The sequence below is a fragment of the Aptenodytes patagonicus genome, chromosome 22, assembly GCF_965638725.1.
Source record: "Aptenodytes patagonicus chromosome 22, bAptPat1.pri.cur, whole genome shotgun sequence".
NCBI classification, from domain to species: Eukaryota; Metazoa; Chordata; class Aves; order Sphenisciformes; family Spheniscidae; genus Aptenodytes; species Aptenodytes patagonicus.
Window position 1 is genome coordinate 7,976,542 of NC_134970.1, and position 67,182 is coordinate 8,043,723.

At 57.0% G+C, this 67,182-nt stretch overlaps 3 protein-coding genes across 3 annotated transcripts in view; all 3 read left to right on the plus strand.

Annotated features, from left to right (window-relative positions):
- The first annotated feature begins 1,038 nt into the window (after positions 1-1,038).
- Positions 1,039-23,475, plus strand: LOC143170208 (maestro heat-like repeat-containing protein family member 2B). The gene is made up of 33 exons (XM_076358302.1): positions 1,039-1,063; positions 1,611-1,753; positions 2,076-2,198; positions 2,685-2,850; positions 3,253-3,351; positions 3,909-4,060; positions 4,452-4,595; positions 5,161-5,253; positions 5,611-5,680; positions 5,796-5,909; positions 6,394-6,467; positions 6,938-7,057; positions 8,047-8,154; positions 8,353-8,512; positions 8,901-8,941; positions 9,232-9,373; positions 10,053-10,105; positions 10,528-10,635; positions 10,890-11,009; positions 11,198-11,320; positions 12,150-12,311; positions 12,532-12,654; positions 12,968-13,035; positions 13,382-13,517; positions 13,623-13,718; positions 14,517-14,640; positions 15,609-15,718; positions 17,832-17,977; positions 18,226-18,373; positions 18,669-18,862; positions 19,483-19,620; positions 19,783-19,894; positions 23,356-23,475. Exons 1-33 carry the CDS (start codon positions 1,039-1,041, stop codon positions 23,473-23,475), a joined length of 3,855 nt encoding a protein of 1,284 aa, XP_076214417.1.
- Positions 23,476-32,138: 8,663 nt separating this feature from the next.
- On the plus strand, positions 32,139-37,876 carry LOC143170227 (sperm-associated antigen 4 protein-like). The gene is made up of 10 exons (XM_076358325.1): positions 32,139-32,267; positions 33,037-33,104; positions 33,715-33,776; positions 33,978-34,018; positions 34,273-34,366; positions 34,958-35,042; positions 35,611-35,723; positions 36,325-36,492; positions 36,853-36,985; positions 37,746-37,876. The coding sequence occupies exons 2-10, from the start codon at positions 33,044-33,046 to the stop codon at positions 37,874-37,876; spliced, it is 888 nt and encodes a 295-aa protein (XP_076214440.1). The 5' UTR covers positions 32,139-32,267; positions 33,037-33,043.
- Positions 37,877-61,483: 23,607 nt separating this feature from the next.
- The window catches only part of LOC143170209 (maestro heat-like repeat-containing protein family member 2B), a 21,787-nt gene continuing 16,088 nt past the window's right edge, over positions 61,484-67,182 (plus strand). The window contains exons 1-11 of the mRNA XM_076358303.1: positions 61,484-61,558; positions 61,881-62,003; positions 62,490-62,655; positions 63,058-63,156; positions 63,714-63,865; positions 64,257-64,400; positions 64,966-65,058; positions 65,416-65,485; positions 65,601-65,714; positions 66,199-66,272; positions 66,743-66,862. Coding sequence (XP_076214418.1) covers positions 61,484-61,558; positions 61,881-62,003; positions 62,490-62,655; positions 63,058-63,156; positions 63,714-63,865; positions 64,257-64,400; positions 64,966-65,058; positions 65,416-65,485; positions 65,601-65,714; positions 66,199-66,272; positions 66,743-66,862 — 1,230 coding nt within the window. The remainder of the gene's footprint in view (positions 61,559-61,880; positions 62,004-62,489; positions 62,656-63,057; positions 63,157-63,713; positions 63,866-64,256; positions 64,401-64,965; positions 65,059-65,415; positions 65,486-65,600; positions 65,715-66,198; positions 66,273-66,742; positions 66,863-67,182) is intronic.

Consider the following 67,182-nt stretch of genomic DNA (forward strand, 5'->3'; position numbering starts at 1 on the left):
GAGAGCAGGAGGGCGCCGGACCGGGCCGGGCTGCAGCAGGGCTGGGCTTGGCACCCGCCGCCGGTTCCTGCTGTGAGGCTTCAGGGCGAAGGCCGGGGCCTTCTTCTGAGAAGGCCGGAGCCAGGCCCGCAGGCCGGGGTGGGCCAGGAGCAGCTGTGCCCCGAGGGCCTGGCTAGGCTGCTCTGGACACCCCCCTCATCAATGCTGATGTTCTTGGCTGAAAAGAGGAAAACGGGGAGTAACTTTGCCATGCGTGTTTACTAGAGGCTTGTGGCCTGATCCTGTCAGGCCCCGGGTGCTGGCGGGGCTTTCCAGGTGGCTGAGTGACGCCGTGCAGCTGTAAGTGGTGACATAAATTGCTCTGGTGGCCAGTGTATGTAGCATGTCCCACCTGTGCAGTCAAGAGAGCTGGCTGGGTTTTCCTGCAGCTCCGGCCTGCGTCTCTCTCCTTCCTGCGTCACCTCTTGTCGTGACGCAGTTGGGTCTGATGGGTTGGAGGTCTCCAGTTTCTGCCCAGTTCGGTCCTGGCTGGAGAATGGGAGCCAATGTTCTTGGAGGAGACGTAGGGGAGGGCACACAGAGACACAAGCAGGAGCCTCCTCTTTGGAGAAAACCAGGGAGAGACAATGCAGAGGGAAAAGGCCAGGTCAGTCCTCTTGACACCACATTGCCCTCGGGTCCCTGGAGTGGGACATGGATGAGGGATGGGGCTGGGAAGGGCTGTCGGGAGAAAGTCATTGCTACAACTGTTTGAGGACCATGAGCGAGTTCAAGTGATGGAGAATGGGGAAATCCTGCATTTCTGGGCTGTGGGTGTCCCCAGGGTGCTGCCGTGTCCGGTCTGCGCCCCAGGGTGTGTCCCCAGCATGTGTCCCCATGTCACAGCAGCCCTCTGTGAGGCGCCGTGCCCCGCAGGGGGGTCACAGTGGCTGGGCTCTATATTTTCCCCCTGGGGCTGGTGCTGCCCCAGTTTCTCATGGCGTTTGCGGGAGGAGCACCCGGAGGGAGCAGTGTGTCTATCCGGGGGATCCTGCTGCCATGAGGAAGATGAGAGCGCTCAGAGGTGAGGGGCTGGTGGGAGGTTGGGGGCTGATGCCTGCCGGAGGCAGTGCCCGTCCCAGCTGGGGGCTGTGTCCCTGTCCCAGCTGGGTGCTGGGGACTGCGTCCCCGTCACCTCTTATCCTGCTGCCAGGCACCTCTGAGAGGGCTCTGGCTCCATCCTCTCCCTGCCCTCCGTGGGGCAGCTGGAGACTGCTCAGAGACAACCTGGCCCGGATGGCTCTTGTTGGCTGCTCAGCCCCAGCCCTCCCGGCCTCTCCTTGCAGGGCCCCATTCCATCCCCTGCCCAGCTCGGGGCCCCCGCGCTGGACTCACTCCGGTGCGTCGCTGCTGTTCTGGCACTGGGGAGCCCGGAATGGGCCCAGTCCCCCCGGTGTGGTCTTCCCAGTGCCACAGCGTCGGGCAGAGTCCCTCCCCTCATCCCACTGACTGCCCTCTTGCCAGTACAGCCCAGCACGGGCTGTTCGTGCTGGGGGAGGCTGGGAAGATCCTCACCCCTCCCTGGTTCGAAGCCCTGCAGCCAGCAAAAGCGTTTCTTCCTTTTCTTCCAGCTCTCTGCCGATGCGTGCGTTCCCAGTCCAGACCTGCGCATCCTGAGGATGAAGGCAGGGCAAAGGGGACGGCTGTCCCTGCAGCCGTCACTACCTTTGCGGCTGTCGGGACTTCTCTGCTAAAGCAGCTGCAAGACCATGAGGTGAGGCGGTGGGGGGTGAGGGCTCCCTTTCCCCTTCCTCGCCTGGCACTCTCCCTCTGACCTCCGCCATCCCCCATCCTCAGGAATGATTTTCTAGGCTCCTGCAAGGCCTTTTACCCTGGTGGAGCCGATCTCCCTGTCTGGCTCTCTGCTAGTGTCAGAGGTGCCACGGAAGATCTTGCCGTTCCCCGTGGCTGTCCTGACCGATGCCTGCAGCTCGTGCCTCATGCCCAAGGCACACAGATGATCCGGGGGGCAGCCGGTCTCCCTGGGAACGAGGGCAAAGCAAGTCTCGTCACTCCCCTTTGTGGTCTGTCCCCAGGGTGACCGAGTGGAGACATACCGAGAGCTGGAGAGCGTCTTGCAGGGAGACGATGGCTGTTTGACGAGCGGTGTCGTGAACCGCCTGATAGCAGAGGTGTCCAGTGACATGCGAGCAGCCCAGGTGAGCTTGTTCTCTTTCAAGGCACCAAAGCGGCCTGCCTATGCCCCTGTTTTTTGGGGAAATACAGAGCAGCGCAGAGATGTTCCTCGGTCATTCAGACCCAGCGGTGGTCCTAAGGGAGAAGCTCTGGGGACTAATGGGGGCATTACAGAGAATTTGAAGAGGGGACACAGAAAGCTGTGCAGAGAGGTGGACTCGGGGTTGTTTCTAAATGAGCGAGAGCTGAGTTCAAGCTCAAGGTTATTTCTCCTGCCTTGAGGGAGCGCCATGGGAACCCACGAGTTCCACGGAGAGGCCCCAGGGGGGTCTCCTGGCATCTCCGCAGAGAGGGAGAGGAGGCAGTAGCACAGGGCTGCGCTGAGGCGGCAGACACCCGGCCCGAGCACAGCTGCCCTGAGGCGTCTTGCAGGGGAGACAGGGTCATTCAGCCTGTCCGAGTGCCTCAGCCTTTTTCTTGGGAGTGTTTAACCTGTGGCGCTTTTTCAGGGTGTGACAGATGATGTGAAGACGGCCGCTAGCGATGTCCTGGTGGCTCTGGCCCGCTCCCACTTCCACTTTGTCATGTCCGAGCTCCAGAGCCACCTGAAGGTCATGGGGAAGGTCCCTGATGAGACTGTGCTCCTCACCTTGGGCAAAATGGCCTGCAGCTACGGTATGGCACTCTCGGCATCCTGGTTTGGGGAGGGGTCTGTGATAACGGGGAGAAGGGATCCTCCCCCTTCCTAAATGTTTTGTGTTGAACTGGGGGCTATGAAGTTGCCGTGCCTCCTTGCTCCGTGCCAGGGCCGGCTGGCAGCTCTGCCTTACCAGCCCAGTCCCGGTTCCTGGAGGGTAGGAGCACATTGGAGGCAAACCCGTGGGGTCTCTTGCCCCCCGCTGTCCTCCCCATTTCCCCAAAGGGCTTTCCTGTGTCCTCCTTGGGGAAGGCAGCCCTCCACACACCCTCTGGCTTGTCCCGCGTAGCCCAGCAGCCCCAGCCTTGCCAGCAATCGACCCCAGCCTCCCGTGTCTCTCACTGACCCTCTCGGTCCCTCTGTCCCTGTCTTCTCTGCAGCTCTGTGGTGCATCCCCTTTGTGGGAATGACACTGCTCGCCCTGCGCACCATGCTGAGCCGGGTGGGGAGTGGCCGGATCCTGCGTGCCATCTGCAGTGGTGAGTGTCAGCTCCCTGGCCAGGGCCCAGGGGCAGGGGCTGGGGTGGCCTTTGATGCCTCCGTGTGATCTCAGAGGGAACGTGGTGGGTGTCAGCCCGCAGCGAGGTCAGGCCTTGGTGATCCCAAAGTGCTGTGAGTGTGCAGAAGGAGCGGGGGAAGCCTGGGAGGTTCCTGTGTGCAGGACGTGGCAGTGCTGCGTGGAGGAACTCCAGGGTCCCTTCCCATGGCTTCTGTTCCCCTGCTTTCCTCTGGGGTTTAAAGCCCCTGCACTGAAAGGGCGAGTATGTGGGAAGGGAAGGGCAGCGGCTGCAGTGGAAAATGCTGGAGGGGAACAGGGCATTGAGGAGGAAAAGGTGCGACGGGGAGAAGGAGAGAAACAGTGGGGTGATTGAATCCAGATACCTCAAGAGCACGGCTTGTCCTCGGATCCAGCTCTGGTCCTAGGCTGAGCCCTGCCGAGCCTGGGACTGCCCTTAAAGCAGGCTTGGGCGAGGGTGCAAGGAACCTTCCTTGCTGCAGACTCTCAGGTGCTCCCTTGTCCTTTCTCCTGGTGCAGTTCTGGAGCAATGGTCAAAAGGGGTCAATACCTACTTCTGCAACCGGGAGCAATGTCCCTTCCCTCGCAACGGGAAAGCGCAGCTCTGTGAAGACATTTACCCGGTCTTCCGTTACGCGGTGGTAAATTGGCTGGGCTGCGAGGAGGAAGAGGTGAGAAGTGCTGCTTTCCACGCCTGGGGCCGCAGCAGGGATGTCCACGTCAGTGGGTCCGTCTGTGCCCGGTGGGGTGCGAGCAGAGGCGGGCAGGGAAGGGAAGCGATCTGGGTGAGAAAGCACCCCAAGCCGGGAGCCTGCCAGCACATTGCCTGGGGCTGGAGGCTCCCTGGAGGGAAGCAGCCAAGTCCTGGGGCCTTTCTGCAGGGAGGGCTGGGGTACCAGCATGGGGAAATGCTCTCTCTCCTCTGGAGCGAGCCCTTCTCCTGCAGGGCAGAAGGGAAAGGGAAACCCCTCCCAGTGGGAAGGGCAGACTGGTGTCCAGGGGATGCTGAGCGCTAGGCAGACCTTCAGCCCTCCAAGCAGAGCCTCTCCCTTCCCTGTCCAGGACAAGCAGGCTGTCCTCGGGGCGGTGGCTGCCATGATGGGGGTCCTTCTGCATGAGGAGCAGCACCGAGAGCATGCCTGGGAGCAGCTCCTCTGGCTCCTGCACCAATATCAGGAGGTCCGAGACACCTCTCGGGTCACCAAGGTGAGAAGTCGCGTCGGGCCCGGCATGGCTGCTGGGGTGGGCCTGAGCGAGTGGCACAAGGCACTGGGGAGCTGTGGGGTGCCAGGGGGAGCTGGGCAGCCCTTCGAGAAGGAACAGGGAGAGCAGAGGAGGCCTGAGGCTTCCTGGGCTCTTTGGGCAAGAAAAGAGCAATGCCGGGGGGGGCGGGCAGGAGGGAGCCAAGAGTCCCCGAGGCTCATCTTCTCAGGAAGGGAGGCATTGGCACCTCCCTGGAGCTCTGTGTGCGGGAAGAGCTTTGCCCTAATGCCCAGGGCCACGTCCCGTCCCATCCAGTGAGGGGCAAGGTCTGACGAGTGGGAAGTGGTGGGAAACTGAGTTGTCAACACCGGGCTCTCTTCAGAGGAAAGAGACCCTCCCGATGCTGCTCTGAGGGGAGGGCAAACAAGAAGCCCCATGCAGGAGGGTTTGGGCTTTTCCCTGGGAGGTGGTGTTAGGGACTCCCCTTATCCCACATGTGCTGCGTTTCTCCCTTCCCAAGTGACTTTTGGTGGCTTTAGCCTCCTCTTCCTCCCCCGTTCTCTTGTAGAGCCTCATCTATGTCCTGGAGACGCTGGAGGGAGTTCAGACCCCAATCCCACAGGGCATGGCTGTTGCCATCAGCACGGCTGTGCACCGCCAGGTAAGGGGAGCCTGCGCCCTGCCACCGGCCTGGGGCCTGCACACCTGATTGCCGTGGAGGGGAAAGACCTGCCAGCTGGCAGGGAAGGGAAAGGCAGGACAGGGCAGGGCAGGGCATCCCTCCGCCAGGATTTGTGAGCTGGGTGCCACGTGGGTGCCACGTAGGTGCCTTAAGGCTGCAGGAGGCCTGATCCTGGCGGTTTGGAACGGGTCCAAGGGGCAGCCCGGTTCCCACAGCGATTTCCCTCTCAGCCAAGTCACAGGAGGACTCTGGGAGAGGAGGGCAGAGAGCACCGTCTCTTTTCAGTCCCCCTCAACGCTGACGCTAGTTTCTTTAAAACGGACCTTGTTCCCACAGCTCTCTGAGGTGACCAAAGAGCCTGGCCCGGCCCATAAGGCAGTGCTGTCCCGCTGCATCATTCTGCAGGGTAAGGAGAGGAGACTGGGCGATGCCCCGCCGTGCCATGGCAGCTCTCTCCCAGAGAGACCTCGGCGGTCGGCGGCAGCTGCCTGCTAATGCAGAACGCGATTTCTTCCCTGCAGCCCACATGTGCCCTGAGGAGACAGTCATGTTTCTGCACTCCCAGCTGAGTGGTGGGAGCGAGGCCGGCCGTGTGGCAGCCCTGGGCCTGCTGGGAGCGCTGGCCCACTCTGACGGTCAGTGCCATGGGCCAGAGACACGAGGCAGGGGTTGGGGCTACTGGGCTGAGAGCAGAAACGGGCTGAAAGTGGTACACCTGCACCCAAAAGGAGCTGCAAAGAGCAGGTCCCCCAGCTGAGCTGACGCCCTGTGACAGGGCTCGAGCTCTCCCCCGGCAGTTAGAAATGGTGGCACACCAAGGACGATGCTCCAAGCTCAGTAACACGGGTGGGCTGATGGGCGAGCGGGCGGGCTGGCACGCGCAGGAGCTGCTTGTACCCATGCCATTTCTCTCATGCTCTCTGTTACCATAGCTTTCAGTCCCTATAAAATTGCTGTGCCTCTAGAAACAGAGTTGCTCTGGGTGTGCCGCTGCCTCCTGTGAAGTCAGTCAGGCCCCGCTTTTCTGTCCCACTGGTGTATGAAAAGCTTGGAAGCTTCAAGGGATCCCTTCTGCCATCGGGGCTCTGCCTCAATGCACACTCTCTGTATCTCTTCCAGCACCTGCAACAAGAGAGAAGCTGCCCCAGGTGGTGGAGGCCGTGCGGTCGGTGTGCAACGACCCCAGTGCCCCGGTGAGCTGGTTTGGGAAGGGGCGGTGCTGCCAGGGCAGGCAGAGAAACCCTTTCCCTCGGGGCAGAGCCTGGCAAGGCCATAGCAGGAAGCAGCGGTTTGGGGTCTGACCTAGATGACCATTCCCTTTCCCCACTTCCTCGTGCTCCCCAGAGAGCTGATGGCAAGAGGTGCCGCTGCTGCTGGCGTGGGCAGGGCTGGGGTGCCTGAGGAAGCGCCGGCACGTTGCCCAGGTGGTGGGTGATGGCTCCTCACCGGGGAGAGCTGGCAGAGCAGAGTGGGGAGGTCATTGTGCTCTGCAGGGCAGATGCACGTCCAGCCTGGTGCTAAAGCCCATTCCTGAACCCAGGAGCAAAAGCTTCTGCCGTGCCCTTGTCATCCCTCCGCGAGCTACAAAGGCTGCCCCCAAGTGAAGGCAGCTTCCCTTTGGGTTTTGAACAGGAGGGTCGTAACCACACTCTCCCCCTGGCAGGTGCGGAGGGCAGTTCTGGAGTTCATCAGGGAGCTGCTCAGCTCCGGCTCCCAGAGCTGCTGGGCATGGGATGTGGTGGGGCACATCTTCAACGAGTTCAGCCGGACCTCAGGCAGACTGGTAAGGGCAGAGTGGGACACCCGGGGCTTCGGCGGGTGCCTGGACTGTGCTGAGAGCTCCTGCAGGCATCCTTGACCATGGAGAGCTCCATGCTGCAGGGCCATCAGCACCGGCACTGCCATCGGAGCGGCCTCCAAACGGCCATTCCTCCTCGTGGGTGTCTGTGCTGATGTTGGTGGAGATGTCAGTGGATGACGTGGGTTTGCACCTGGGCGTGCCACCCAGGACTGCGGGGCTGCCTGCATGCCCGACGGGCTGAGCTGTGTCCACAGGCACCTGCAGCAAAGCCGTCTTGCAAAGGGAGGGGCCTTGTAGGGACAGGACATCCTCCAGCCAATGCAGACAGGTGGGCCTGGCTAGAGGAGCTTTCTGTGGTGTTCTCGTGCTCTGGCCCTCCAAAGCACGCCCTGCCCATCCGATAGCAGTCTGGGGACCCGTGTCCCTTCTGGCAAGGGGACAGGCCATTTGGCGGTCCCTTTGGTGAGTGTTTCCAGCTGGGCGCCCAGGAGATGAAGGCTGGGGATGGCCGAGCCTCCTGCTGACTTGCCGAGGATCTTCCCTCTGGCTGGAGCTTCCTTCCAGCCAGGGGATCTGTGTGCGTCGCTTTGCTCCGGGGCTCGGGGAGGCTCTGCTTTGGGAGCAGGGCGAAGGAAAGGGCTTCTGCATTCTCCTCCACATCCGTTGGGCTGGGCGTGCCGCTGCCAGGGCTGGCGCCGAGCACGCCCTGCTGAAGGGCACGTTCCTCACCTGTTTTGGTGGCACAACAGCAGCATTTGGGCCCTGGGGGACTGTGCAGACAAGCAGCGTCTCTCTCTGCTCCCAGGCTTGCCAGTCCTTCCCAGGGTCCGGGAACTGGTCCCCGAGCTGGGTCCGGCTGTCCTTGTCCTCTGCTCCCGGCAGGTTGGCGCAGCAGCACTGGTGGGACCGTGCCTGAGCCTCGTCGGTTGGGAGCTGAGAGTAACGGGGGTTTTGCCAACTCTGTCTTACAGGTGGCAGGAGGCCTTTTTGCCTGGGAAACCCCGGAGGAAGGAGCTCTTCAAGCCCTGTGCGTGGACATTCTGGGCTCGCTGGATGTCTCTCTGAGAGGGATGGCCAAAGTAAGTTGCCCTCTGCCCTGCTGCTGTGGTCACTTCTTGCCTTCAGGGCATTTTTCGTTGCGCTTCCTCATGCCCTGAACCTCTCCCCTCACGTGCGCTGAATCAGCACACAAGGCTCAGGGAAACGCAGACCATCCTTTTTGTCTTCGAGCTGAGTGGAAGTGCCAGTGTGGCGAATTGCCTGGTTCTTCTCTGCAGCTCCTGTGGCCGAGGCTGCTGCAGTATGTGGTGCCAGCCCAGTACAGCGGCATGCTGATCCCGCTCTCCCGCTGTCTCCAAGCCCTGGCTGAGAGACGGGAGAGAGCAGGATGCGAAGAAGAAGAGGAGGAGCCTGATGCCGTGGACTCCCAGGAGCAAGGTAGGAGCCCCAGTGAGTGCTGCTGGGTTTGGCTGGGTGCCGGGCCAGTCTGTGTTTACACGTGCCCTGCCAGCCCTGAGCAGGAGCCCAGGAGAACCAAAGGCTCTGCTGCTGGGCACGAGGGACTCTTCCCTGCATTGCCTCTCGCCTGGCGCAGAGGCCTGGCTCTCCTGCTCGCAGCGTGCTCCTGGTGAGCCGGGGCTCGTTCCTGGCCATGCTGGAGCTGACTTCATCTCATGCTGGGCAGCCCTTGGGAGTCCCCCCCGAGGCCAGCGCTGTGGCAGCGCAGCTGCTCTCAGCCCTCAGCCCTCTGCGGGGGCAAGGGAGGTGCGAGGGGCAGGGCATGGCAGGGGCTCGTCGGTCACCCAGCCTTTCTTCTTCCCCGCAGCCCAGCTGCCGACTCCCCAGGCCCTGCTGGCTCGACTGCTGGTGAGTAACGGGGCTCTGAGGAGAGAGCTTTTCTGGCCAGGGGTGGTGGGAGAGCCTGGGGCAGAGGTGCTTTTGAGGCCAGTGCCAGGAGCCCGCAAGGAGAAGGCAGTGCGCCTGAACCTTCCTGGGCCCGTCGGGGATCCCACTCCTTTCTCGGGGCCAGCAGCACCCTGGGTGAAGCCATTGGATGCCCGCTGCTGGCCGGAGTGGCGCCGAGCTCCCAAGCTCCCTCCCGGGAGAAGCTGCAGCTCTGGCGGCAGGAGTGACCCTTCTCTCCTGCTCTCACCTAGGTGGTGGCGGCAGCTCCTCACAAGAGCGGCGAACGTGCAGTCACTGCATTGCAGCTGCTGCAGGCCCTCCACGGCAGGATCCACAGAGCCTTGGGGGCGGCGTGGGCGACCGAGATCCCCCTCCTGCTGCAGTACTTGGAAGGTAAAGCGCGGGAGGGGAGGGAGAGGCTATGGGGACAGAGAAGGGGCAGGGCAGCTTTCCAGTGTGACGGAGGGGAATTGTCCCCAGCTCCCCAGCACTTGCTCTGCTGCCTTTCCCCTCCCAGGGAGCCAGCACTGAGGCTGGGGGCAGCCGTTGATGTCCCCTAGGAGGGCAGGTCTTGGTGGCACCCCCATGTCCTGGCTGGGATGGTGTCTGGGGCAGGGACAGGACTGGTGCTCCTGGAGGAGGTGCAGCCCCTGGCTTTGGAGGGCCGAGTCCCCAGGCCAGGCCAGGTTTGCAGCATCTGTCCTTGGCAATAGCCTGGGAGGAGGGCTGCAAATGGGCAGAAAGTGGTGGGTCATTCAGGAGAAAATGTGTGTTGCCGGTGCGTGCTGGCACTCAGTGGTCGGCGTTGTTCTGGGAGCTGCAGTCAAGCAGTGGGGATCAGCTGCGGTCAGTGCGTCCTTCCCCAACTTGAATGCAGTGGCTCTGACAAACGCCCCTGGGCTCCCTCCTGTGTCTTTGGCCTCACAAGGGCTTTGGCGCAGGTGCTTCTAGGGCCTTTCTAGCCTGATGGCCTGGGACTTTTGGGAGGTCTGACCGCAGAGGAGACCACTGGGCTCTTCTTTGGTGTGAGCTTAAATAGCAGCAAGGGCTTTTGCTTCCTCTTGCTTTCTAGGAAAAACCGAGATCTCCCTGGACTCTGCAGAGTGGGAGCACCGTCTGCTTAAGGTATCGCATGCTTGGGGGAGAAGAGGGAGCAAACAAAATTGTGGGAGGAAGCTTGGGGCTGCCTGTGTAGGCACCAGGAGGTGGGGGCACCTCCTGAGCACCCTGCACCTCCCCCCACAGTAGGTGCCTGCCTGCTCAGAGGAGCTGCTCTCTGCACATGTGCCACGGCTGATGGCTAATGCCCTCTAACGCTGTGGCACACGCCTTAGCACTGCCTCCTCCTCCACATCTGGCGTGCCAGGGGGTCTCGCCTGAGGTGTTAGGAGAAGAGGGAGGCTGGAGAAAAGAGGGTTGGGTGGGGCAGGGGAAGAGACTGCCGTTCCCGGCAGCTCTCCCCCAGCAGTGTCCCGGGACATGTGAGTGTGGAAAGGGTCCTGGCCAAGGGCAGGGGAACACTCGGCTTCCTCTCCTGTTCCCCACAGTTCCTACAAGCGTCACTGGAGCCCATCGAGGACAAGGCTTGGACCGTGGGCCTGAGCCAGGAGCTGAGCCAGCAGCTGGGCAGCTCTGCCCCTGGTTCCTGGGAGAAGGTGTGTCTCCTGCCCCGTGCTGGGGCTGGGGCTGGGGCTGGTGCCGGTGCTCTGCCCATGCAGGCGGTTTTCACTGCTTCCCCTTCCTTCACCCCCAAAGGCACTTCCTCCTGGGCTGCTCCAGTGGCTGGCTACAGCCTGGCACCACGGCTGGCCTCGCCTGCTCCCAGGGGCGGTCGGGTCCACCTGGGGCCAGCCCTCTCCTGACAGGTCGAGCCGTGACCGCATCTCGGGCTCGGCCTCTTCTCTTTCAGCTTTTCCTGTACAAGGCTCTTGGGACAGCACTGGCAGCTTGTCAGGACCTCAGACACGTCCAAGAGCAGGTGCTGAGGTTCCTTCAGGAGACAAACCCTGTGGAGCTGTCTGAGGCCCAGGTGAGGTGATGCTCATGTCCTGAGCATCCCCTGCCTGTTCCTGGGGGAGAGGGAGGGCTGCTCCAGACCTCCTTGATTTCCCCGTTGCTGCCATTCCCCCCTTGCTGCAACGTCCTGCCTGGCCGTTGTCACTGGCTGCAGCTGAGTGCCTGGGCTGGAGCCGACTCCCTGTTTCTCTGTGGTTGCAGGGAATGATTTTTGTTGTGTCCCACGCTGCCAAGAGCCACTTCCACCTGGTCTTGGACACAGTGACGATGTTCACCGCCGCTTTCACTAGAGACTGGTTTTATCAGACTTCCATGGGCTGGAAGGTAAAGGATCCAGGGTTTTGCTGTTTGGCTTTCCTTTTTTGGCCTTATTTCCACTTCTACACCTGCAGCAGCCAAACCGTGGCAGCTGTGTTTAGATAAGCCCTCTTGTAAGAGCTCCCTGAGACCTGTGTTTCAGAGGGGATGTCCTGGCATTGGGGCCCCTGAGGTGTCATTGGAAAGGACGGAGTTTGACACCTCGTGGATCAGAGCCGGCCGGCTGGGGCAGCTGCAGCAGTTGCTTGCATGCAGCCACGTTGCCCGTGACTTAACTTCAGCAGGAGCTGGCAAGAAGGGGGTGGGCATGGTGCGACACTCTGCCCCTTCCCCAAAGCTGAGGGCTGGGAGCAGGAGCCTGGTGAGGTCTCGCTGGCTCTGCCCCCCACCTGGGGGCCACGGGGAAGCCTTTCAGGGCAGGGCAGGGCCCTGCAGAGAGAGCGGTGCAGCCTGGCCTGGGCGGTGGGCAGACTGGGCTGATCTGCCCACTGGCACGCGTAGGCTGCGCGTCTCTAAGCAGGACCGTGACAGGCTATTTCAGATACCTTTCCACAGAAAGCTTCCAGACAGCTCCCCAACCCCTCAAATCAGTGGTAAAACCACCAGCAGTGTGTGTGATGCTGGCTGCACCCTCCTCCTCAGTCCATGCGAGAACCCACGCTGTGGGATGGGAACAGCTCCCGGCCCCAGAGCTCGCAGCTTGAGGAGTAGCTTGGGGAGCTGCTGGGAGGTGCCCAGGTGAACGAGGAGCTGGTGAGGGTGCAGGGCAGCGGCCTGCCGCAGGAGCCTGCGGGAGTCCTGGAGCTGATGTCTTGGGGCATCTCTGTCGACACAGATACAGCGGCGGCAGAACACGGGGAGAGCCCAGGCCACTTGCGCTGCTCTCATGCGCACCTACAGCGGCATTGCGCTGCGTGCCCCCAAGGAGCAGCTGCTCACCTGCGTGGATAAAGAAATCATGGGCAACATCCTGCGGCTCTCCAGAGCCAAACAGAGGGTAGGAGCGTGGGGCGTGCAGGGGCAGGGATGCCTGGGTGCCCTCGCTCCAGCCCCTCAGGGCTGGGGCATACCGAGATGGACGGTCTCTTTCTAAAGATCCCCCAAGGAAGGGTTTGTCCTCAACGTCCAGACCCCAAACCCCCACGGGTTCCATGCTCCTCTTCCCTGCCTCAGCCCTTCAAAGAGTTCAAGGGGTGCTTTGCTCTCTTTGGCCTCAGGACTTGCAGCTCAAGCTTGCCTTGGTGCAGAGCATCACTGAGGTCAGCAGCGCCATCCGGGCTGTGGGCGACTGCGGCAGCTTTGAGCTCTCCTTGAAGCAGGAGGCGACGCGGACCCTGCTGGTGAGTGCCTGTAGCCGGGGCAGTCACACGGGGGAGTTTTGGGCTGTGCCATGAGGCTGCTTTCCCCAGAGGCACAATGGTCTCTCGGCTTCATGCGAGCTCCTGGAGCTGTGTCCCGAGCTGGTGGGGCCCTTGGGCGCTGGTGCTGGGTGGCTATGGCTGGGGAGCAGGGTCCCTCCTGCGGTGCCTTTGGGGATCCATGGGGGTGACGGGGCAGGGCCTGTCAGTGGAGCCTGTCCCCGGGGGAGGCGGGAGGGCTGTCCCGTGCCCCTGCCCACTGCCAACTGTGCGCTTGTCTCTCTGGGACTTGCAGGACTGGATAAAGGGGGAGCCCTGGGACTCCCTGGTGTATGGAGTGTTTCAGGCCCTGGAGGAGTTGAGGTGAGGTCTGTTCCCCAGGCTCCGGGGGCTCCCAGTGTGTCCCAGCCCCAGTGACCTTGAGCGTGGAGCCGGGAGCTGCTGGGGCTGTGGAGTGGGAGGGTGTTCCCCATTTCGGGTGTCTCCCGATGGAAGGGAGCCTCAGGGGTTCCTTAACCTGGGTGTGGGGGTTGCCTGCTGCCTGGGAGGAGGCAGGAATTGCTGGAGCTGAAGGCAGTGCTCGCTGGCATGGGCTGGGGATGTTGGATTTGGGGCCCTCGATTAGGAGGAACCCAGCTATGGTTTGAGCCACTCTGGAGAGGGCTAGTAAATCCCCTTTCTGTTTTCTCTTCCTTTTTCCTCTGGCCAGCAAGCTGAGGCCACCTCTGAGCAGGGAGGAAAGTCGCAACCTGCTGTCAGTGTGCTGCCAGAGTGTCTTGTCCTACCCTTCCAAGGAGCGGATGAACAAGGGAAGGAAGACAGTGAGGGCAGCTGTGAACGTGCAGGTACCCACCGGCCAGTGCCTGCCCACCTCTGGGTCAGGATCCCACCTCAGTGCGCCCTGGCAGCCCCCGTGATGCAGAACCTCAGCTCTCCTTTCCTCCTTTCAGCTTCTGCACAGGAGAGGCATGGAAGATCTGGGCCATCTCATAGAAAGCCTTCTGGAGGCAGAGGCCACCTCTGCCTGTTTTGACGATGTGGTCCACGTGAGTAGCCATGGGGCAACAGGGAAAGCGTCACAGGGGCAGGGAATCAAGGCCTTAGAGGGTGATAAGAGGTGGATACCTTTCCTATGGGAAAGTGGGGCTTTGGCTCCTCGCTCTGAGGCTGTGTGTCTGGCTGGGGCCAGGGCCTGAGCTGGGGGACAGGAGCGCCCGGCCACTGTGGCCTCAGGACAGGCAGAGAAGTGGGTCCTGCCAGAGGGAAAGCCAAGAGCCAGCCCTGAGCTGGGCGAGAGCAGCCTGGGGGAAGGCTGGAGTGGGGAGACGCTGGCAGGGAAGCAACACCTGGCTCAGGGCAGAGGCAGCTGGAGAGAGCAAGGCGGTGGAGGCAGCAGTGCCAGTGCTCGGTGGGGCTGGGGGCTGTGCCGGGAAGGGGCCAGAGAAGGAGGGAGAGGGAGAGGGATCTCAGGGAGAGAAAGATGCCTGTTGCGAGAGAGATGCACCCTGCCTCAGGTCCTGAAGGGCTGGCTCACCTCAGCCCAAGAATGGGAGCGGGAGAGAGCCCTGCGGGTTTGCGCCCACGTGCTGGGAGCTTGCAAGGAGCGGTTTGAGCTCATGGTGAGTAGGGACCCCCCGTGTGCCCCGGTGCCCCCTCCCCACCATTCATGGCCCCGGAAGGGAGCCCTGCCTGGCCAGGTGCTGGGTTTCAGGGCTCCTGGGATTATGGGGCAGCCCTCCTGCCTGCCCCTCTGCCCGGTCGCTGCTCAGGGAGCAGGACGGGCGGTAGGGGCCAGTGGGTGCTGGGGCTGCCTGCGACCCTTTTCCTGCCGCTCTCCCCTGCAGCGAGGACATCCTTGCAAGCAGTTTGGCTCTCTGGTGGGCCTGCTGGGGACTCTGACCAGCGGCTGCCTGGCCGCATCCTGCCAGAGGGCATGGGTCTGCCTTGGCTACCTTCTCCAAATGCAAGGTGAGGAGAGCGGGCGCTTCCCAGCCTTGCTCAGCCTGATCCTCCCTCCCTTCCTGGCTTGGCACCACCGGGATCCTGCAGGGCCAGGCCCCATCCCCAGGAGGGAAGGGGGAGGCAATGTGCTCCGCTGGTTTTGTGCCCCCACCCTGTTAACTCTCTGCCTCCCCGGCCATCTCAGGAAGGATCCCTGGGAAAGGGTTGCTGAGTCCCACCTCCTTGGGGCACGTGTGATGTTGGGTGGTCAGGGCCATCCCCACTGCTGTCTGAGAGCAGGATGTTGTCACTAGCGCTGGGGACTGTCCCCCTCCATGTCTGTCCCCCTCCACGTTCCAGGGAAGACAGAGGGTGGTCAGACAGCTTGCTCGGATGAGGTCCCTGACGTTTCAGAGGGTGCCTCCCCCCTTGCTCCCTGCCCTGAGCCTGGGGAGACAGGCAGCTACCCAGGCAGTGTCTCCAAACTCATCCCTGCCAGGGAAGAAGTCTCCTGCCGAGCACAAGAGAGGAAACCAATTTGCTGCCCAGAGCAAACTGGGCAGGGAGGAGGGATCTGAGCTGCAGGCCCGGAGCGTGCTGCAAAGGGTTGTGTTTGAACCCTTTCCTCTTCAGGCAGCAGGGTCTGCCTGTGCTGAGGAAGTCACAGGGAGGTTTCCCGCCTCCCAGAGATGATGGTGGCCTGTGCGGGAATAGGGGACACAGCTGCTGGGAGCAGAGGCCAGTGGCTGCTGAAACCCTGAAGCCCCAGCAAACAGTTCAAGGAGGAAGAGGGGTCTTTCCAGCCCGGGATTTGTCAGCCGTTTATCAGGCTCAGGAAATCCTGCTGCACTGAGTTCAGGAGGGCCCTGGGTTTCCCTGTGGCCTTCACTGCCGCCACTTGGGTTCTCCTGGCCCCTCTCAGTATCTGGGGCCAAAGGCTGGGTTTCTGGGTTTCTGCAGACGTGACTCCTCTTTTCTCCTGGTGTTTGTTCCAGCCAAGACCATGAAGGTGGTGCCTCAGGCAGATGAGATCAGGTGCCTGTGTGAGGAGCCGAACAGCCCAGACACCAAGACTCTGGCAGACAGCTGTGCCACAATAGCAAAGGTAACTGGCCCCAAAACAATGGGGTGGGGGCCCAGCTCCCGGACTCCTGCACGTCTCCCTGCTCCCCTCCAGAGTCTCTTGCTGTCTCCAGAGCGAGCTGTCCAGGACGGCTGTTGTTAGCAAGTAGCAGGAGGCTTTGAGACAAGACTGTCCTTTAGGCATGCTGTAGCAGATACTCTGTGTGTGTGTGTGTGTGTGTGTGAGAGAGAGAGAGAGTGCTCTTGTCAGAATACAGATTTGGTATATAAGCAAACAACATGGCGGGGAGACACTTCCAAATCAGTTACCTGCACCAGGTGTAAACAGCACTGTATGCACAGCGGGAGGATCAAGTGCTTGCCCCCTCCATGACTGCCAAACTAACAGTCCTGTCAAGTTTCCTTTCCTTTCTGAATGGCTGGAGCAGAGCTGTGACGCGGTCTCTCCTGTTCCCGACTTCTCTCCAGGCTGTTTGCAAATGCATCCCTCCAGCACAGGCCACGGACTTTCTGACTGCTCTCCTGGACAGCTTCCTGCGTGTCAGACCCACGTGTGTGAAGGCAGTGTGGAAGTGGGTGTTCGTCTTCCTGGTGGAATGCAGAAAGGAAATACTCCAGGAGGTGAAGGAGAACTTTTTTTCCATTTGACTTTGTCTTTTCTCCTGTTGGCTGTTGCACTACATACAGGTGCCCGTGTGCTGAGCTGAGGGGCTACTGATGGGTCTGAGTCGTGCATTAGCAACTGCTGCTGGCGTCTGCTCCAGCTGGTGACAAGGATATGGGCACTTCTTGTCCAAAGTGTCCCGTTGGTCCAGGTCCTTCCCACGAGTGAGGCAGTTATCACTGGGAGGCACCAACCTTGCCGTTCCTCCCCTTCCTCTGGGGTCGCTGTCAGTCCTCCCTGCCCTGGGACCCATTTCTTTCTTCACTGGTCCCCAATTCCCTCTACTCGGAGCTTTGCTGGGCACGCTAGGTTTTCCACAGGTTGGATACTTGTTCATTGCTCTTACTGCTTTCCCCGACTGTGGTGTTACCCAGCCCGCGAGGTGCTCGTCCCTTAGCGACCAGTTGCTGTCCATTTGTAGCCTGGGAGCCTCTGGCCTCATGCTGTGCCTGCCCTTTCAAGGCCTCTGTTCTCCTCCACTCGCGCTCTGCTGCGCCCCACTTGGGCTCTAGGGCTCTAGGGCTGGCGCAGCTCACTCAGCCCAGGCTAACTCCCCAGTGTGGCTGTCTGCCGCTGACAGAGGTTGTTCACAGTGACGGCAACCACGGGTTGCAGCTCACAGGATCGTGCCCAGCTGAGCTAAAGCTCACCCAGCTGTTAGGTGGCTGCTGTTTACAGCCAGGGCAGGGCGTCCCTGTGCCGTCCCTGCAGAGCCCGTGGCCGCTCCAAGCAGCGGGAGCACCGCAGCCGTGGGCTGCGGGGTCACCCCTTGCTGCTTCCCCAGGCGCAGAGCAGGTTGTGTCTGCCCCACGGGCCAGAGGCAGGCAGCTGTGGGAGAAGCTGGGATCTTCCACAGGATGAGGGACCTGGCTGCCTATTTGTCCTTGTCATGGCCACAGCTTCTAGCTGTGAAAGGCTCAAACAAACACCCCTTCCTTTGGGGGAAGGTCCTTTGTGCGGGGAAGGGGCTGGCGCTTTGGGAAAGGAGGGTAGAGGCAAGGAAAAGTGTCCCTGGAGAACTGGCTTCCCCGGGAAGGAGTCACGTGCTCTTACACAGGCCTTGCAAGGCCTCTTCAGGGTTTTGAAGAGCGCGTGTGGTTTTGCTCTTGCATTGCTACAGACACATGGGGAGAGTTATTCAGGTGTTGGGTGTGCAATGTGTCCGTGTCCTCTGTGTGCACACAGGGCACACAGCTGCTCATACGGTTGGGCCCAGGCACATGCAGTGACTGAGGCTTTGCGTGTGAGTGCGTGCATGTGTGCGTGTGTGTGCACACAGACGTGCAACTGCCAAGAGCACGCTCAGCTCCGGACGTGAGCCAGGGTCAGGCAGGGGGTGAGGTTTCGAGCTAGATCTGGACTCTGTGTCAAGGGAGCAGGCATTGCTCGTGTGCTGAATGACTGTGTCTGGGCCCCGCAGGAGGGGGTAAAGGATGCACCGAGCCCTTCTTTCTCCTCTTCTTCCATTCAGGTGCCAAAAATCCTGAACACCCTTTACAGCTCCATGCAGCAGAGCACCCACAGGCCCTTCTCTCTCCATGCGGTGTTTCTCCTCACCCGCTTTCACCGGGAGCCTGTGATCAGCAGTCTCCTCCAGAAAGGTCTGCCCATGGACAGGTACGTGCACTATCCACTTCCCCCACTGTAGTCAAAGAGAGACCCTGCAGCTTGCTTGCACCAGGGGGGTCCGGTTAAGCAGCAGGTCCTTTTTCTGCCTGAACTGTCTTGAGTGTTGCAAGACTGCGTGCTTGTGTCTCTGCTGTGAGTGGGGGGTTGTAAGCCCCATTGCAGACAAGGAGAAGGTCTGAGGGCGCTGCAGGACTGCAAGGATACGGGCTCATGGGTGAATGTCTGTTCCCTTGCAGTGACACGGTGGAGCTGTGGAGGAGCCTGGGGAGGAGCATCTTTGGGATTCAGGTCCTGAGGTGCTTAGTGGAGAAACTGAACAGAGCAGGAAACGACCGCCTGGGTTGTAAGCGGCCCAACCGTCAGACTGCTCTGGAGACTCTGACGGTATGTTCAATGGCAGACACATTTCTGCAGCTTTGCATCTGCTTTCTAACTCATACTCTGGCACGAGGGAGTCAGGTGCCCTTTGCGGATGCCCGTGGAGACTGCCAGGGTGCTGTGCTGGGCCGGCCTCAAGGAGTGTGGGGAGCCGGGACAGTTTTGTGCTCCTGAGCCACAGGGCTGTCACAGAAGTGACAATTGTGGCGAGTAACCCCCCCGCCCCAGGCAGGCCGGGGAACCCGGCTGGTGGGAAGAGGCCCTGCCTGAACAGGTGGTTCTTGGTCATGTTTCTCTGTAGATCACCCGTGCCATCTCCGAGGTGGTGCTTGCTCTGAGGAGCACAGAGGAGCTCAAGCAACTGCTTCCCCACCTCCTTCCCAGCCTCCTGAGGTGGGTCAGTGAAACGCTGGGCGAGGAGAGGCTGCTTTCCCCCGTGAGCAGCTGGAGAAGGCTGTTCCTCGAGGGCCGGGTCCTTGAGGAGAAGCCCTGCAGGTAAGGAGCTGAAGGGGCCGGCGGAGGGGTTGGCTTCAGTTCCCCTTTCCAAGACATGTGCGTTCGTGGGGCTGTGGGAGCACTTTGCCTGCCCCGCTTCCTAGATGTGCAAACCGGTCGTCGTGGTTGGTTTTACTTCTGCTCCTTCATGGAGAAATTCCAGCTCCCAGGCAAGAAGGTCTTACGCGGCTCGTACTGCGGACGGCTGTCATCTTGCCTCCTGCATACCCTTGCATGCACGATAGCATTGCACTCCTTCAACAGACCCGCGCTGTGGGGAGCATGGCTCTCACGGGCGCTGGTGTCATTCTTCGCAAAATGCTGGTGGGAAGAGGTATTAGGTGTTGCCTTGGTTATCGAGCATGGAGTCAGTCTAGGGACGTGGGTTTTCTTCTGCTTCAGTGGGTTTGGGGCACAAAGAAAATGCCAGTGCCGTTAGCTGCAGTCTTGAAGGCTATGGAGCATCATTTCAGGGGTAGTTAGCTCTGCTAAAGATAAATCTTCCCCTGATCTGTTGTGATTTGAGATTTCTTTGGTTTTGTGGTGGTGCTGGTTTTTTGATTGGCTTTGTTTTGTTTGACTGTGTTTTTATTTGTTTTGTGTTTTGTTTCTTTTGCCAGGCTTTTCCTTTTGGCTTTAGAGTTGGTGCTAGGCAGATGCATGGCAGACAAATGGATGCGGCTGCTCATGAATCGGGCAGTGTGGGCTCGCCTGGAAGACCCCCTGGCTCACCCTGAGGGGGTGTGTCTCCTGACCAGGTAAGAGCCCCAGGGAAATGGCTGCTGGGACCCTTCTGGCATGCCTGGGGGGACGTCCTCAGCTGAAGAATAGTGCCGGCATCAGTGCAAGTGAATTTTGGAGACCTGGCCTGTGGCCGTCCTGGGTAACTCTGTGTCCCTTGCTTGTGCTCCCTTGTGCAGCGTCCTGCTCCAGGCTGGGCTCGCATCACCCTGTCTGGTGCAGAGCCTCTTGCCATGGCTGGGTTCCCGCTCAGTTAACCTGCAGGTGACAGCTAGAGCTTTCTTTGCTGAGGTAAGGTGGCGGGGGGGAGGAAGGGTTCAGAGGGGTTTTACTGAGATACTGCTGCTTGGGATGTCTTTTTTTGTGGGAAGATCCCTGGGGAAAGGGTCCCTGCAGTGGGGCGGTCAGGGGAACGCCCGGCTGGGACCAGGTCCCCATGGCACTGCCTGTGTCATTCCAGCTCTCTCGGGACGGCAGTACGGCAAGGAGCCATGCGTGAGGCAGGCACTGGAAGAGTCCCTCTGCAATACCTGGCCGCAGCCAGCACCAAGGAGTTAATTAAATAAAGCTCATCACAAAATGCCTAGGGGGAAGCATATCTTTTTTTTCCCTGATGGCATCCTCGTGGTTGGTGGGACCACGTGTGGGTTACACAGAGGCTGGGGGCTGCCAGCTGCGTGGCCCCTCTCAGATCTTCCCGGGCTGGGGATAACAGAGTCACGCCGGGACAGACCCCAGAGCAGGGGTCTCCACACAGGTCTCTCCACACAGGGAGCCCACCAGCAGAGATGTGGTTTCGACCCTCAGGCTGTTGTGCACACTGCGAGCCCTTGCGAGCCTCTGGTCCCCTGTCCTGGGGGTCCCACACCATATGTGTGATCCAAACTGAAGACTCCGCAAAGTTTGCTCAAACACAACCCGTGCTCCCGCCTTGCACAGTCATGTTCCTTGACAGAGGTGAGGATGGAGCTGTAAGAGGGAGTCGAGCCCCTTCCTGGGTTGAACACCACGCTGAGAGGGGGTCCTGCTGTGGAAGGGGCACCAGCAAGGGACAAGGGGCCGGGGCCGGGGGTTGCCCCGGGCACCTGCAGTGCTGAGGGCTCCGGCAGTCCTGGGAGCTGAGTGTGCCAGGCATGGGGCAAGCAGCTGAGCTGGAGGTGCTCCAGCGGCAGGCATTTGTATGACGTGGGCTTGGAGGGAGCCGTCCTGCCCCACCGCTGCAGGGGGTCGGTCCCAGGCACATGTGAGTCCTGGCTCCCTGCACATCGGGCTTTGCACTCTCCTCAAATGGTCTGAGCCTCCTCCCAACCCCACAGAGCTTCTCAGCCCTGCCGGTAACTCCTATTTCCCCCCGACTTGCTGCTTGCACGGACCAGGCACGTTTGTTCAGCGGCATCTCCTGAAAGAAAGCAAAGGACCAAGAAGCCAGAGACACGGGGAGAGAGGTCCCTGCAGAGTGGAGTCCCTGGAGAGAAATGTCTTTGGGGGAGGTTTCTCATGTCAGGCCAGGCCAGGAGAAGCGATGAAACTGTGGACTGGGAAGGCTCCAGGAGGCAATAGCTCGAAGGGGCCGAGCTCTGCCTGCTAGCCTGCTTTATTAGCTCTCCTGACAGCGGTAACAACAGCAACAGCAACCACAACAGCTGCTGAAGACAGGCTGTTTACAGAGCATAGTCTCCTCTGAGCAAACACAAGCATAACTCTTGACACCTCGCTTCCCCCAAGCAGCCCCCTCCCGCCCCGCTCCTGGGAGAGGAACAAGCTCTGGGCCGGGTGGGGGGCTGGAGGGAAGCCTGTGATGCTGGCCGGGAGCTCCCAGGGGCCCCGTGACCCCAGGGGCCCCAGGCCAGCATGGCCCCAATCCTGTGGCCGTGGTCTCCCAGGGCACGGCCAGGCTGCACTGACCCATTGTGCCACACCACCTCTGTGGGAGGTGAGGGGTCCCCAGGCACTCCCTGTGCATGGAGGGCTGGGGGGGCCCAGGCTCTTGGGGTGCTGGGACCCAGAGATTGGGCTGTGGGACGTTGCCTGCTCTGGGAGCAGAACAGGCACCCCGGGCGGCTCGCTCACGTGTGGCTGTCCCTGTTGCTGCTCTCAAAACTTCAATCAAAAATCCCTCCAGAGGCCAGGACAAACCCCACTTCAGTTGTGGTGCCCCCCCAATGGCCAACAGATTTCCCTGCCTTCCCACCACGGTCTGACCCCGCCACCCTGAGCCCCAAGGAGCAGAGACGGGTGAGGGCTTTCCAGCAAGGAAGGAGGGGTGAGAGGGGAAGTTTGCTCATCCAAGGGCTGAAGGAAGGCTCTGGGACGCACGGGGGCTTCCCCACGCCTTGCACCCCAAGGTGAAAGGCCAGGGGCAGAGCACAGCTGGGGCCAGAGGAGCACAGCTGGAGCTGGGGCTGCCTGACTTAGTCAGGGAGGGAGGGAGGGAAGGCTGTGGGGAGGGATGTCCATGACTTTTTCTGGGAATGCTGTCTCAGAGCCCAGCCAGAACTAGGGCCATGCCTCCCCACGCTCCTTTGCCTAAACTTCCCACCCTTTGATACAGCTCCTTGATGCTACCAGCTGGTTTCCAAGGCTGGGCCTGGCAGAGGAGGGAGGAGAGTTGGGGTCGGCCCTTTTTGGCTCCTCAGGCTAGAGAATGACATCCTTAGCTGCATCAAGAGGGCAGGCGCGGCGAGAGGGATGATACTGGAACAATCGAGGTTGGAGAGGTGTCCAAGCTCAAGCTCTGCAAGCAAGACCAAAGCAAGCCCTGCCTCTGGTGACTCGGCTTCCCAGATCACCATGGGATGGAAGGGGACCCTCTGCTGAGGAGCTCTCATGGACAGATGTCCCCACCACAGACATGTACAACTCCTCCAAGGGTCACTCCGGGAGCCTCAGTAGAAGGCAGAGGCAGCCCTAGGCAGCACTTGGACTTGAGGGACAGTTCCTCTCCCCAGGGGGAGGTGCCAGCCAAGGAGCCTTTTCCTAAGGGAGCTGGACAGACCATGGAGGCTGTTACATAAGAAAAAGCTCCAACGTGAAGATGGCTTCCAAGACCTGCGCAAGAGAACTTGACCGACAGTGACCTGCCCTGTGCAAGAGGGTCTGCTCGTAGAAGAAACCAGACCAAACCGGCTGAAAGTGGCAAAGTTGCAACAAAATAGTGCAAACTCTGCTAATAAGTATGCATTAAGCACGCTTGCACGGGGGGTCGCGTGAAGAAATACTCAAAAGCGCATGGTAACAAGCGGTGTCATGGCCAAAGCCAATAGGTTATGTAAACTGTAAAAATGAATATCTGAGTAGTCTTAAAACTGTATATAAGGAATGAAGTGTAACATGGGGTCCCTTTGGGCTCCCAGCCGAGAGGCACCTTAATGCCGGCAATAAAAGCTAGTGTGTACTTCTGCTGCCTTCTTTCCGGTACCTGTGCACAAGCTAGGGGAAAAGAAGAAAATGTGAGCAAGTCCTTTTTGCTAACGATTTGGCGACCCAGGTGGGACTCTGTGGGTTTCCGACCTGGTGAGTGTAGCTACCACATACAACACAGCTGGCGCTGGGTGAGTTCACCCCATTGTCCTTGCGGGGTCCGTGTTCACCGGGAAGGTACTGAAACCGGGGGCAGCGTAAGTCATGGGGGGTTCAATAGGTAAGGAAAAACGGGGTTCGCCGCTGGCAGAAATTCTGCAAAACTGGAAGAAAACTGATGGTACTTCAGGACTCACTAAAGCTCGAAAGCTCGAGCCATAGTTCTCTGCCAGGATGAGGGGCCAGCTGAAACTCGGGAGGAGATGCCGTTCGAGCAGTGGCCCCTGGAAGGTTCGTCTGATATGAGCAAGCTGACTTTCCTGCATCAACGCTTGGAGGATCAGAAACCTTAGCAAATGAACTACTGCTCTTAGCAAATGAACTACTGCTTTGTCTGGGATAACTGGGCTTTTAAACAACCAGGCGGATACGGGGATTTGGCTAAGGTAAGACAGATGGTAACGCACCCAATGCCGGGAGACTCAAAGTCTAAACCCTACCCTCGCTCTGCTTCACCCTGCACCTGCTCCTGCTACTCCTCAGACCCCTACGCTGTACCCGCCGCTTCCTCCTGAAAATCACGCTCCTGCTTTGCAAGCTCCTATGAGCTTGCTAGTGGCTAGTCCGGCTGCAGGAATGCCTGTGGCAGCAGGACAGAAACCACCCCCTCCAATATTACATGCCTATGTTTATCAGCCATGGGCTCCAGGAGATTTGACTCAAGGGGCGCAACAGATGCCCTGGGTACGTGAGGACCCAGAAAAGGTTGCCCAACTCTTCTCTACAATAATAGAGGGACATCACCCCTCTTGGAGGGATGTTCAAGTGCCGTTGCAGCAAATATTTTGGTTGGGAGATAGAGATCGGATTTGGGAAAAAGAGAGAGAATTAGCAAGTCGTGATGGAAACAGACAGCCTTGGCCAAGCGTGGACCCTAATTGGGATTATAAGAATGCAAATGACCGAGCTGCCTGTGAAACAGCTTGCCATAATCTGGTCCTGGCAATAAAGGCTGCAGGACAAACCGGTGTCAACTGGGAAAGAGTTCGGGAAGTGAGGCAAAGATCAGAGGAACACCCGAGCGACTTCGGGAGTCGCTTGCGGCAAGCATTGTTGCGATACGGAGGAAGGACGGAAGGTGACTTTAATGACGAATTGGCAGTGAGTGCATTTGTCCAACAGGCAGCCCCAGACATTCATAAATACTTTGTGAAGCACGCTCCAGGATGGCAGGGGGAAAAAAAATCCACAAAAGATATTGTCTCCGGCAGCGTATGTATATGACGGTAGCTCATAAAGACCAAAGAAAGAAACGGAAAGAAGAAAGTGAGAGGAAGTGAGTATGTTGGCAGTAGCGATGGGAGGAATCCCGCTGACGAGAGGAAGATGAAGGAATAGGAGAAGGGGTGTGGGAACAGCAGAAGCAATGAGAAGAGGACAACTGGACCCAAGTCGTTGCGCACGCTGTAAGAAACCAGGCCACTGGAAGAGAGATTGTCCATTTTGGCCACGAATGACCAGAGGATTTGGGTGGGAATCCCCCTGTTTGGAAGCCGCCAAGCAGCGAAAAGGTTGAGGAGCTGGCAGAATTCACTCAGCACGACTCTCAACAATGACCGGAGGTGGGAGAGCCTGTAACCCTTGCGGCGTGCGAACCACTGGTAGGAGATCGTGCTCAAGTCGTGATAAAAGTCAGTAATCACACTTTAGAATTTCTGATAGACACGGGTGCAACCGACCCTATGCTAAATCAATACTGAGGTGAATTAAGTCAGGAGAAAGTACAAGTGCAGGGAACCGAGGGGCACCCGGTGACACTGGGGATAACAATCCCTTTATTAGTAGAAGTTGGCCCACATGCATTATACCCTCAGTTTGTGATAATGGAAGGCAGTCCAATTAATTTATTGGGGAGGGATTTACTGGAAAAATTGCAGGCAGGAGTTATGTTTGAAAACAGGGGCATAGCGTTGGAACTGCCAGAAGTCATTGCTCAGATAACGATGGCTGAGGACTTCCAAGCGATACCCCAAGAATTGAAAGATGTCCATAAGCCGCCTGGAAAGAAAGAGAGTTTCTAACCATCAGCGCGACACAAAACAGCACATCGAGAACAAAGTTTTGGATCTTCTACATGCTCTAGAAAAAACAAAACAAGTAGCAGTATTACACCATAAAGCCCACCAGCGAGATACTTCTGACCTGACTGAAGGAAACAATCTTGCTGACGGTGCGGCTAAGGCAGCAGCTTTACAACCCTTTGTGGCGGCGTGCTCCCCCCACCCCACCCACCCCCCCGCGTAAGCAACGACCACCAGTGGGGGTCGTTGTGGCTGCATCCAGCTTATGCTGGACTTCGGGAATGGGTGGCAACACAGTGGCCAAGGGCTGCCTGGAGCAGTGACCCAAACGACTTGCTGATATGCAAATACGACTGTAAGTCAATCATCTTACTCCATAAATAGTGGACAGCCCAGGGCCCGTTGAGCTCTCCTGCACGGCGGGATCTCCCCTTGAGTAAGGACGCCTCTCAAGGTTACTCCTCGAGGTTGAGAGGTTCCTTGCCGCAACAGATCCTTGGTAAGTGACTCATAGCACGCTAAACTTTGAAATCTTAGCTAAGTGATATAAAGGATCGGTTGCGCATATATAATCCTTTAGACATAAACCGTTGACCGAGTCTGGGACTACGTTTGCATCCAGCCGCACCCAGACTCCTCTCTGAGAAGGAGTTTAGAAAGCAAGGGGGTCCTTTCTGAACCTCACGACTCAACGGGAGAGTCTCCCTGGCAGTTTTGTCTGACCCTGTCCTCTATGCAGTAAATAATCAAGTGTACCTTGCCATCGAATCTTGTTAAATCACTGTCACGTTTACCATTGAACTTCATTAACTCACACTTTAACTCACTGTTTTCTATCAATAAAGTGTATTGTTGCTTCTCTCGCTTACCAGTGAAGTGCACTCTCACGCCATCTGCGACAGGCACCCAGGTTTAGTAAGAAGAATTTCTGCTCTGGCCCGGGGCTTAGTCAATGTGCAAATACAGTACTTATCCAGGTATGAAACTGAGGGTATCAGTTGATCCCAGGTGCCACATACACTGCACCTTCTTCCATTGTCTCCTGTCGATGAATTGATTTCCAGTCTCTTCCACCTCATCGCAGCTTAAATAACTGCACTCTGGCTGAGGGCTGACTGGGGGAACTTCTCAGTGCTTTAACTTTGCTTTGGGCTTGGTAGGAGCACGAGGCTTCATCCCTTTGGCTTGGCCCCCAGCAGAAGGTGGGCCAGTGGCAGGTTTCCAAGTGGTTTGGTGGAACTGAGCTTGTACCCCTACCGGAGATTAAAACCCGAAGAAACAAAAACCCAGAGAAACTGTGTTAGGAAGTAGCAGAAAAAAAAACCCTCAGGGATGACCAATGTTTAAGACACAGGGGTTTGGCATTTTGGAGACCAGAGCTCCCAACAGACATGCCTCTTCGAATAGAAACATCCTTTAGCTTTTGATCCTGACGGAACTATTACAGACTGCCCCCATCTCTACTTTGCAGTTGCCTGAAGCATTTGCTTGTCCATGTCCAGTTCGCTTCCATGCTTGCAAATTATGTTTAATCTGCAAAACAGTTAGTACTATAAACTGGCAGCCAAACGCCTCTTCTCTCAAAGACGTGAAAACTGCAGTTAAAGGTGACACAGGTACCATGACAGGCCTTCTGGTCTGGGTTAGGATTCAAAAAGCAGTGTCTTCTGAACCTCTGTTTTCCCACTGCTGCCAACAGCTGGAGAAAGGGTCTGGTTTTGATCAGCTGGATGATCAATGCTAACTACCACGATCCAGTACAGGATGTTACACCTCAGGCTTCAGATTTTGGGCCCAACACAAAGGACTGGATAACCTGCCTCCTGCCATTGGACTGACTGCCGTATGGCACATCCCCTGGCTTCTCAAGCTCTTCCCCAGCAGTCCTCTCCTGGCCACTCTGCTGTAGGCCGCTACATGGTCTCAGGGAACCACGTTCTGGGTCCACTCTGGCATCTCCCGTCAATGAGGATACAGAGATGCTCGCCCAGCACACTGTGCTCCTCTCCCCTCTTCTGGTCTCTCTGCATTGTCCTTTCCTCATCTCCAGCCACTGGTTTTGACCTTCAGGCAGATCTCCGCTGCTTGTAAAACTCCCCCGTCAACAAGATGACCACGTCCTCCTGATCCTTCTCAGTGTTGGGAACTTTGGTCTGGAAGCCAAAACAGAAAACACAGGAGGAAACAGGAGGAGGAGGAGGAGTTGGAGGCAACAGGAGGCATCAGGAGGCTTCACCAAGGGCAAGTCTTGCCTGACCAACCTAGTGGCCTTCTATGATGGACTGACTACATCCGTGGACGAGGGAAGAGCTACTGATGTCATCTATGTGGACTTCCGTAAGGCTTTTCACATGGTCCCCCACAACATCCTTCTCTCTAAATCGGAGAGATATGGATTTGATGGATGGACTATTCGGTGGATAAGGAATTGGCTGGATGGTCGCATCCAGAGGGTAGTGGTCAACGGCTCGATGTCCGGATGGAGATCAGTGGGACGAGTGGCGTCCCTCAGGAGCCCATATTGGGACCAGTACTGTTTAATGTCTTCGTCAATGACATAGACAGCGGGATCGAGTGCACCTTCAGCAAATTTGCAGATGACACCAAGCTGAGTGGCGCAGTTGACACACCTGAGGGATGGGATGCCATTCAGAGGGACCTGGACAAGCTTGAGAAGTGGGTCCTCGTGAACCTCATGAGGTTCAACAAGACTAAGTGGAAGGTCCTGCACCTGGGTCGGGGCAACCGCCAGTATCAATACAGGCTGGGGGATGAAGGGATGGAGAGCAGCCCTGCCGAGAAGGACTTGGGGGTACTGGTGGATGAAAAGCTGGACATGAGCCAGCAATGTGCACTCGCAGCCCAGAAAGCCAACCGTATCCTGGGCTGCATAAAAAAATAAGCGTGGCCAGCAGGTGGAGGGAAATAATTCTGCCCCTCTACTCCGCTCTGGTGAGACCCCACCTGGAGTACGGCATCCAGCTCTGGAGTCCTCAGCACAAGAAAGACAGTGACCTGCTGGAGCGGGTCCAGAGGAGGCCACAAAAATGATCAGAGGGATGGAACACCTCTGCTGTGAGGACAGACTGAGAGAGTTGGGGTTGTTCAGCCTGGAGAAGAGACGGCTCCAGGGAGACCTTATTGCGGCCTTTCAGTACTTAAAGGGGGCTTATAAGAAAGATGGGGACAGACTTTTTAACAGGGCCTGTAGCGACAGGACAAGGGGGAATGGCTTTAAACTAAAAGAGGGTAGATTCAGACTAGATATAAGGAAGAAATTTTTTGCCACGAGGGTGGTGAAACACTGGCACAGGTTTCCCAGAGAGGCTGTAGATGCCCCATCCCTGGAGACATTCAAGGTCAGGTTCAACGGGGCTTTGAGCAACCTGATCTAGCTGAAGATGTCCCTGCTCATTGCAGGGCGGTTGGACTAGATGACCTTTAAAGGTCCCTTCCAACCCAAACCACTCTGTGATTCTATGATTCTATGAAACAAGAGGAGGAGGAGGAAGAGAAAGAGGAGAAGGCCCCAGGAGGAAGACGAGGAGGAGGAGGAATAGGAGGCATAAGAGGGGGAGGCAGAGGAGGAGGAAGAAGAGGAAGAGAAAAAGGCAACAGGAAGCATCAGGAGGCAACAGGAGAAAGAGGCAAAAGGAGTCAGCTGGAAGAAACGGGAGGAGGAGGAGAAGGTGGAGGCAGTGGAAGAGGAGACAGAGGACGAGAAAGAGGAGGAAGAAGAGGAAGAAAGGGAGGCAACAGCAGGCAACAAGAGGCAAGAGGAGGAGGAGACAAAAGGAGGTAAAAGGAGGCAACAGCAGGAGGAGGCAACAGGAGACAAGAGGAGGAGGAGGAGGAGGAGGAGGAGAAGGTAACAGGAGGCCAGAGGAGGCAATAGGGGGTTCCTAGAAAGGCTGTCCAGTTCTGCAGCCCTTGGGGTGTTCCTGTCATGGGCTTCACCATCTAACACCAAGGCTAGGCTCTTTGGTCCCCCGGGTGCTGCATGTTGCAACAGTGTGGTTTTCCCTCCCGCTGTTGCTGGCATGGACCTCATAACCGGGGGTATAGCGCCTTCTCCATTAAGGACATCCCGGGCAGCCAGTCTTGCTGTCCACTCGGAAAGCCCGTCCGGAGCATTCCAGGGATGGGAGGGGTTAGAACCCTGTGTTCCTGGCAGCTGTCTAACAGCATGTAGTACTGGGAGGGGGTCAGGCTAGCAGGAGCATTCCCTGGGGGTTTTTGGAGGATCCCAAGGGGTTGCTAGGGAGATGGGGCTGGTGAGTGGGCATCCCAGGATGCTATTGAAGTTCTCATGCGAGGTTAGCAGGGTTGCTGGGTCATCCCAGAGAAGCCACTGGGGTCTCTAGGTCAGCCCAGAGGAGCTGTTGTGGTGTCTTGTGCATCTTGTGGAGGAGGAGGGGGCACTGTGGCCCTTGGCAGTTGCCCACAGGTCACCTTGGGAGACAGAGCCCCTCCATGTCGGTGTGGAGCCTGAGGGGCCCAGCCCCAGGCAGGATACTGCCGTCTCTGCCCGCTCCCAGAGGAACCCCCCTTCCAGCGTTGGACAAGGGAAGCCCGTTCCTACCCACAGGATCACACCCAAAGACCACCCTGTCCCACGAGTGCAAGAGCCGCCCAGCCTGCCGCAAGCCCCCCAGGCGCCCTTTGATGCCAAGGCCCTGGCTGCCCATCAATGGCACCGGCAGCTCTGCTGCCTGGACGGCCCACTGCACTGTGGGGGGGGCCAGGGGTCCGGGCAGGCCTGGGCTGCCCATGAGGAAACGGGCATCTTGTGCTCCCCTGCAAAAGCGGGTGGCATGGCTGGGAAGCTGCAGAGCCCCGCACCGCCCCAGCACAGCTTGGCCCTGCGCCAGCGTGGGGCACCCACTGGCCAGTGAGGTGGGACATGTGGGGCTGCGCTCCATATGCCCTGTGTCCCCATCCTGCCATGCTGGGACCCTGCTATGGGCCGTGCCGCCCAGTGCCCGCAGTGCAGCCTATGCCCCTGTGCAGGGACCTTCCTGGACCCTGCAGGCCACTGTAAGACAAGGAAGGGGCACACTTCCATTTCAAACTAGGGAAGTCAAGGCAGAATCAGCACGGGTGAGAAAAAAATGGTCTTTGTTAACCAGACGTACCCCTGGGCCCCTGACAGCACGTCTGGGCTACTGGGTTTTTCTTCCTGGCGTACGAAACAGTTGCAAGAGGAGAAACACTGACGGAAGCAGCTGTCCCATGGGGCAGGAGCAAAGCCCCCTTTCCAGCACCCTTTCTTGTTTCCCGGGTATGCCCAGGAGAGCTGGAACCCTGCCCGGCAGGCCAGGCCAGGCCAGGCAGCTGCCCGGCACGGGAGCGTGGCAGGGTTTGGGAGCCCACAGGCATGGGGTTCCGCCGCCTGTAAGGGCGGCAGCCGTCTTGCCCCAGGGGAGCCCACAGGGTCTCCCCGCCCTACTCAGCCCTGGGGAGCCCCAATGTGATGTCAGAGCCGCCGCTGTGAGGTCAGAGCTGGCTGCCTGCACAGCCCTGTGGCGCGTGGGGAAGGAGCCCACAGCTGCTGTGTGGCTGTTGCCCTGGGCAGGCGCGCTCCTGCTGGGGGGGGCGGCGTGGGGCTGCTGCCGGAGCTGTTTTTGCCTGGGCAGGCCACACTGCTGCGGCTGAGGGGGAAGAGCTGAGCGGGGAGCCTGTCTTTGCCCAGAGATGGCGAGGAGAAAGGGCCCCCAGAGAAGATGCCAAGGGGCCTCCAAAGGCTCCTTGGGGAACAAGGCTGACCAACAGCCAGCAGGGGAGGCAGCGGGGCCGAGCCGCTGCCAGACGAGTAGGTACGAAACGGGCTGCTCCTGCCCAGGGCGTCACGTTGGGGTGGTAGCACGGACGTGGTGTAACACGGTCAGTGGGGTGCGCAGCAGCATGGGGAAGCCAACAGAGGTTTGCTGAAGAAGAGCCCCGTGGCTTGCGAAGCCCCCCTTCTGTGGGGATGGGTCTCGGCTGAAAGCCTGGCTCGCTCTCCCGGCCAAAAGCCAGTGTGCAGCAGGGCCTTTTGGGGAGGCGGTAGCCTCGTGCTGCAGGGGTCGGAGCCCAGCCCTGCTGCACGGGGAGATTTTGCTGCGCGGGGAGTCCAAGCCCCTGGGACCTGGGACTGGCCCCCTTGGGACGTTGAGGCACAGTCCTGCCTGGCTGAGGGGGGCAGCTGAGCGGGGAGAAGAGGGGTCGGGAGACCATCAGCGCCCAGGGAAGAGGTGGGGGGCTGCGGTGGGGGACAGCAGCCTGTGCCCCCTCCCCGAACGGCCACTGAGAGGTGCCTGCCGAGGGGCAGGATGGCGCCAGGGGCCAGGGAGCAGGGAGGGACAGGGTGAGAATTGGGCTGTGCTGCCGGGTGGGCTTCCCGAGGCAGGGGACCGCTGCTGCCAGCTCGCTTCCTCTTCTCCCACTGTGGGCCTGTAAAGCAAAGGATGGGGAAAGGCGGGGGGAACCCCTGGAAGCAGCCCAGCTGTGCTGCCCTCTCTCGCTGCTGCTGGAACGGCCCATCCTCTGGCAAGGGCCTCCGCTCAGGCTACCTCTGCCCACCTCGGCTCCTGCAGCGTGGGGACAGTGGGCAACCGGCATTTGTCTTTTTCCTCCCACAGGAACCTCTGCATGGAGGTGGAGCTGGTGGAACTGTCTTCGATGTCAACCGCCGGCTCAGCCTCTCAAGGGCCTGCCAAGTGGCGTGACGAGGCCACAGAAATTGCAAGTAAGTTCAGCACTGCTGCTTGCTGTGAAGTCCTCTGGGGTGAACTTGGAGAGCTGCGCTGTGCCAGAGCTCTGGCCAAATGTCACAAGTGGCAGGAGAAGTGCAGGCTGCCCTGCTCTTTGGCCCAGGGAGGGAGAGTGTGTAGGACTCGGTGCCCGCCTCCCCACAGGGAGCTGAAACATGTGTGGCTGGGCATCCTGGAGAAGAGACCTCAAGAGACGGGCCTAACTTTTCTCTCGTTTCTTTGCCCAGGGACAGTCTTCAGCCTTACTTGCCATCTGGCAGGTGCCCTTGTCTCTCTGTGGAGACATCTGCTGAGCACGTGCATCTTCGCCGTGTACGTACTACTTGTTTCTGCTGTGGACAGGGGGGAGAAAGGGGATGTGTGAGGGCCGGTGCAAGCAAAGGGGAGAGCAGAGGGTGTTCCCCAGCCAGCAGCAGGGGGCTCCCACTCGGGCACCAAAGCTCGGGCGCTGCTCGTGCTGTGGCCATTCTCAGGGAGAGCCAAGAGCAAAGCCCCTCGGAAGTCTCACTCCCACGCATTTGCCGGAGCCCCAGACTTTGGCTGCGGTAGGACAAACTGCCACGTAGCCAGACGCTCGGGTGCAGAGCCAAGCCTCCGCAGGGGAAGGGTTTCCCCCGGCTCTGGCAAGGGAGAGTCTGGAGGTGCAGGTCTGGGAGGGCTCTGGGAGGAAAGCCAGACAAGGCTCCTGCGCTTCCCAGCTGTGCGGAAAAACACCCCCAAGAGAGATCTGTGTGATGGCAAGTGAGAACAGGCCTGCTTTCTCAGCCAAAGAGAGAGCAAGGTCCACACCAGAAAGACTGCTGAAAAGCAGTCTTCATTTGCTCGACCTCTTGGCTTCCCTGGATAGTTTTCATTCCCTTTTGGAAGGTGCTCCTGGAGCCCTTCCTTTGGGGAAGATCTGCCGGCAGTGTTGAATGGCGTGGACAGAAATCGTGTTCCTCCTGTGTGCTGCTCTGTCAGCTCTCTGTCAGCAGCAGGCTTCCAAAACGGTGGCTTTCTGGCCTGAAAAGGGAAATCCACCCGTGAAAGGGTTTGCCCACGACTTGGTTCGTTGACAGCCACAGGACTCCCTCTTTTTCAGGCAAAAGATGGCCCTCCAGAAGAAGAGGTTCTTGAAAGTCGTCTTCTTGTTGCTCCCAGTGGCTCTTGGTGAGTTTTCGTGAGCAAACATCTGAGGGCGACAGCCTGGCTGTGCTGGATGCCAGCTTTCAGCTGGCCAGCTTTCCTTTTGGGCCAGTATGTGCGGAAACTCCCGTGGCCCAAGTGCTTCCCGAGTATGTCCTTGAGTGGGACTGGCTTTCGGACTAGCAGTAAGACTGGTAGTCTCCCAGCCATGCTGCTGCTCTGGCCACTGGACCAAATGGCTTGCGTAGTCTGCAAGTCTGCGAGCGAAGGGCGTAGGTATTTCCAAGCCTGAACTGGGGATTCCCAGGGGGGAGGGGCCGTGCAGGGGGACCGATGGAGAGGTACCTCTCCTAGCCCATGCAGCCTGGTCTCGGTGCTCACTGAAGCAGTGAGGGGAAATGGGGAATAGCTCTGGGGCAGCGAGCACACCTGAAGATCACGGCTGCGCAGTCCCCTCAAGCCGGGGCTGATGGCTCCCGGTCGGAGGCGCGTCCTCTCTCTGCGCCCCCACGTTCCCCACCTCCTCAGCTAACCTGCTGCCCCACCCCCAAGGCAACAGGGAGGAGACAACGCGACTGCAGGGATCGCTAGCAACCCCAGTAAAATAACTGTCTCTTGGTGATGTGAATTGCAGCTGGTGTTTACTGCGGGACCTCGCTGCCAGCGTGGACAATGCCGGCAAAGGGACTGAGAGAGGTCGGTGACTCTTGTGGGACAGGCACCTCCGGCAACGGAGCGTGGCTGACAGTGGCTGGATAAATCACGGGCTCTTCTGCTTCCACGCAGGGTGACCCAAAGAAGCAGCAGCTTTTGCCGTCTCTTCCTAGGGAACCCTCTCCTGGGAAGCCCCGGCGGCTCTGGTAGCGGATGCTCTAATGGAGCGTTTTTCCCTTTCAGGAGCTGACAAGGGTGTCTGCAGCAGACCTCAAGACCCTGCGGTAAGAGATGTTTCCTGAGCTGGAATTGGTTCGGTGCAGAAGCCTCAGCCGACCTCGTGCTACCTGCACTCGTTTTCCTAACAGCCAGGGCTCCCGTACTTCCCTCCTGCCTTTGCCTTTTGCTCAACCTGGTGCGGAAGGGAAGCACTCGCAAAGCAGGGAAAGCACATGTGTCTCTCCTCCTTGCTGAGCTCAGGTGCTCCCCAGAGGGGATGGGCCGCTCTCTGACAAGATCTGCTTTCCTGTTCCTGCAGGCACTCGAGCGCTTTGTTGGCGGAGCAAACCCAAAAGATGCAGCTTCTGCTGGAGGAGGTGGCTCAACTGAGGGCGGAGCTCAGCAGTGTGAAGGTGATCCTGCATTTTGGGGAAGGAGGCTTGGCTGGGCAGAACCCCCGAGAAAGCACTCCTTGGGGTTGTTGGTGGGGCCGGACTGCTGACCGCCGCAACCCAGCCTTTGCCCCAGGGGCTTGCTGGCTCAGCTTCTGCGCTGCACAGGCCCTCCTCCAGCCCCAGTTTAACCGAGCTGCTTCAGGCAGCGGAGGACTCCCGACAGCCTTCCCTTGGCATGCCGACACCTCTGGCTGCTCTGGCCAGGCCCCTGAGGCAGTGGTGAGACCCAGGCACGCTCACGGCGCCAGCCATCGCTGGCAGGGCCTGAGCCCATCTCCCAGCTGACCTGGAGAGCGTGGAAGGTGGGGAGGAGGGTGTGGGGACCCTCGTCAACCCACCTCGGGGACATGGTCGTGGCCGTGGACACAGATACGGTTCCTCAGTCCTCACGGCTCACGTCAGCAGCAGAGAGTCTTGCAGCTCTGTGGACTTGAGACTGGGCTTGCCTTGCATTTCTGACACTGACCCTTTGCCTCTGCGGACGCTAGTAGCCATGCCGAACTGCCCGCTGATGTGATCCTTTTCTGTGTTTGTTTATGGCATGCCCAGGAAGTTCAGAAAGTGAACCAGGCGGCGTCCGAGATGGCTTCGGAAGTCTACGTCCAGATGTCTGACTGGGCCCTGAAAAGCTCTGGTATGGACACAAGCAGCCCAGTCTCCTTGGCCTGCGCTTGTCTGTAGCACTCCCCAAAGGAGCCTGCGCTCCAGGCGCTGCTCTCCAAAGTGGGGGAGCTTAAACGCTTCATGGGGTCCAAGAGCAAGGCTGTGGCAGAGTGGCGCTCTCAGACTCCCTCCCAGTCCTGCCCTTGGCCTTCGCAGGGCTGCCTCTGGCACTGCCCCCGCACGTGTTCCTGTGCTGATGGAGGGGCTCTCTTCCTCTCCACTGCATTTGAAAAGGGAATGGCTGGGCCGTCCTTTGCTGCCCATGCAGCAAGCCCTCAGCTTCGGTCTGCTGTCATTCACATGGGTGCCTGCTGTCTCCGAGAACCCTCAGACCTTCTCCTCGTGGCACTGTGAGAGAAGCAGCCACCAGGCACGTGGCTGCCATCATTCCCCTGAACAGCTGGGCACCCCCACCAGCGTGGTGATGAGGACAGGACTGACAGACGTGGAGCTGGCCCGCAACATCAGAAATAGTGTCTGAGCACCAAGTCCTCCTAGTCTGTGGCCTCTTGCAGTCACGTGCTCTCCCTTCCTTACAGGTGCCACCATCGACGTGCAGAGAACTTCCGAGACCTACAGCTGCAAAGAGAATTGGGGCTGCAGGGTTTTATGGTTCTTTCGCACTGCCAACCCTCCTGATACTATTTTGCAGGTATCGTAGCAGAAATCATCGGTGCCGGTTTCCTTCCTTCCTTCCTGTGAAGTTAGGGGCTGACCTCAGGGGCTCTCCCCTCAGTCCAGTGGTACTGCTCAAGCCCGCAGTGTTGATCAGGTTCCTGAAACCAAAGCTCTAACACAGGGCTGGGCTTGCTAGAAATCAGTGGTTCCCCTCAGGAGGGGAACGGAGCTGAGCTGAGCCGAGCCGCTGCATCTTGCCCACAGTCCTCTGCCACAGCTGGGTGAAAGACTTTCTCCCTGGTGACCCCGTTTCCGCGCTCATCCCTAACAGCACCTTTTTGGGGGTGGGAGGCGGGAGCCGGGGGTGTGCCCTGCAGAGCCACTGGGCAGAGACGTGTTTCTGCTAGGCCCCTGACTAGGATGGTTTCATAACCGCTATTCTCCTCTGCTCCGTAATACTGAGAGCCCCCTTTGTCAGGCAGGGAAGAAGGCCTCCTGCTTCTGTCCATTTCCTCACACGCGCCTCATTTTCGAGGCACCACAGACACACCGGCGCCTACGCTTCAAGCTGCATGGGCAGTTGTGTTGGCCCCAACACTCCCTCACACTTCATTGCTCTCGCGTTCTGGTTGCAGCCGGATGTTTCCCCAGGAAACTGCTGGCCTTTACAAGGGCATCAGGGCCAGGTGGTCATCAGGTTGCCAGCACAAGTCCATCTCACTGCCGTCACTGTGCAGCACATTGCCAAAGAAGTCTCTCCATCTGGGACCGTCATCAGCGCCCCCAGAGACGTCGCTGTCTTTGTAAGTCTCTGCTGGGCGCTTCTGGCGGGGATCTGGCCCGGGGGAAAAGCCGTGACAGGGTCTTGCTCGCTTTTGTGCATCCTCTGAGGTTTGTGCCCTGCTCTCTCCTGAGCACTGCGGTGCGCTAGCAGGGTACTTGAAGGGCTCTAGAGGTTTCATCCCTCTTAAGGCTTGTTCTGACCAAGCACCTCAGGGTTCTTGACCAAAACTCAAGGCGGAGACTCAGCTCCACCGTAACCAGTGCTAGACTGCTGCTAGAGCCCCAGGAGAGGGTGGGTAGATAACAGGGCTGATGCAGCGCGTACGTTGCCTCTTTGTCGGGACGAGTCTGAGCTGCTCTCCTTGTGCTTTGCCCCTGAGGGAGTAGACGCGGACGGAGAAGAGGAGACTCTCCTTGGGACATTCACGTACAACGTGGCGAAAGAGCTCATTCAGACCTTCCCTCTGAAGGTACGGTCCACGCGCGGGGGCAAGATGCCAGGGAGCCAAAGAGGTTTGCCTGCAAGTCCATGGCAGGAAGAGCGTGAATGCTTTCTCCCTGGGCAGAGGGGCCCAGACCACCGCCGAGAGAGACCTGGCGGGCTTGGGAGGGCTGAGTAGCACACGGTGGTGGTAGCAAAAGGATAGCGAGGGCAGGGTCAGGCCCGTGGGAGCACAAGTCCCGAGAGATTCCCCGGCTGGACCCACTGCCTTCAGCAGAGCCAGCTGCACACGCAGCCACTCCACCCGAGCAATGTCTTTGTGCCGTGGAGAAACAGGGACGCCTGGCGGCGAAAGCCATTGGGCAGCACCGTCGCTCCATCCTGTGGCCTGCTGGCAGGCTGGCCAGCGTCCTCTCCTCCCAACATCGCATGCCCCTTCTCTCCTGGTGCTCTCACACCTGCCAGGAGGAAAGCAGGCAGAGCAGACAGCGGGAGCTCGGTGGGGTTGCACACCAGCTGCCCCACGCATAGGAGCACCTCCCCGGCCTCTCTGTCAGCACAGAGCAAGCAACAGAGGGAAGGGGCAGAGGGCAGGGAGACTGAGCCCCAGCCGGGCCGGCATGCAGAGGATGCCAGGTGCCTTCCCCCTTCCCATGTCCCCAGCCTCCCCAGCAGACCCACTACCAGCAGCGAGCCTCAGATTTCCACAGCCGCTCCCACCCACTTTCAGGAGCTTGTTCCTCAGCAGGAGCAGGACTGGCAGGGGGAGAAACATTGATTGCATTGTCGCTCATAACACCCCCCGTTTCCTTTTCCCTCTTTCCTTCACAGAACGCGCCGCTTCCCAGAGCCTTTTCATACGTCAAACTTCTTGTGAAGAGCAACTGGGGAAACCCAGCGTACACCTGCATTTATCGAGTGCAGGTTCATGGGAAGATGGCAAACCAGAAAGCCTGGACTGAAACCAGAGGAAAAGAAGAGGGACAAACATAATAAAGAAGAAAAAGCGTGTGTGTGGGGAAAGATGTGGCAATTCGGATCGGTGTAGAGGATTGGTCTCCAAAGTGGGGTGCGCAAGAAGATCCATTGAGGGGAGGCCGGGCGCATGTGGAAAATGTTAGAACTTCTACTTAATTTTTTCTTAAAAATGAGGGAGATAGTAAGCGTTCCTAAGATTTAATCTAGAGAGGAGAGGCCCAGCCTGGCACCGCTCCTTCTCCCGCCGCCCCGGGAGGCTCCGCAAGTGGCACCAGCCTAGGGCACGCAGAAGGGCCCGGCTTCAGTTTACAACAGGGAGACTGCCACCCGCCGCCACAGCAGGCGCCGCAGGAGCTTTCCCAGGAGCCCGCCCACCTTCTTCCTGGCTTCTCAGCCAATGGCGCCCGCCAGGCGGTGACAGGCAGGGCCTCCCGCCAGCCACTGCAGCGCCCTTCTCTGGCCCCGCCCCACTGCTACCCCGCTGCCACGGCAACTGGGCAGCCTGCAGGCGCGGGTTGCGGGGCGAGCAACAAGCCTTGGGACAACTCTTTGGGGCTCCCAGGGCCGGGGGTGGGGAGCTCCTCCCTTACTTTCCCGATAGTGGGGCCGGAGGAGCAGATGGAACAATTTGGCCTGGCACCTTCCCAGCACCCAGGCTGTCGGTTTGTCGGTTAACCCGTAGTTTCTGTAAAACGGGTGTGGGGAGCCTGTCTGACTGGCCTGTCGGAAACCCCATGCCTCACCCCAGGAATGTCCCCGTCCTAGATCTTGCTACTCTCTGTTGGGAGGTCCTTTTGTGTCACACTGATTAGTGTCGACGGGGAATTTTCACCCCTTGTTATTCTGACCTCCCCTTGGCATTTGGACGACCCTGACCCGTCTTTCCTTTTGACGGACCAGCGTCTCTGGGGTTCCCAGGAAGGCTGGCCAGTTCTGCAGCCCTTGGGGTGTTCCTCCACCATCTAACACTAAGGCTAGGCTCTTTGGTCCCCCGGGTGCTGCATGTTGCAACACTGTGGTTTTCCCTCCCGCTGTTGCTGTCATGGACCTCATAACCGGGGTATAGCATCTTCTCCATTAAGGACATCCCGGGCAGCCAGACTGTCGCGGAGGCTCATGTCATCCAATTAGGCGGGTGATAGATTGAAAAATAAACTTTATTTTAACCAAAATTGTTTAGCAGAAAACTAACTAGAAATGAGGCGTCAACACTCCGACAACATCAGTAAACCACAGGTTCAGGATGGCGTAGGAGGGATTAATACTGCACAGCCGGCTTTAGAAATGCGGATCCAAAATGTGCACAATCACTCAGCTATAAGATGAGGGCTCTCAACCTCGAGGAGTTTCCTTGGGTGGCGTCCCGACCCAAGGGGAGAGTCCCTGACTGCAGACCCGCTGCTCCGAGGAGGACCGGCTCAACTTGCCCTCCGGCGGGGCTCCATTTATACCCTAGTCGAATCTGATCTGTGGTCAATTCGAATTGGCTGAGGGCCTTAACCTTCCTACTCCTCACCCGAGGTGTATATGATGGTCTTAATGCCCCCAGTCTTTGTCAGGGCAGGTGCACCAGCCACAGCCCCGTCCAACCTCAATGATTCTGTGAAATCCAGACACAGAGATCTACTTTGGAATCACCATGAGAAGTTTAGTTACCAAACAAACCGATGGGAAAGATGTGTGGTAATACTCATGTGCGCGCACACCACGTGCAATTCCGTGAGACTTTAAAGCACTTTGAAAACAGCAAGCTCAAATGGGTTTTGCCGTCAGCCTCAAGCCGAGAGGCAGCATTCATCAGCCAACGCAGAGGAACAGGCTGGGAGTCAGCTAGAAAACTGTTCCCAGTTCTTCCTTTGTCATCCCTGGCTCAGGTGTGCAAGCCTGTGCACTGCTTTGCCTAGTTGCCGAGTTCTCATCCCGCTGCGATTCCACAGATAATGTGAACACAAAGGAGTTAAACAGGAAGACCTCTAGTTAATGGCATGGGAACCTGAAAGCTTATGACAACTTTTCTCCAAATATGGGCAATGCTGCTTAGATTCTGTCACCTAAGGAAGAGAAGGAAGAAGACAAATGGGGCAAAGGATTACACAGGAATGAAATATCAGGAAGGTACAAGAGACATTAAAAATATTGATAGGGGCCCTGGAAGACTACGTTGTAGTCAACTGACCTGTCCATACCCGACCGTGGGCATGAGGTCGCTGCTCCGACTTCCACTCTTCTCCCCTTCCCTGTCTCTTCCGCTGCAGTACTTTCTGACATTTCATTTCTTCTCTTGACCTTCAGGACATTGCAAACTCGGTATTGACTAAATTTGATTTTGACCTTTCTGTTTTAGAACAAAATTCAGAGTCAATTACATTCCTATTTCGCAAAATTGTTCACGTTTATACAACGAAAACCAAAAAATGATTCAGGAGTAAGAGAGTAGCTTCCTTCTTCAAACAGAAGAGAGGCACTGAGAGGCCATCCAGAGAATTATGCTCAACAGTTTTAAACAAAAAGTACTGCTTTCCAGGACATCCTATTTGCTCCATCTTCAGAGGAGGGCCTAGGAATGTAATTAGCAGGAATGTAATGCTAGCAGACATAGAAGAAATTCTTTTGGGGAATTTGGACGTGACATCTTCACTAATTCACTCCCTCTTCAGACACTTACCCATACTGAAAACAAACCCACCCTGAGCTCTCATTAAACAAAAACTTTCCAAATAAGCTTAACTTTGTTGTTTATGACATATACAGTACCTAGGAAACTACTTAATTATTCAGAAATATCGACCTCATACAGACTCTCACAGTGAAGAAACCATTGGACAGCTCAGCTCAGACTTGCAGAAAATACATCTAACTGAAGCCGGCAGGGCTGTCGGGTCCTGAGGCAGGACCTCATTCAAAGTCCACTGGGATTGACAGGAAGATTTCTCGCAATTTGGAGGGTTCTAGGTGAGAATTCAGTGCCACTTTACATTGCCTGACTGACACCTAGAAACAGGAGAACTGTAGCATTGCCTATATAGATACATTCTGCTTCTCCAGACTATTTTGAATATAAATTTACAAAAAAAAATCCAAAACAACAAAACAGAAACACACACACAACTTACAAGCTCGTAACTGCCCTTGTTTACGTCTTTACCTGTAACAGAGGTATTATAAAATTTGGTGAATATTTAGACTGGACTTTCTTTAACCAACTTAAAAGTACACTTTTGCATTGCACCTCACCTTCTGAGAACAAGATAAACTACTTAGAAACAATGCTGGACTTGCATATGCTATGCTGAAATTGAAAAACAGCAAATACAGCTCTTTCAGAACTAGAATTCCTGGCTATGAATACCACATGTCGATGGGACGGGGACAATTGCTTTTCTTGAAGGAGACGAAGGAGTCTTCAGAAGAGAAGGAACCGAAGAACTGTGAGCATCACTCTGTGTTTTGGGCACCAGGTGGAAGATGCAAGGACATCTGGAGCATAGCCTCCAGCAGAGAATATTGGCCAGCTAACCTCTGACGCATGGGATCAATACGTATTTTCCTGGAGAAAAATCCCTGCCAACAGAAACTCGAAACATCAGTGCCTGAAAGTAACAGGACGTTATGCTGTGCATAATTTTAGAATAGCAACGCTGTACAACTATCTGGGGAGGGCAATTAAATACTGGAGCAAGGCGTACAGGACAGTGAGTGAATTCTCCACGTTTAGAAGTTTTTACATCCAAACATGGTATGTTTGATAGGGGACGCTACACGCAAGCAAATGGGTGAGACTAAGAAATGAATCGTGGTCCCTTTTATAAAGGAGACCAGACTAAGCAGTCGTAAGAAAAAACAGCAACTTTTCTCAGGGACCAATAATCGGAACAGGAAATAGTAAGAACAAACACTCAGTTTTCACAACAGAGGAGGTTAAATGTAGAGTCCCACAGGGGTCTCAGCTGGGGCCTGAGGCTGTTCAGGGAATTCACAGAAAACCTGGAAAATGAGACACTAGTGAGGTGAGAACATTTGCCAATTATACGAAAGACGTTACTACCATTACTACCAGTGTTACAATCAGTATTTAGAAAAACAAATGCATTCTTTCTTTAGGAAAACAGAAACAAAGAGCGTGAAGTTCAATGTCAACAAACGTAGTCGAGCACAAGGAAGAAAAACATGCATTCCATATGCATGTGCTGGCTCCAGCCTAGCTACTGACATGAAAGAATGAAGGTTGGGAGCCACTGGGCATTGCTTCATAAAAATACTAGCTGAAGAATCAGCAATGGCTGAAAAGGCAAAGAGAGATTCAGGACACTGTAGAAAAGCAATACAGGACAAAAGAGAACGCATTGTTCTGCTCTATTTCAAATCCACCGTACAGCCATACTGCACGCAGTTTTGCTCCCTCTAATTCAAAGATACAGTAGATGAAGGGAAAGTGAAAAGCAAGATACAGATCACAGATGTTTCCAGAAATCATCCAAACGTAACCATAGTGACTTACCACAAGATACGTTTTGCTGAAATGAGTTGAGTTCTCGATACACAGTGCAAATGTGTAAGGCACAAGATGGACATTCTCATGTTTCAATCTCATCTTTAATACTCTCTCCCATTTACTCAAACCTGAGAACAACGATAAGACTTAAGAACAAAGCACTGACATTTCAAAGGAGCAGGAGTCCTGACAACGTCTTCTTGTAAAGCTTCAAAAGTCACACCACACTGAACAGATGTATAAGGGAGCAAATACAACCTGTCGGTGTGAACTTTGTGAAAAAACACTAGTAACGCATTACAAGAAACACTCAGCCAGGTGACACTCTCCCATCAGTCACGTGTATTAATAGTGTTGTGTTTCCTTGACTGCATTTGCCTTCAGTCCCGACATCCTCCCACAAGAAACAACGTGCCAGGCTCTTCCAACCCGAGGAAGAAAACCTCATCAGCTTTCCTAACCAAAAAGTAATTCTTCTAAAAATTATTTTTAAAGTTGAAAAGGACTAGGATTCGTAGGAGTAGCATCAGTACATTTACCTCACAGTTCAAAATGGGAGGAAAAAACATAATTGACATGACAACCGCCACAGTTACAGACGTTACAGAACAGTTACAGTTACGGACGCTCCTTCCTGGGGGGGCAGTTCTGACACCAAGGAGCTCATGCGTGCAAGAACGGATGACGCTAGACAGCAGTCTCCTTACATGCCTCTGATCTCAGGAAGAAACAGGTAAAATGAATACTTTCAGTCCGTTTGCTAGCAGAAACTGACATCCTGAGGACTGGCGATGGAGCCCAAGACTTGCCTAGATGAAACCTGACACAATCGGTTCCTTTAAGGGATGAAATTGGTCGTTTGAGTTTGGCTTCAAGGACTCCCACAGCTGGTGATTAACTAAGATTTACGCTACAGCCCGACACACAGATTGCAGGACAACTCATCGCGCCAGGCCTCTGAGCTTGCAGTTCTCATCGGGGCCCAGTGCTGGCTGAGCATGTGGGTGGACTTCCAAGTTCCAGAAATACATACTCGTGAATCAAACGCTCCTCAAGCACGCAGGCAAAACTAGCTGAGCTTTCGAGAAGCAAAGCAACAACGAGCCTTTGTTTGTTTGGGTGCTTCCTGCCTGAAGAGGCTCTTGGCTACTTTCTCGTCCTGGCAGTAACAGGAGTAAGTTGCTATCACACATACCAGCTTCTGACAGAGGAAGAGGACGACCTCGTTCTTGCCTGTCATTACGAGGTGTGGCAATAAGGCAGTCTTCCAAGACTGGGAGGCGGAAACGCCTGGGTGTTCATTACTCCGGGGCACCCAGAATCACAGGAGATGATGCCAGAGGGCCTGATCTGATTCACAAATTGACACACCTTAGGACGGAAGAGGCCTCTCATTCAACTAACTTACTTTTCTCTTCAACAAGAGCATCAGGAGAGTAACTTCTTCTTAACCCTTTACACTACAGCAACTACAACAGAAACATTAATTAACGGTTACCATTTCTTTAATTTAATTATTGTCAATTCAAATTAATAAGCTGCAGAATATGCAGCAGACATGGCTAAATTCTGTCCAGTTGCGCAGGCAGGAAGAAAGAGATGAAGGCTAGCTGGGCCCTTGGTGCACTCTGATGAAAGAACATCTAGGAGGAGGAGCCTGTAGTAAAGCTGCCGGCCAGAATAATCCAATCTCAAATGCCTCAGCACTTACATACCAAAAGTGAAATCCCCAGGAAACTACACTCAGCAAAACCTGTGCATGCCAATATTCAAATATTAGCTTCTCTATGCCTATGCTGTGCAATGGCACAAAGCTTTTACAGCGCTGTCTTTTGAGAGCAGGCCAGACTGACGGCAGCTAAATGCCCCTGTAAACTTTAGGCTAGAAGGAAAAACTCTGGTGGCTGGTCCCAAAGGAGTAAGGGGGATGAGCAAAATAAGGGGAATACTGCGTGGAGGACATTTGCTTCACCCTTATTTCTAGACTACAAAGACTACATTGAAGACGGGACTGGGATAACTGCATGACAATCCTGCAGGCTTTGTGTGTTCAAAAGCCTGTCTAGGCTTCCGGCTACCTCACCTCAACTACTTCTCCTCGTAAAACTCACTCTGTGAGGTGCTTTTTGCTTCTCGCCGCCATCTATGTGGGTACGTAAGCACATACTCACGCTTGCTCCCACCCAAGAACAACTTTTATACTCAACATCCCTCTAGGCAACATAAGATTTCATGGGAACACTATCCTGTTCTCTCAAGTTCAAGCTCAAACTTCTTCCTATACAGACTGAAGACGGCTTTGCAGGTACAATCCGTCCCCAGAGTCTCACGGATGTGATTTAGTCCTAGTGTACCTTACAAGAAAACTACTGCGGTCTTCTCTACTAGTGGGCCAACGTTGCTGAGCCTGTAAGGAGTGTTTTACGTTTTATTAACCTTTCTGAGCAATGCGCTAGCTTTGCTTGCAATCGCACTCGGTGGCCTTCCTGGGACTTTATATAGACACGTTCATTTTCTCTGGCTAAGTCTGATTTGGAACGCAGGGGTGTTCATCTGAAAACACTGCAGAACACTCTTTTCACATCAGTTCTCTCTGGTGAAGGCAACAACTGCGGAGGATCTTCAGCTAACGTAAAGCTGCAAAGCTCAAAGGAGTTGTACTCCAGCGAAAGATCTGCACACTACTAGACATGAATGTCGAATTAAGCAATGCCCAACAGATACAAGTCATCGAATCTTTTCTTTTGTGAGTAGGAAAGAAAGGATACACAGAAAGATAGGGAAGTGGTCTGTAGAAAATGGATGTAAATCATCAAGATTTCCAGGGATTATTCGAATCGCTTCCTGGAGAGGCCAAAAAAAGGAAGGAAGGAAGAATAGTAACAATACAGCCACAATTCCACTGTCAAGTACAGTTTCAAGGCTTGGGAAAAATTTAAAATTCCTTTACAGTTTGCATGAATCATGGAAGAGCAGGTTCGCGATATTTTGCTGTTCTTCCTCCCCTTCTTCGCCCCGCTCCCTCCCATCACCTTAGAGTGCACCGCACTAACAGACTCATAGAAATTGAAGGGAATGAGCATCTTAATCTTGAATTAACATAGAAGCATTACTATGGAGAGTGGAGGTGTGCTTTTAAACTTAAGAAGTTGTAAATGTAAGAAGTCTCCTTTTTTCCAGCAAAACACATGTAGGATTGACCTGTTTCAAAAATAAACATATTCCTCTTTTTCTGAATATTGACCCAACTCAGTTACAAAGGAACTGTAATTCAGCCCCAACAAATGCCTGCTTTACGAACGGGAAACTTTTTCTCGTAACACCTTTCAAGACCTTTCTAGTAACACCATAATTTTCCATATCAATTGAAATCAGCACGTTTTCTTCAATAATATTTATAATGCCATTACTGTACTCTGAAGATTTTTTTTAAATTAAGAAACAGGAGCATTTTTAAGCAGGCAATAGATTTGTCTCATTTCCTCGGGAATGGAAGGGGCTTTCTTCTGTCTCAGGAAGAAGATGGCAACAACAGAACTCATTGTTTGTGACCAAGCACCTCTGTCTTCCAGGCTATCGCGATGCCATTCTGCTCAAGGGACTAAAAGACGGAACCGGCAGGACGTGTCCCTTAATCCCCTCCACGGTGCAAACCTGCAGAGGAACGGGCCTTCACAGCATTGGAGCTAGGCCCTGTGATGCTGGGAGTTGTGTACGGCCTGCATCAAACTGCGTTCCCAAAGAGTAACTACATCTTTTGTAAGCCATCTTCTCAAAAGTTGTTTGCTGCTAGGTATCGGCCAACAATAAAACGCACAGGGAGAGAGAAGGTCTTAAAGAAAATGCGAACCCATTAAAAAGTAAACAAATCACACAAATGTCCCTTGGAAATAAGTAAATGAAGTGGAGCGTAAGGAATTATGGCATGCAACTATTCTCTGGTCTATGCTCTGGTAGGCAGCCATTCTCATGTCCTCCACATTCAGGGGCCCCAGCCAGATCTTGCTCAGAGATGAGAACTTTCCTTCCTCTTCAGAAAGGCTCTCTCCTTGCTTGACACGGAACAAGTTAATGAAAGGAATTACACAGCGCCCCGCAGCAGAAGGACAGATACCACCCACCCAAGACTTCTGCTGTGGTCATGAAATCTTCATGAATCAGCAGGGAAACAAAAGTACGATTCAGGAAGGGACGTTGCCGTGGTGACGAGGAAACAACGGTGGAAAGAATGGAAGAAAGCAAGGCACCACCCAGGGCCTCAGGACAAGGATGTCGGAGCTGCTACCTGACTGCGGGGGGATTCATTGGTTGGGTTGGGGGGAGCTTGGGGAGGAGGGGTTGATTATTTTCTTTTAAGCCTGGAGTGTAGAGATGCAAAAACGGAGTCATCTTTGAATCGTTAAGGGAAGAACCTTCATTGTTACTTGTTTTTCTCTGGGGATTCAGGAGACCTTCAGTGAAGACGGCCTTCCTCTACCAAAAGCCTGCGCACACGGGTAGGCAATCAGCTCTACGATCAGCTGGGATCAGCTCTCGCAACTCTTTCAATGTTCTTTTGGGAACCTGTCCTCAGATCGGTCACCATCTTATTGTGGGCAAAAGGAGTTTCACTTCCCAAATCTGCAGGCTAACCGACAGCATTGCTTTGGGCATAAGGCTATGTAGGCACTTGGGACTTACTCCTTTACTCTCTCTTATGAACTGGGAGTGAATCCAGATGCTTTCAATAAGCAACCTGTATTCACCACAAACCATGACACGATGGGGAAGAGTTTCACGAGTTTCGCTGTAAAAGGAGTTGCTTTTGCTATATGTTTGACCATGTTGATCTTCCTCTCCAAAATCAACACAGAGAACAAAACAAGGAGGAAGGTTAATCCTCCTGGATCTGACGCTATTCCAGCAAAATGCTAATAAGCAAAGCTAAAGAAACAATTGCGTTTCTATTCATCCCAAAATAAAGTCATGCAGCAGAATTTCAAAGAGCCGGCCTACTGCTACAAAGGAAAAAGGAGACCAGCGTTGCACGACATTTAACGTAGCTTCAGGTCTGGAGACAGCCTAATTGGCATGATGTTCATAGCGCATTCTCTTCAGTTCTTCTGCAGCTAACAGCAGTCACTTCCAGAGTAAACCCAGGCTCTGGCAATGGCTGTGCACGTCTGGTTGCAAAAGGAAATCCACTCCCACTCATAAAGCCACTCTACAGGCAGATGCTTGAGTCATTGCCTATGGCATTTTAGTCCTGCCGCAACCTCACTGGCATGAAAACAGGGTTGTCGGGATGGCACAATGCTGGTCTGTTTCTCTTATCAGCAGGGATACTTGCTGACTCAAAAGGATCTCAGTTTCAGCATGGTTGCCACCATCTGAAAAGAGATTTAACCTCAACAAGTTTACAAGACCTTCCAAAAGCCTTTGAGGGCATCAACCTTGAACTGCTGTCTGCTGACGATCACAGCCTTGAAGGATGTACACAGGGAGCCAGATTATGCTGAGCCACTGCTTTGGGGTTTTTTTAATTACTATTTATGAATACCATCATTATTAATTATTTATCAGAGGCTGACACAGCAACAAATCCTCAACTTTCAGACCAAGTTTGAGCTCTACAGAACACTCCTTCAGCAGGACACGATCTATAAGCACCTGGTTTGGAATACTACCCTTAAACCTGAGCAGCTCCATCTTCTTGTGCCAGAGTAGCTCAAACTTCTGTGATTACTATAGCCCGCAGCCTCCAGGATTCTGAGTCCCCTCTCAAATTAAAAGCTCCAGAGCTCCTTGAGTGAGCTGGTCAAGGTTTTGCCCACTCGCAAAAGCACTTGCCCATCATCTCTGTGTTAATGTGACCAGCAGACACAAGCAGATTCCTCCAGGGCAATACCCTCAGGGAAAGTCTTTTTTTCACCTCTGAAAGATCACCCTCTTTTCTTGTTTGGCATCTCCCCCATCTCACCAGACCACTCAGCACCCTGTGCTTTCGTTACTTTGCTGGCTACTAACTAGGACTTCCTATCTGAGGCTTACCACACAACTGTTACCTCCCACAACCCTCCTATTCATTGTCCCCTGCACACCCAAAGGCTGTTTTCCTTTCTCTTCCTTGCATGCCTGTGGTACCACAGACTAAAATACGCTCCCTTCACTCTCATTTCTCAGCCTTGCCACTACAGTGCCTTCCAGAAGCTGAGACAAGCAGTTATGCGAAAAGTCCTGCTCAGCCCCTCCGCCTGCAAGGAGAGGCACGCTGTCCTGTTTCAAAACAACAGGACAGGTTTGCCACGAACACATCTGAAACAGGAGTGGCAGTGGAAAGGGAACCTTGAGAGAAAAAATCCCGAGAGCACAACAAACATCTGCTGCCAGCAGCCAGTAAGAGCTTCCAAAGACTCTTCCTACGCCCACACTCGAGTGCCAGATTGCAAGGCCAGAGAAAGGCACATCGCTAACAGCAGACAGCCCAAGAAATAAGCACATACGTTGAGTACAGAGCTCCAAGGCTGTACTGGTTTTGACTGGGATAGAGTCAATTTTCTCCACAGTAGCTAGCATGAGGCTCTGTTTTGGATTTGTGCTGAAAAGAGTGCTGATAACACAGGGATGTTTTAGTTACTGCTGAGCAGTGCTTACACAGCGTCAAGGCCTTTGCTGCTTCTCACCCCACCCCACCAGCGAGCAGGCTGGGGGGTGTCCTGGTTTCGGCAGGGATAGAGTTAATTTCCTTCCTAGTAGCTGGTACACTGCTGTGTTTTGGATTTAGGGTGAGAACAATGTTGATAACACACTGATGTTTTAGTTGTTGCTAGGTAGTGTTTACACTAGTCAAGGACTTTTCAGCTTCCCATGCTCTACCAACTGAGAAGGCTGGAGGGGCACAAGAAGCTGGGAGGGGGCACAGCCAGGACAGCTGACCCAAACTGGCCAAAGGGATATTCCATACCATGCGACGTCATGCTCAGCATATAAAGCTGGGGGAAGAAGAAGGAAGGGGGGGATGTTTGGAGCGATGGCGTTTGTCTTCCCAAGTAACCGTTACGCGTGACGGAGCCCTGCTTTCCTGGGGATGGCTCTAAACACCTGCCTGCCAGTGGAAAAGAGTGAATGAATTCCTTCTTTTGCTGCGCTTGCTTGCGTGGCTTTTGCTTTACTTGTTAAACCGTCTTCATCTCAACCCACGGGTTTTCTTACTTTTACCCTTCCGATTCTCTCCCTCATGCCACTGCGGGGCAGTGAGTGAGCGGCCGTGTGGGGCTTAGCTGCCAGCAGGGGTTAAACAACTACAAAGGCTCTGGAGCTTCCCAGTTAAACACAAAATTTCAAAATACTGTCAGCAAAAACAGCCTCTTTTTCCACTGAAGCACAAAATCCGCACATGGCAGTGAAATAGGAGTGTTTTTTACAGCTCAGATTACTCTCTTAGGCCAATGCTCAGCGTATGCAAGTGCAGTAGCAACTTTTAAGTGACCACTTTCACGGCCAGTGAAAGCAGGCAGGAAACAAGGAGCTCCCAAGATCTGAATTTAGGGTCTCCTATTAACTCCCTGCTACCTGCAGTCATCAAACTGCAGGCTGACTTTTCAGCTTTAACATGCTTACCTGCTGAAGCTGCCATACCAGATTTTACATTTGTACACAAGCCTGCCTGCGTGAAGAAAGCTTGTTTCAGGCAAGGGACAGGTAAGTGGTTTCAATGACATCGTTCTTTCTCCCTGAATGCCAGCCTAGGGAAGGAGGAGAGTCAAAGGTAAATTACTAAAACCCTTCACCACATCTCATTCTGACAGACAAGAAGAAAAGATTACACGCAGTTTTTCCTCTAGAGGACATTTGCAGAGAGAACACGTTTCCTACCAGGATCTCCCACAAGTCAGAAAACCGCTGATTCAGTGTCCGTTCCAATCAAGCAGGGTATTTTTGAGCAGGGTTAGAGGACAGACTCCGAGCTGATGGCTACCCGCCTTCAGCTGCACTGCTCCGGACATGTCACTGCCACCGTCCCTGAAGCTTTACAGGCCTCTTGCCCCGCGGGCTGGCAAGACAGCCCCGGCAGGCCTGTGTTGCAGCCCGTGACCGACACCACGCTGGGAGGGACACCCCCGGCTGCTGTGGGTCCCTGCAGCCCCTGCGGGTACAGCCAGGGGAAACGCGTTTCTCTCCGCACCCGCACATCTCCCCGGTGCCCCCCAGCCTCCGCCGGACAGCCACCGGCGGGAGGCAGTCCCCTGCTGCTCCCGCAGCGCCGGGGGCGGGAGGGCGGGGCCGGGGCTCGCCGGGCCTGCCGGGGGAAGGCCGGGACCCGCCGCGGACGCCGGCTCAGCGCCCCAGCCTGCTGAGAGGGGAGATGCCGCCGCCGCCGCCGCCGCCTCCTCAGCCCTTCTGCCGGCCTGCGAGGCCCCCGGCCAGCCCCCGCGCTGGCGACCACCGGGCAGCCCACCGCTCCAATGAAGGGGAGGAGCCCCCGCCACGGCCACCGGCTCCGCCGCGCCCGCCACCCGCCCTCGCCTCAGGCGGGGCCGGGCCGGGGCTGTGGCCGCAGCGGAGCCGAGCCGAGCCGAACGGAGCGGAGCGGAGCCGAGCCGAGCGCAGCCGAGCGGAGCCGAACGGAGCGGAGCCGAACAAAGCCGAGTGCAGCCGAGCCGAGCGCAGCCGAGCCGAGCCGAGCCGAGCGCAGCTGAGCCCAGCCGAGCCGAACAAAGCCGAGCGCAGCCGAGCCCAGCCGAACGAAGCCGAGCGGAGCCGGCAGAGGGCCGCGCCCCCCACCAGCGGCGCGGAGGTCCGCGCCCCGCCCCGCCGCTGGGCGAGGGGCCGGTGCCCGCCTGGGGCGGGGGACCCCCGCCGGGGCGGGGGGCGGCTGCAGACGAGGCCGGGCTCGCCTCGGGGTGCTGGTGGTGGCGACGGGCTGGCGGGCAGGACTGTGCTGCCCAGGGGCGCGTTGGCAGCCCTGCGTACCCGCGTCCTTCCAGCGGGCACAGCCCTGCCGCGGGTTTGGGGGAAAACGCCCCGACTGGCATGTTCGTGCCTTGAGCTGATCGGGTAGCTCCGAGCGCGACCGACTCCTGGCTGTGTGCGCCGGGACGTGGCCAAACTCTGAGCACCGGGGGCAGGGAATGGCCTCTGCGGTGTCTCTGGTGAAAGCTGCCCCGGGGGGGTGCGGGGGGGTCTCCTGGTCCAGGCAGAGATGCCTCCGTGAGGACGCCTGTGGAGGGGACCCCCGCCAGCACACCTCAGGCGGGGACGGGACAGCTTGTTGATGAGCTTTCTGACCAAGGGGGACCCCGTTTCAGAGGCCCTGGCGACGCTCGCTCAGCAGCACCTTGCTGCATCATTTGCACAACAGGACTCTGGGCAGGTCCCTGGGGACGCTGGGGACTGGCCCCAGCTGCAGGTGGGAAGGGTGGACATGGCATGGCGTGACGTGACGTGACGTGACATGGCACAAAGTGCCCCGTGTGCCCCAGCTCGGCAACCCCTTTCCAGCCCTGGCGCAGGCGTGGGAGTGGGCAGGGGGGCAGGACGTGCTGGTGGCGGGTGCTGGAGGTGGCCGGGGCTGTGCTGCAGAGGTGGCGTGGCAGCTGTGGGGGAGGCTCCAGGAGACGTCTGACCTGCCGCCAGGGAGGCTGGGGGTCGATCCTCAGCCGCTATAAGCACCTCCTTTCCTTCCCTTCCCTTTCTGCCCCACAGAGCTCCCTGCTGCACCTCTGCTCTGGGTCACCCGGGGCTGCCACCTCCCCCTGCTCCAGCTCCCCACGGCTCTGCACTGGCTCCGGCTGCTGCTGCACTTCAGAGGCAGCTGCATTTTGGGGCTTGGAGCGCCTTGGGTTCCGGTGTGAGCCCAAAGCATCAGAGGAATTGGCCTTTACCTTGTGGCAGGCCTTGCAACTGCTTTCAAAGTGGTCTGGGCTCTGCCCGGGCCTCTCAAGTCAATGTTAACTCTGGTGCCTAATGACAGTCCCTTGACAGTGGCCCTGGTAGCTCATCCCTTTCTCTCCCAAATTTCAATGATGCCGGGTTTGCCGATTCTTGTTTTAGGCACCTTTCATGCAAAGATTCCCGGAGGTTTTTTCATTCCTTCACTCCACACACACAGAGTGTGATTCCTGGAGGGCCACAGAAATGCAACAGCAGCAGCGTTCGTCTCACCTGGGTTTTCTGAGAGGAAGCTCCCTGTGAGATATCTGTCCTGAGCCTGTCGGGCAGCCACGTTTTACTTCTAAAACAGACGCAGCTGAAAAGCTCCGATGATCAGTGACCTAGCTGAGCAATGATCAAAATAAAGCCACTTTTCACCCCACGGAAGCCTAACAGTGACATTTGTAGGGAAAACAATGTCCCAACTAGTTCTCTTGTGCCAACCACAAAGACCGATTTTGGTATAAAAGAAGAGGCTTCTAATTGACTAAATAAAAACCTAAACAAACAACGAAAGCAGACACTGATCTGCCTCCTTGGGGCAGGACAGTCAGAATTTCCCTTTGCTCTGCAAAGGGCATCCTTTCCGTTAAAATGCAGAGCTCCTCCTTGACGAACCATGAGGCAGTCAGTGCTCGCTGGCTTCTGACGGCAGCCCAGCCTGGGGAACCTGGCTCAGACAAGTGCTTGCACCACTTTGGTGCTTCTAGGCAGCACCTGGACTCCTCCTGCCTCTCAGGACACATCTATAGGTCCCAAACATCGTTCTCATAAAAAAAAAAAAAAAGATGGCGTTCATGTCAATCTACAGGGAATGAGAAGGTCTTAAGCTTCTGGAGTAACAATTTGCATTTTATCATCCAAAAAACCAGTAGAGTGTAAGCAGAGTTGGGAGTCAAACAAAGTTAACGTGGAGCCTCACAAAAACTGCTCCGCCCTGGTGAGACCCCATCTGCAGTACTGTGTCCAGTTTGCGGCTCCCAAATAAATACATAAAAAACGTCACTGACACACAGAAGCAAATCAAGTGGAGGCCACCAAGGTGACCAGGGGCTGGGAGTACAGGATGCATGAGGAGAGGTGGGGGGAGCTGGGTTTATTCAGTCTGGAGTAGCAAAGGCTTGTGGGGATCCTAACTGCTGCCTTCAACTACCTAATAGGAGGGCGCAGAGGGGACAAGGCTGGGTTCTTCTTAGAGGTGCATGGTGATAGGACAAGAGGCAGTGGGCACGCGTTAAAACATAGGAAACTCCAACTAGGTACACGAGGGAGAAAAACTACCATGAGATGGGTCACGTACTGGAACAGGGTCCAGAGAGAGTGTGGGATCTCCATCCCTGGAGATACTGGAGACTCTCAAGTAGAGGAGGACCTGAGCAATCTCTTCTAACTGAACCTGCTTGGAGCGGGAGGCTGGTCTAGAGACCTCCAAAGGTCCTTCCCACCTACATCATTCTGTGATGCACTTACCAGCAGTTAACAAGAGTTATCAAGAAAACTTCTTTACGAAAACGGGGGAGGGGAGAAGCCCGGCCCGGCCCGGCCCTGTGGGAGCCCCGAGTGTCCCCAGGGAGCACAAAGCCTGGCAGCTGCCCTTCCTCACGCTCCTGTCCAGGTCCTGTCAGCTCCTCCCTGGAAAAGCAGGCACCGGCATCGTCAAACATCCTGGGGGCCAGGCCGGGAAGACCCCTGCCAGGGACAGCCCCGGGCGGTGCTGCCCAGAGCCCACCCAGCCCCGCTGTCCTCCCACGGCACCCACCCTCACACCAGCCCACCCCTTCTCCCCCGTGGGTTTGTCCCCGTGGCAGCTGCAGCAGGATCGCGCTGCTTTCCATCCCCAGCAAGCGGGGCAGGGCTGCACAAATGGAGCCCAAGGGGTCACGTCCTGTGGGCAGAGACCAGCAGAGACCTGCGAGGGAAACCGCCGCGTACATCGCACGGACGGGAGCAGCAGCAGCAGGAAAACGCTCCAGAGTTGTTCCACTTTCAGGGCAATCCCAGGCAACGCTTCACGCGTGGGATGTATCGTCTCGAGAGCGGGGCTAGCCCAGACGTGGCTGGCTAACGAGCCCGGCGGCAGGCACAGGCTGACCAGCAGCACTGAGCACAAGGCAAAGTCTGCCGTGGGTGCAGCCAAGGGCTGGCGCAGCCTCAGTGCCGGCTGGCACCATACGCCTCTAGAGAACACCGGAATCACGAGAACTGGCTGAGTCCCTTTGCGTCGGTGACACCATCATCAGGGCAGTCGCTGCCACAGACACAGGGACCCCCGGGCCAATGATGATTTTTCTCTATTGGTAGAAGCATTCTCCTCCAGGATCCACCCGAGGCTCCTGCCAGGTATCTCCCGGAGCCTTCTGACGTCCTCCTATAAGGACCTAAGATCCCAGGTAGCAGCCCCAGACTCCTCCACGGAAGCTGCCCGAGACGTTTTTTTCTCTTTTGAGGAAACTCTCTCCTCTGGAATCCACCTGAGACATGTCCCAGGCATCTCCCAGAGTCATATTTACCTCTGCTTTAGGGACCGGAGATCCTGGGTAGCAGCCCCAGACTCCTCCAAGGAAGCTGCCCGAGACGTTTTTTTCTCTTTTGAGGAAACTCTCTCCTCTGGAATCCACCTGAGACATGTCCCAGGCATCTCCCAGAGTCATATTTACCTCTGCTTTAGGGACCGGAGATCCTGGGTAGCAGCCCCAGACTCCTCCACGGAAGCTGCCCGAGACTTTTTTTCTCTTTTGGAGGAAGCTGTCACCTCCCAGATGTACCCGAGACTCCTCCCAGGCATGTCCCAGAGTCTTCTGACCTCTGAGTTAGGGACCTGAGCTCTCGAGTGGCAGCCCCAGACTCCTCCAAGGAAGATACCCGAGATGATTTGTCTCTCTTGATAGAAGCACCCTCCTCCGGGATCCACCTGAGACTCCTCCCAGGCATCTCCGAGGCTCTTTTGACCTCTGCTTTAGTGACCTTAGATTCCTGAGAGCAGCCCCAGACTCCTCCAAGGAAGATACAGAGATGATTTTTCTCACTTTGAGGAAACTCTCTCCACCAGAATTCAGCCAAGACTCCTCCCGGGCATCTCCCGGAGTCTTTTGACCTCTGCTTTGGGGACCTGAGATCCCGGGTAGCAGCCCCAGACTCCTCCAAGGAAGATACCCGAGATGATTTTTCCCTTTTGGAGGAAACTGTCACGTCCTGGATCCACCCGAGATACCTCCCAGGCATTGCCCGGAGTCTTTTGCGCTCTGCTTTAGAGACCCCCCCACAACGTTCCCCACTCGTCCCCCAGTGCCCCCCTTCCACCCCCTGCCCACACCCCTGTAAACTCCTGTGTCCCCCTCGGTTCCCCCCACCCATCCCCCAGTGCCCCCTACTCCCCCCAGTGTCCCCCTTTTCCCCTGCTACCCCCGCACTGTGTCCCTGGGCAAGTGCCGTGGGGGTCCCAGCATGGTGGGACACCGGGGGCCAAAGCCTGCTGTGGTGGTACGGTCAGGGCTGTCCTGGGCTGCTCCCTGCACCAGCCCTAGCTGGTGCTGGAGGTGGTCATGCCGTGGGGGTCGGGGGGGTGGCAAGGGGAGCCCCATGGGCAGTGGGAGGGCACGGCAAGGCCCCAGGGCCCCATGGGGAGACCCCTGCTCTGGGGTCTGTCCCGGCGTGACTCTGTTGTCTCCAGGTACAAGCAGCCGCCCTGTTTCTTGAGCGCTCCCCAGGAGCAGCACCACCAGGCAGCTCAAAAAATGTGCTGCCTGCAAAAACTTGAAACCGGCTTAATTCTGGGCAATTTTTCTTCTTTTTAGGCCTGTTGAGTCCCAGGACTGGTCTGTGTCCGGCAGCCGTCGAGAGATGGCTCAGGACCGTGTCAGGGCCGGCGGTGCTGCTTCTGAACCCCATGGCGGCCATGGGCAAATGGACAGGTTGTCAGATCCCAGGGCTGGGTACGTGTGTGAGGTGTCAGGGTCACCCCAGCTTGGTTTTTCCCAGCAAAGCCCCAGCCGGTGCCAGCCCCGTGCTGCAGCCCCGGGGCCGAGGCTCAAGGAGCCAGGCATTTCTGTGGGCGCTGCACTGTGCCGGGCCCCACTGCTGGCTGCCAGCTGCCTTGTGTCAGGGCAGCCGATCTGAGAAGACCAGCTTTGCTTTGTGTCTGCTAGAAACAGAGAATTTCTGTGTTTTTCATGCTGAAAACAGCTGTGCTACTGTTGTGGCACCATCACACTCCATGGGGAAACAGGAAAAACGGCTGCTCCTTATCTTGAGGATGTGCTGAAGCCCTGAACGCATCAGCTCAGTACAAATCTGAACTCCCAAGTCAAGCTCACCAGCAGGACAGATCATGGCATTGATCAGCTGCACACAAGCCACCTGAAAAGAAAACCCCAACCACACAAACAAAAGAGAAAACTTCTGAGCATGGACTGGAAGTCAGTGGTTCAGGACTTACTAGGAGGCCAGAGGACAACACACAAAGCTGCCGCTGTAAAAAGCAGTAAAGCCAAAGGCATTTCATCCACACCAAATTCATCCTGCTACAAGCTCTCCAGCTCCTGCACTAGATTCCAAGTGCCGTGTCCACAAAAACCTGAGGAATTAAGTACCCTCAGCACCGCTGAGGTTCCACTCTCCAGGCCGTCCAACAGGGGCTCCAGTCGCTCTCCAGGCCATCCGTTTCTGCTCTTTTAGTGAAAAGCCTCCAGAACATGCCATGAGAGATGATCAGCAGCTGCCCCACAAACCAGGACAGGAGCGCACATTTGCAGACCCATTGTAAAATGAAGAGTGAGAGTCAGAAGAGAGACTCCACTGAGAGGCCACTAACAGTCGGAAACTCAAGAGCAGCAAAAGGCAGGACTTCTACCACCATGTACGTGCCTTTGGGTTGAGGCAGAACATGGAGGGTACACAGACCCTTCGCAGCATCTATCATCATGCGAAGGACTTTGGTTTCAACAGCTCTTGCCAGGAGCAGCATCCCCTCTTTTGTACCCAGCGGTGTTTTGCTTCCAAACTAAGGAGAAAAGGAAGTTGGAATCAATGTCTGAGACCAGGCCAGCTCTAAAGAAGAGTGCAATGGGAATGCCTCATGACTGAGAATGCTCTGAGGAATAACCATGAGAAAACACTTGCTCCAAAACCTTGCCCAAACATCTGTGTTACCCTTGTTTCTCATGGGACAGAGGAGCGACAAGAAAGGGAGTGATGCATCTCAAACCACACGCTGCCAGCAAGAGAAAGGCTTTCGACAAAAATTAAGACCCCAGGAGCCACAAAAGGAACCTGTGGACTTGGGAGGAAAGAGAGACTCTCTGTTTACCCAAGGAGAGCCAGGAAGAGCACACACAGGGACAAGGAAGTGCCCCAGCTCGTTCACAGGGAAGGCAAACCAGGTGTCCACTGCACAGGAGTGTAAATTAATAAAAATACCACCCCCCCCCCTCAGATGCAGAGCAAGACAAAAAGGAAAAAATGCTGAAGTGCAGCAAGCCCTCCTAGATAAGTTAAGAGGCATAATCAGAGAGGAGCAGAGCAAGCCACAGAAGAGGGCGGAGCAGCTGAAGTCTCACAGACCTGGACAAATAGATGGAAAGTATTTTGTAAGTCCCGGAAAAAGTATATGATGGTGACGGTACCGGGAAATGTACAGTAGGGGGAAAAAGCAAAACAAGCCATGTGGCGATAACAAGGATTTACTAAAGAGCAGGAATCTTCCACCAGCAGTTTCCCTCCCCGTTCCAGCAACTGTCCTGAGATATCCGGGCAGACACCATGCGGCCGGAGCTGTGGCTGTGTGAGGTCGTCTCCGGACACCGGACAAGCCTCTTACCTCCTTGTGTATAAAAGCCTTCAGGCATCAGATGGAGTCTTGTCTGCGTTGTGTACCTTCAAAAGACAGTAGAAAAGGTTGTTTATGCAGGAAAGCACCAGACTGAATGCCGATACTTCACCTTGTTACCAGTTGACCCCTCACTCACAGGAATCCCTCAGCTCAATCCCAAACACACACAGCCCCATCTCCATCTCAGAAGAGATCTTTAAGCCCCCAAACAAACCACTGCCTCATCCCCACGTGAGCAACCTGCCCTGATCCTCTTTCCTTTCCCCTCCCTCCCTTGCCGTACCACACTGAACTGGCATTTCTTTCCCTCCTCACACAACCAGACCATGTACAGACACAGTAATAATCCTGCATATGAAAAGTGTCTGCGGTCACCAGGGACTGGTCTTCCCCAGTTGCACCACAGAGTCACGGTGTCGTCACTGATGCAGCGATGTAGGGGTGCACACCATACATCAGCCAGCAGAAAGCATAGGAGGCGTAAGTCTTTACAGACCGTTTTTTCTCCTTCACATATTCCCTTTAAATGGTGTCTTCAACTCTTCCCAATATGTATGTAGCTTTTGAAGTTTACAGCTTTATAAGAGATCTGAAGAAGTGCTTGTCTCCAAAGGCTTTTCTGCTGTTCATCTACATTCGTTGTTCATGCAATAAGACAGTAAGCAACTGTACCTAATGTCTCCTAACACGCGCATGACCTGGGTTACCCCACAGCCAAGGCCGAAGACTCACCACAGGGTGAAAGTGTGGGTGGACGGGGGACCGTGTGGGTGCAGAGGCTGGACGAGAGGGGAGGCAGAAGGGGTCTCCGGCAGAGGTCGAGGGATGACTTTTCCCTGCTGTTGCAGCCACCTTTCTCCATGAGCGGTCTGGGTCCTAGAAAGGCTGGAGCCGCATCAAGCATGGCGGGACATACTCAAGCACGTCACCGAGACCAACAGGTGGCAGCAAGAGCAGCAGAGGCAGCTCCCCTGGTAACTGCCTCCAAAAAGGGAAGGTGCTTCCCCCGGCTGCAGGGCCCATCCCTCCACTGAGGGCAGCCCTGGGGGAAAGAGGGGATTTCTCTGACACCCCTCATGAGACAGAAGCAGGTTTTGGAGACTGGCGTTGGGCTGGAGCTCCCTGACACCCGAGGGGGGCTTGCTGGGCACCCCGAATTGGCTTTTTGTGTGGGACCTGGCTGAAGAGAAAGGGATCCCTCTCATGGCTGGCTCTCCCCTTTCCAAACCAGAGTCTGTACTCCCTTTGCAGAGTCCTGGCACCAAAACGCCTTGCCCCGAGGGGGGATACCTGTTTGGGACACCCAAGGTCTCGGCCCCACCTGACGCAGCCCCAGGCTGATCCGCTGCACCTGGGACCCTCTCACAGGCTTGGGCAGAAGGGGCAGTACGGAAGATGAGCAACACAGTAACCGAGCACTTGTGAACATACTTGCAGAAGCCCCTCACTGCTCCTGGCCCACCCCCACATAACCACACGACATCACGCTGTGCCCCTGAAAGCAGGGCTGGGGCAGGGGAGGGCGCCGGCCCCAGCAGGCCCGACCCGGACCCTCTCCACAGGCCACTTCTCTGCAGGCCGAGGGCCGGGGCCCGCTCTTGCACCTGGGGGCTCCGACACCTCGGCAGGGGCTGCCGGCCGCAGCCCCAGGCCCCGGCAGCCAGTGGCTAGGCCCTGTGCTGGCACTGAGGGAGAGAGCAGGAGGGCGCCGGACCGGGCCGGGCTGCAGCAGGGCTGGGCTTGGCACCCGCCGCCGGTTCCTGCTGTGAGGCTTCAGGGCGAAGGCCGGGGCCTTCTTCTGAGAAGGCCGGAGCCAGGCCCGCAGGCCGGGGTGGGCCAGGAGCAGCTGTGCCCCGAGGGCCTGGCTAGGCTGCTCTGGACACCCCCCTCATCAATGCTGATGTTCTTGGCTGAAAAGAGGAAAACGGGGAGTAACTTTGCCATGCGTGTTTACTAGAGGCTTGTGGCCTGATCCTGTCAGGCCCCGGGTGCTGGCGGGGCTTTCCAGGTGGCTGAGTGACGCCGTGCAGCTGTAAGTGGTGACATAAATTGCTCTGGTGGCCAGTGTATGTAGCATGTCCCACCTGTGCAGTCAAGAGAGCTGGCTGGGTTTTCCTGCAGCTCCGGCCTGCGTCTCTCTCCTTCCTGCGTCACCTCTTGTCGTGACGCAGTTGGGTCTGATGGGTTGGAGGTCTCCAGTTTCTGCCCAGTTCGGTCCTGGCTGGAGAATGGGAGCCAATGTTCTTGGAGGAGACGTAGGGGAGGGCACACAGAGACACAAGCAGGAGCCTCCTCTTTGGAGAAAACCAGGGAGAGACAATGCAGAGGGAAAAGGCCAGGTCAGTCCTCTTGACACCACATTGCCCTCGGGTCCCTGGAGTGGGACATGGATGAGGGATGGGGCTGGGAAGGGCTGTCATTGCTACAACTGTTTGAGGACCATGAGCGAGTTCAAGTGATGGAGAATGGGGAAATCCTGCATTTCTGGGCTGTGGGTGTCCCCAGGGTGCTGCCGTGTCCGGTCTGCGCCCCAGGGTGTGTCCCCAGCATGTGTCCCCATGTCACAGCAGCCCTCTGTGAGGCGCCGTGCCCCGCAGGGGGGTCACAGTGGCTGGGCTCTATATTTTCCCCCTGGGGCTGGTGCTGCCCCAGTTTCTCATGGCGTTTGCGGGAGGAGCACCCGGAGGGAGCAGTGTGTCTATCCGGGGGATCCTGCTGCCATGAGGAAGATGAGAGCGCTCAGAGGTGAGGGGCTGGTGGGAGGTTGGGGGCTGATGCCTGCCGGAGGCAGTGCCCGTCCCAGCTGGGGGCTGTGTCCCTGTCCCAGCTGGGTGCTGGGGACTGCGTCCCCGTCACCTCTTATCCTGCTGCCAGGCACCTCTGAGAGGGCTCTGGCTCCATCCTCTCCCTGCCCTCCGTGGGGCAGCTGGAGACTGCTCAGAGACAACCTGGCCCGGATGGCTCTTGTTGGCTGCTCAGCCCCAGCCCTCCCGGCCTCTCCTTGCAGGGCCCCATTCCATCCCCTGCCCAGCTCGGGGCCCCCGCGCTGGACTCACTCCGGTGCGTCGCTGCTGTTCTGGCACTGGGGAGCCCGGAATGGGCCCAGTCCCCCCGGTGTGGTCTTCCCAGTGCCACAGCGTCGGGCAGAGTCCCTCCCCTCATCCCACTGACTGCCCTCTTGCCAGTACAGCCCAGCACGGGCTGTTCGTGCTGGGGGAGGCTGGGAAGATCCTCACCCCTCCCTGGTTCGAAGCCCTGCAGCCAGCAAAAGCGTTTCTTCCTTTTCTTCCAGCTCTCTGCCGATGCGTGCGTTCCCAGTCCAGACCTGCGCATCCTGAGGATGAAGGCAGGGCAAAGGGGATGGCTGTCCCTGCAGCCGTCACTACCTTTGCGGCTGTCGGGACTTCTCTGCTAAAGCAGCTGCAAGACCATGAGGTGAGGCGGTGGGGGGTGAGGGCTCCCTTTCCCCTTCCTCGCCTGGCACTCTCCCTCTGACCTCCGCCATCCCCCATCCTCAGGAATGATTTTCTAGGCTCCTGCAAGGCCTTTTACCCTGGTGGAGCCGATCTCCCTGTCTGGCTCTCTGCTAGTGTCAGAGGTGCCACGGAAGATCTTGCCGTTCCCCGTGGCTGTCCTGACCGATGCCTGCAGCTCGTGCCTCATGCCCAAGGCACACAGATGATCTGGGGGGCAGCCGGTCTCCCTGGGAACGAGGGCAAAGCAAGTCTCGTCACTCCCCTTTGTGGTCTGTCCCCAGGGTGACCGAGTGGAGACATACCGAGAGCTGGAGAGCGTCTTGCAGGGAGACGATGGCTGTTTGACGAGCGGTGTCGTGAACCGCCTGATAGCAGAGGTGTCCAGTGACATGCGAGCAGCCCAGGTGAGCTTGTTCTCTTTCAAGGCACCAAAGCGGCCTGCCTATGCCCCTGTTTTTTGGGGAAATACAGAGCAGCGCAGAGATGTTCCTCGGTCATTCAGACCCAGTGGTGGTCCTAAGGGAGAAGCTCTGGGGACTAATGGGGGCATTACAGAGAATTTGAAGAGGGGACACAGAAAGCTGTGCAGAGAGGTGGACTCGGGGTTGTTTCTAAATGAGCGAGAGCTGAGTTCAAGCTCAAGGTTATTTCTCCTGCCTTGAGGGAGCGCCATGGGAACCCACGAGTTCCACGGAGAGGCCCCGGGGGGGTCTCCTGGCATCTCCGCAGAGAGGGAGAGGAGGCAGTAGCACAGGGCTGCGCTGAGGCGGCAGACACCCGGCCCGAGCACAGCTGCCCTGAGGCGTCTTGCAGGGGAGACAGGGTCATTCAGCCTGTCCGAGTGCCTCAGCCTTTTTCTTGGGAGTGTTTAACCTGTGGCGCTTTTTCAGGGTGTGACAGATGATGTGAAGACGGCCGCTAGCGATGTCCTGGTGGCTCTGGCCCGCTCCCACTTCCACTTTGTCATGTCCGAGCTCCAGAGCCACCTGAAGGTCATGGGGAAGGTCCCTGATGAGACTGTGCTCCTCACCTTGGGCAAAATGGCCTGCAGCTACGGTATGGCACTCTCGGCATCCTGGTTTGGGGAGGGGTCTGTGATAACGGGGAGAAGGGATCCTCCCCCTTCCTAAATGTTTTGTGTTGAACTGGGGGCTATGAAGTTGCCGTGCCTCCTTGCTCCGTGCCAGGGCCGGCTGGCAGCTCTGCCTTACCAGCCCAGTCCCGGTTCCTGGAGGGTAGGAGCACATTGGAGGCAAACCCGTGGGGTCTCTTGCCCCCCGCTGTCCTCCCCATTTCCCCAAAGGGCTTTCCTGTGTCCTCCTTGGGGAAGGCAGCCCTCCACACACCCTCTGGCTTGTCCCGCGTAGCCCAGCAGCCCCAGCCTTGCCAGCAATCGACCCCAGCCTCCCGTGTCTCTCACTGACCCTCTCGGTCCCTCTGTCCCTGTCTTCTCTGCAGCTCTGTGGTGCATCCCCTTTGTGGGAATGACACTGCTCGCCCTGCGCACCATGCTGAGCCGGGTGGGGAGTGGCCGGATCCTGCGCGCCATCTGCAGTGGTGAGTGTCAGCTCCCTGGCCAGGGCCCAGGGGCAGGGGCTGGGGTGGCCTTTGATGCCTCCGTGTGATCTCAGAGGGAACGTGGTGGGTGTCAGCCCGCAGCGAGGTCAGGCCTTGGTGATCCCAAAGTGCTGTGAGTGTGCAGAAGGAGCGGGGGAAGCCTGGGAGGTTCCTGTGTGCAGGACGTGGCAGTGCTGCGTGGAGGAACTCCAGGGTCCCTTCCCATGGCTTCTGTTCCCCTGCTTTCCTCTGGGGTTTAAAGCCCCTGCACTGAAAGGGCGAGTATGTGGGAAGGGAAGGGCAGCGGCTGCAGTGGAAAATGCTGGAGGGGAACAGGGCATTGAGGAGGAAAAGGTGCGACGGGGAGAAGGAGAGAAACAGTGGGGTGATTGAATCCAGATACCTCAAGAGCACGGCTTGTCCTTGGATCCAGCTCTGGTCCTAGGCTGAGCCCTGCCGAGCCTGGGACTGCCCTTAAAGCAGGCTTGGGCGAGGGTGCAAGGAACCTTCCTTGCTGCAGACTCTCAGGTGCTCCCTTGTCCTTTCTCCTGGTGCAGTTCTGGAGCAATGGTCAAAAGGGGTCAATACCTACTTCTGCAACCGGGAGCAATGTCCCTTCCCTCGCAACGGGAAAGCGCAGCTCTGTGAAGACATTTACCCGGTCTTCCGTTACGCGGTGGTAAATTGGCTGGGCTGCGAGGAGGAAGAGGTGAGAAGTGCTGCTTTCCACGCCTGGGGCCGCAGCAGGGATGTCCACGTCAGTGGGTCCGTCTGTGCCCGGTGGGGTGCGAGCAGAGGCGGGCAGGGAAGGGAAGCGATCTGGGTGAGAAAGCACCCCAAGCCGGGAGCCTGCCAGCACATTGCCTGGGGCTGGAGGCTCCCTGGAGGGAAGCAGCCAAGTCCTGGGGCCTTTCTGCAGGGAGGGCTGGGGTACCAGCATGGGGAAATGCTCTCTCTCCTCTGGAGCGAGCCCTTCTCCTGCAGGGCAGAAGGGAAAGGGAAACCCCTCCCAGTGGGAAGGGCAGACTGGTGTCCAGGGGATGCTGAGCGCTAGGCAGACCTTCAGCCCTCCAAGCAGAGCCTCTCCCTTCCCTGTCCAGGACAAGCAGGCTGTCCTTGGGGCGGTGGCTGCCATGATGGGGGTCCTTCTGCATGAGGAGCAGCACCGAGAGCATGCCTGGGAGCAGCTCCTCTGGCTCCTGCACCAATATCAGGAGGTCCGAGACACCTCTCGGGTCACCAAGGTGAGAAGTCGCGTCGGGCCCGGCATGGCTGCTGGGGTGGGCCTGAGCGAGTGGCACAAGGCACTGGGGAGCTGTGGGGTGCCAGGGGGAGCTGGGCAGCCCTTAGAGAAGGAACAGGGAGAGCAGAGGAGGCCTGAGGCTTCCTGGGCTCTTTGGGCAAGAAAAGAGCAATGCCGGGGGGGGCGGGCAGGAGGGAGCCAAGAGTCCCCGAGGCTCATCTTCTCAGGAAGGGAGGCATTGGCACCTCCCTGGAGCTCTGTGTGCGGGAAGAGCTTTGCCCTAATGCCCAGGGCCACGTCCCGTCCCATCCAGTGAGGGGCGAGGTCTGACGAGTGGGAAGTGGTGGGAAACTGAGTTGTCAACACCGGGCTCTCTTCAGAGGAAAGAGACCCTCCCGATGCTGCTCTGAGGGGAGGGCAAACAAGAAGCCCCATGCAGGAGGGTTTGGGCTTTTCCCTGGGAGGTGGTGTTAGGGACTCCCCTTATCCCACATGTGCTGCGTTTCTCCCTTCCCAAGTGACTTTCGGTGGCTTTAGCCTCCTCTTCCTCCCCCGTTCTCTTGTAGAGCCTCATCTATGTCCTGGAGACGCTGGAGGGAGTTCAGACCCCAATCCCACAGGGCATGGCTGTTGCCATCAGCACGGCTGTGCACCGCCAGGTAAGGGGAGCCTGCGCCCTGCCACCGGCCTGGGGCCTGCACACCTGATTGCCGTGGAGGGGAAAGACCTGCCAGCTGGCAGGGAAGGGAAAGGCAGGACAGGGCAGGGCAGGGCATCCCTCCGCCAGGATTTGTGAGCTGGGTGCCACGTGGGTGCCACGTAGGTGCCTTAAGGCTGCAGGAGGCCTGATCCTGGCGGTTTGGAACGGGTCCAAGGGGCAGCCCGGTTCCCACAGCGATTTCCCTCTCAGCCAAGTCACAGGAGGACTCTGGGAGAGGAGGGCAGAGAGCACCGTCTCTTTTCAGTCCCCCTCAACGCTGACGCTAGTTTCTTTAAAACGGACCTTGTTCCCACAGCTCTCTGAGGTGACCAAAGAGCCTGGCCCGGCCCATAAGGCAGTGCTGTCCCGCTGCATCATTCTGCAGGGTAAGGAGAGGAGACTGGGCGATGCCCCGCCGTGCCATGGCAGCTCTCTCCCAGAGAGACCTCGGCGGTCGGCGGCAGCTGCCTGCTAATGCAGAACGCGATTTCTTCCCTGCAGCCCACATGTGCCCTGAGGAGACAGTCATGTTTCTGCACTCCCAGCTGAGTGGTGGGAGCGAGGCCGGCCGTGTGGCAGCCCTGGGCCTGCTGGGAGCGCTGGCCCACTCTGACGGTCAGTGCCATGGGCCAGAGACACGAGGCAGGGGTTGGGGCTACTGGGCTGAGAGCAGAAACGGGCTGAAAGTGGTACACCTGCACCCAAAAGGAGCTGCAAAGAGCAGGTCCCCCAGCTGAGCTGACGCCCTGTGACAGGGCTCGAGCTCTCCCCCGGCAGTTAGAAATGGTGGCACACCAAGGACGATGCTCCAAGCTCAGTAACACGGGTGGGCTGATGGGTGAGCGGGCGGGCTGGCACGCGCAGGAGCTGCTTGTACCCATGCCATTTCTCTCATGCTCTCTGTTACCATAGCTTTCAGTCCCTATAAAATTGCTGTGCCTCTAGAAACAGAGTTGCTCTGGGTGTGCCGCTGCCTCCTGTGAAGTCAGTCAGGCCCCGCTTTTCTGTCCCACTGGTGTATGAAAAGCTTGGAAGCTTCAAGGGATCCCTTCTGCCATCGGGGCTCTGCCTCAATGCACACTCTCTGTATCTCTTCCAGCACCTGCAACAAGAGAGAAGCTGCCCCAGGTGGTGGAGGCCGTGCGGTCGGTGTGCAACGACCCCAGTGCCCCGGTGAGCTGGTTTGGGAAGGGGCGGTGCTGCCAGGGCAGGCAGAGAAACCCTTTCCCTCGGGGCAGAGCCTGGCAAGGCCATAGCAGGAAGCAGCGGTTTGGGGTCTGACCTAGATGACCATTCCCTTTCCCCACTTCCTCGTGCTCCCCAGAGAGCTGATGGCAAGAGGTGCCGCTGCTGCTGGCGTGGGCAGGGCTGGGGTGCCTGAGGAAGCGCCGGCACGTTGCCCAGGTGGTGGGTGATGGCTCCTCACCGGGGAGAGCTGGCAGAGCAGAGTGGGGAGGTCATTGTGCTCTGCAGGGCAGATGCACGTCCAGCCTGGTGCTAAAGCCCATTCCTGAACCCAGGAGCAAAAGCTTCTGCCGTGCCCTTGTCATCCCTCCGCGAGCTACAAAGGCTGCCCCCAAGTGAAGGCAGCTTCCCTTTGGGTTTTGAACAGGAGGGTCGTAACCACACTCTCCCCCTGGCAGGTGCGGAGGGCAGTTCTGGAGTTCATCAGGGAGCTGCTCAGCTCCGGCTCCCAGAGCTGCTGGGCATGGGATGTGGTGGGGCACATCTTCAACGAGTTCAGCCGGACCTCAGGCAGACTGGTAAGGGCAGAGTGGGACACCCGGGGCTTCGGCGGGTGCCTGGACTGTGCTGAGAGCTCCTGCAGGCATCCTTGACCATGGAGAGCTCCATGCTGCAGGGCCATCAGCACCGGCACTGCCATCGGAGCGGCCTCCAAACGGCCATTCCTCCTCGTGGGTGTCTGTGCTGATGTTGGTGGAGATGTCAGTGGATGACGTGGGTTTGCACCTGGGCGTGCCACCCAGGACTGCGGGGCTGCCTGCATGCCCGACGGGCTGAGCTGTGTCCACAGGCACCTGCAGCAAAGCCGTCTTGCAAAGGGAGGGGCCTTGTAGGGACA

Excerpts from the sequence above, each read along its gene's own strand:
- LOC143170208 (XM_076358302.1), top strand. The coding sequence starts at position 1,039 with ATGAGGAAGATGAGAGCGCTCAGAG. Across the intron at positions 1,064-1,610 it reads GAAGATGAGAGCGCTCAGAG|CTCTCTGCCGATGCGTGCGT; the intron begins GTGAGGGGCTGG and ends CTTTTCTTCCAG. Across the intron at positions 12,655-12,967 it reads AGGCGACGCGGACCCTGCTG|GACTGGATAAAGGGGGAGCC; the intron begins GTGAGTGCCTGT and ends TGGGACTTGCAG.
- LOC143170227 (XM_076358325.1), top strand. The coding sequence starts at position 33,044 with ATGGCCCTCCAGAAGAAGAGGTTCTTGAAAGTCGTCTTCTTGTTGCTC. Across the intron at positions 35,043-35,610 it reads CTGGGCCCTGAAAAGCTCTG|GTGCCACCATCGACGTGCAG; the intron begins GTATGGACACAA and ends CCTTCCTTACAG. Across the intron at positions 36,493-36,852 it reads CCAGAGACGTCGCTGTCTTT|GGAGTAGACGCGGACGGAGA; the intron begins GTAAGTCTCTGC and ends TTTGCCCCTGAG.